A 72,089-nucleotide genomic window follows, 5' to 3' on the forward strand; every position below is an offset into this window, starting at 1 on the left:
AACAATCGAGATGCAACCAGTCGAGTGGCCAAGTGGGCGATTGAACTCCTCCCTTTGGATATCAAGTTCGACGCAAAAAAGGCGATCAAGTCTTCGGCAGTAGCAGATTTCCTGGCCGAATGGATAGAACAGCAGCAACCGACTCAGATTCACTCGGAACATTGGACTATGTTCTTTGATGGATCCAAAATGTTGAATGGCTCTAGTGCTGGAGTGGTCTTGGTATCCTGCTACCTCTTGAGCACTGTGTTGGTTTTCCCCGAAGAGGAAGGGATGATGCAGCAAAGTAGCATAAGTATTTCCCTCAGTTTTTTAGAACCAAGGTATCAATCCAGTAGGAGGCTACGCGCGAGTCCCTCATACCTGCACAAAACAAATAAATCCTCGCAACCAACGCAAATAGGGGTTGTCAATCCCTATAGGGCCACTTACGAGAGTGAGATCTGATAGATATGATAAGATAATATTTTTGGTATTTTTATGATAAAAGATGCAAAGTAAAATAAAGGTAAAGTAAATAGCAAAGGAAATAACTAAGTAGTAGGAGATCAATATGATAAAGATAGACCCGGGGGCCATAGGTTTCACTAGTGGCTTCTCTCGAGAGCATAAGTATTCTACGGTGGGTGAACAAATTACTGTTGAGCAATTGACAAAATTGAGCATAGTTATGAGAATATCTAGGTATGATCATGTATATAGGCATCACGTCCGAGACAAGTAGACCGACTCCTGCCTGCATCTACTACTATTACTCCACTCATCGACCGCTATCCAGCATGCATCTAGGGTATTAAAAACAGAGTAACGCCTTAAGCAAGATGACATGATGTAGAGGGATAGACTCATGCAATATGAAGAAAACCCCATCTTGTTATCCTTGATGGCAACAATACAATACGTGCCTTGCTGCCCTTACTGTCACCGGGAAAGGACACCGCAAGATTGAACCCAAAGCTAAGCACTTCTCCCATTGCAAGAAAGATCAATCTAGTAGGCCAAACCAAACTGATAATTCGAAGAGACTTGCAAAGATAACCAATCATACATAAAAGAATTCAGAGAAGATTCAAATATTATTCATAGATAGACTTGATCATAAACCCACAATTCATCGATCTCAACAAACACACCGCAAAAACAAGATTACATCGAATAGTTCTCCACAAGAGAGGGGGAGAACATTGTATTGAGATCCAGAAAGAGAGAAGAAGCCATCTAGCTACTAACTATGGACCCATAGGTCTGAGGTAAACTACTCACACTTCATCGGAGGGGCTATGGTGTTGATGTAGAAGCCCTCCGTGATCGATGCCCCCTCCGGCGGAGCTCCGGAACAGGCCCCAAGATGGGATCTCGTGGATACAGAAAGTTACGATGGTGGAATTAGGGTTTTGGCTCCGTCTCTGATCGTTTGGGGGTATGTGGATATATATAGGAGGAAGGAGTACGTCGGTGGAGCAACAGGGGGCCCACGAGGGTGGAGGGCGTGCCTGGTGGGGGTGGGCGCGCCCCCCTACCTCGTGGCCTCCCGTTTCCTTTCTTGACGTAGGGTCCAAGTCTCCCTGGTCTTGTTCGTTGATAAAATCACGTTCGTGAAGGTTTCATTCCATTTGGACTCCGTTTGATATTCCTTTTCTTCAAAACCCTAAAACAGTCAAAAAACAACAATTCCGGGCTGGGCCTCCGGTTAATAGGTTAGTCCCAAAAATAATATAAAAGTGGATAATAAAGCCCAATAATGTCCAAAACAGTAGATAATATAGCATGGAGCAATCAAAAATTATAGATACGTTGGAGACGTATCATATCCCCAAGAGGTGACAAGCTCAGTTATGTCCTTCAAATTCACTTTGATTCTTCAAACCATGAAGCTGAGTATGAAGCACTTCTGTATGGGTTACGTATGGCCATCTCACTCGGCATCCGTCGCCTGATGGTCTACGGCGACTCGAACTTGGTGGCCAATCACGTGATGAAGGAGTGGGATATTAGGAGCCTTGCTATGACTGGTTACTGCAATGCAGTGAGGAAACTAGAGAAGAAGTTCGAGGGGTTAGAGCTCCACCACATACCCTGAATCAAGAGTCAAGAGGCTGACGATCTGGCGAAGTTGGGTTCCACTCAGAAACCAATTCCCAGTAATGTGTTCTTAGAACATCTTCATACCCCATCAGTCCAAGAAGACCCCTGTACAGAGGAGCCCCCACAATCGATAAGTTTGACCAATCCGACTGAGATTGAAGTTCCAACAGTAATCGACTTGATCATGGAGGTTTTGGTGATCACTCCCGATTGGACAGTGCCTTATATTGCATATATGCTCAGGCAAGAGCTCCCTGAGGATGAGGATGAGGCTCGTCAGATTGTCCGCCAATCCAAAGCCTTCACAGTAATAAGTGGACATCTTTACCGGGAATGCGTTACCGGAGTGGCTCAGCGTTGCATCTCTCCAGAAGAAGGTCGATTGATCTTAAATGAGATTCACTCGGGGACCTGTGATCACCACGCGTCCTCTCGGAACATTGTGGCCAAAGCATACCGAGCGGGATTCTACTGGCCGCGAGCAAATGAGATGGCTAAGGATATAGTTGACAAGTATGAAGGCTGCCAGTTTTACTCAAACATGTCTCACAAGCTTGCGCTTGCCTTGAAGACTATTCCACTCGTCTGGCCTTTTGCAGTTTGGGGGTTGGACATGGTTGGGCCTTCCAAGACTGGCAGAAGCGGTTTCACTCATTTGCTCGTAGCAGTCGACAAGTTCACCAAGTGGATCGAAGCCAAGTCTATCAAGAATCTCGACTCAAGTACCGCCATTAGTTTCATCAGAGAACTGATATTCAGATATGGATTCCCTCACAGCATTATCATAGATAACGCTCCAACTTTGATTTTGATGAGTTCAGAGCGTTTTGCGTGTCCCAAGACACTCGGGTCGATTACACATCCGTTGCGCACCCGTAGTCGAATGGACAAGCAGAAAGAGCAAATGGCTTGATCCTTCAAGGACTAAAACCCCGACTGATGCGCGACCTCAAGCATGCTGCTGGAGCTTGGGTGACTGAATTGCCATCTGTCCTATGGGTATTGAGAACGACTCCCAATTGGTCAACTGATCGAACCCCTTTCTTAATGGTGTATGGTGCTGAAGCCGTGCTTCCAAGTGATTTGCTGCACAATGCCCCCCGAGTAGAACTCTTCTCGGGGGCTGAAGCAGAACAGGCGCACCAGGAAATAGTTGATCTCCAAGAGGAAGAAAGAGAAATGGCTCTGATCGGGTCGAGCATCTATCAACAAGACCTGCGTCGATTCCATGCCCGAAATGTTAGAGGTTGAGCATTTCAAGAAGGAGACCTTGTGCTCCGAGTGCACCAGAAATGGCCTCACAAGCTCGCTCCGGCCTGGGAAGGCCCCTTCATCATCACCAAAGTGCTCCATAACGGGGCGTATCACCTCTACAACATAGCCAAGAAAGAAGACGAGCCGCGCTCGTGGAATGCGGATCTGCTCCGCCGTTTTTATACCTAAACACTCGGATCAACGAGTTGTAATAAAGAATCCTTTAGTTTGCTTATAAAGACATAATTTTCGCAGTATCCTAATGATTGTTATCACATAAGCATATGTGTTCAAATCCCCCAATGGGTGGCTTAGCCGTGAATCCGATTCGCCTAAGTTTCAAAAAACACTCCGAGTGGAGAGCAACCCTCCCACTCGGGGGCTTAGCCACAAATCCGATTTGCCTAAGTTACACAAACACTCCGAGTGGGGAGCAACCCTCCCACTCAAGGGCTTAGCCGCGATACCGTATTCGCCTAAGTTAGAAAATTACTCCGAGTGGTGAGCAATCCTCCCACTCGGGGGCTTAGCCGCGATCCCGTATTCGCCTAAGTTTCAAAATTATTCCGAGTGGTGAGAGATAGGATCAAGAACTCACATATATTCATGAAAACATAATAGGTTCAGATCTTAAATCATGGCACTCGGGCCCTAGTAACAAGCATTAAGCATAGCAAAGTCATAGCAACATCAATCTCAGAACATAGTGGATACTAGGGATCAAACCCTAACAAAACTAACTCGATTACATGATAAATCTCATCCAACCCATCACCGTCCAGCAAGCCTACGATGGAATTACTCATGCACGGCGGTGAGCATCATGAAATTGGTGATGGAGGATGGTTGTTGATGACGACGGCGACGAATCCCCCTCTCCGGAGCCCCGAACGGACTCCAGATCAGCCCTCCCGAGAGGTTTTAGGGTTTGGCGGCGGCTCCGTATCGTAAAACGGGATGATTTCTTCTCTCCTTTTTTTTCTCTCCAAAAGTAAATATATAGAGTTGGAGTTGGCATCAAAGGGTCAAAGGGGGCCCACGAGGTAGGGGGCGCGCCCTAGGGGGGGGGCGCCCCCCACCCTCGTGGAAAGGGTGTGGGCCCCCTGGTCTTCATATTTGGCGAGGATTTTTTATTGTTTTTTCTAAGGTATTCCGTGGAGTTTCAGGACTTTCCAAGAATATTTGCTTTCTGCACATAAAACAACACCAAGGTAATTCTGGTGAAAACATCATCAGTCCAGGTTAGTTCCATTCAAATCATACAAGTTAGAGTCCAAAACAAGGGCAAAAGTGTTTGGAAAAGTAGATACGACGGAGACGTATCAACTCCCCCAAGCTTAAACCCTTGCTTGTCCTCAAGCAATTCAGTTGACAAACTGAAAGAAAGAAAGAAAAACTTTTACAAACTCGGTTTGCTCTTGTTGTTGTAACTATTTCAAGCCAGCATTCAAGTTTTCAGCATAGATCATAACTAACCACATTTGCAATAATTCTCAGGTCTCATAATTATGCATATCAATAGCATAATCAACTAGCAAGCCATAATAATAAATCTCGGATGACAACACTTTCTCAAAACAGTCATAATATGATATAACAAGATGGTATCTCGCCAGCCCTTTCTGAGACCGCAAAACATAAATGCAGAGCACCTTTAAAGATCAAGGACTGACTAGACATTGTAATTCATGGTAAAAGAGATCCAATCATAGTCATACCCAACATAGATTAATAGTGATGAATGCAAATGACAGCTGTGCTCTCCAGCTAGTGCTCTTTAATAGGAGGGTGATGACTCAACATAAAAGTAAATGGATAGGCCCTTCGCAGAGGGAAGCAGGGATTTGTAGAGGTGCCAGAGCTCGGTTTTGAAATAGAGATAAATTGTATTTTGAGCGGTATACTTTCATTGTCAACGTAACAACTAAGAGATGGCGATATCTTCCATGATAAACACATTATAGGCGGTTCCCAAACAGAATGGTAAAGTTTATACTCCCCCTCCACCAACAAGCATCAATCCATGGCTTGCTCGAAACAACGAGTGCCTCCAACATACATCAGGTCCCAGGGGGAGTTTTTTTGCAATTAATTTTGATTTAGTTTGCATAAAGCATGGGACTGGGCATCCCGGTGACCAGCCATTTTCTCGTGAGTGAGGAGCGGAGTCCACTCCTCTTGAGAATAACCCGCCTAACACGGAAGATAAGGACAGCCTTTGTTGATACATGAGCTATTCGAGCATACAAAATAGAATGTTTATTTGAAGGTTTAGAGTTTGGCACATACAAATTTACTTGGAACGGCAGGTAAATACCGCATATATGAAGGTATAGTGGACTCATCTGGAATAACTTTGGGGTTTAAGGGATTGGATGCATAAGCAGTATTCCTGCTTAGTACAGGTGAAGGCTAGCAAAAGGCTGGGAAGCGACCAACTAGAGAGCAACAACAACCATGTACATGAATTAAAATTAATAAACATTGGATGCAAGCATGAGTAGGATATAATCCACCATGAATATAAATATCATGAAGGCTATGTTGATTTTGTTTCAACTACATGCGTGAACATGTGCCAAGTCAAGTCACTTAAATCATTCAAAGGAGGATACCACCCCATCATACCACATCATAGTCATCTCAATAGCATGTTGGCACACAAGGTAAATCATTATAACTCATAGCTAATCAAGCATGGCACAAGCAACTATGATCTCTAATTGTCATTGCAAACATGTTTATTCATAATAAGCTGAATCAAGAACGACGGGCTCATCATATTTACAAAAACAAAAGAGGTCGAGTTCATACCAGCTTTTCTCATCTCAGTCAGTCCATCATATATCATCATAATTGCCTTTCACTTGCATGACCGAACAGTGTGAATAATAATAAGAGTGCATGTGCATTGGACTAAACTGGAATCTGCAAGCATTCAAGAAACAGGAGAAGACAAGGCAATATGGGCTCTGGGTTAAATAAAAAATAATGCATATAAGAGCCACTTCAACAATTTAATTATGGTCTTCTCCTACTGACCCCCAAAGAAAAGAAAATAAAACTATTTACACGAGAAAGCTCCCAACAAGCAAAAGAAGAGCGGGAAATATTTTTTTGGGTTTTCTTTTTAATTACTACTACAACAGGAAAGTAAATTACTACTAATTTTTTGTTTTTCTTAAGGTTTACTAAACACACAAGAAGAAAGCAGGAAAAGGAAAATAAACTAGCATGGATATTACAGTGAAAAAGTATGAGCACCGACATCTAGCAACGAGTGTGTGTGAACATAAATATAATGTCGGTGAGAAATACGTACTCCCCCCTAAGCTTAGGCTTTTGGCCTAGGTTGGTCTATGGACACGGCTGGCCTGGTGGATATCCATATTAATAGTTGTTGGGGTCGTACTGTGATGAAGAGTAACAGTTGGGATCATACTGATGTGCAACGGTTATCGCCTGCTGAGCTGCAGCGTGGAGTCGAGCTGCCTCCGCTCTCCTCTCGTACTCTTCTGCCTCCTCTCTGGTAATAACATATCTTCCTTTTGTCTGTGAATCAAAGAAGGCAGGAGCACGGAGAGTAATACGGAAAACACGTCGTTTATCAAAAATTAAGCGATATAAGAGAGGTGATTCAGGCCTCTCGACAAACTGGTGCGGAGCCATAGAGTTATAATCTAAATATGCAGGAGACAACTCCATATCACCCTCATGAATGTCTATTTCAAGAAAATGAGCTAAGCGGGTTGCGTAAATTCCTCCAAAGAAATCTCCATTATGTCTATTATGATGCAACCTACGAGCTACAATGGCTCCCATATGATAAGATTGGTCTCCTAGCACAGCACTCCTAAGAATGCTAAGATTAGGGACACACATGTGACATGCTTCATCCTTAGCATTTATGCATCTACCGATAAATAGAGCAAAATAATGTATAGCAGGAGAGTGAATGCTCCCTATGGTAGCCTGCGTTATGTCTCTGGATTCCCCCACAGTTATACTAGCAAGAAAGTTTCTAAATTCAGATTTAGGGGGATCCCTAATACTGCCCCATGATGGAAGTTTGCACACAAGAGTGAAATCCTCTAAGTCCATTCTATAAGATTTATCATAAAGATCAAACATGACTGAAGGAGAATTACGCGAAGATGAATACTCAAACCTCCTCACAAATGAACTTGTGAGATCATGATACCGGGGGCATTTGTTGGCCTCAAATTCCTCAAGACCGGCATTGCGCAAATATGCTTTGAATTCTTCTTTAATTCCCACACGGTCCATAAAATTTTCCGACGGCCACTTGCAAGGCCGTATCAGAGCGTCTCTTGGTGGATCCTCGTCAGCATCGCGCATAGCAATCCTGGGTCCTTGCTTCTTAGAGGAACCACCTTGGAACATCTTCCTAAACATATTGTTTTTCTTTGAAAAAATTCTGAAATTTTTAGTAACTTCAAACAAAAGTGAACCAACTTCAATAATATTGATAGTAACTACTCCTACAAGTGCCTAGATCCTATATCAAGCATTAGAACCACTTGGAACCATATAAATTTGACATGCAAGCTCAAGAACATGGTCACCTATGCAACACAAATTTGCAAAGAATAGAGCACTAGAACAGAAACTAATTGGACCAATGGAGGAGTCACATACCAAGGAACAATCTCCCCAAGCAGTTTTGCGAGAGGTGCTTTGAGCATGGAGATCGAAAATCATAGCAAAAGTGGCTGGAACTCGTGCTTGAGTTGGTTTTTCGGGTTTGTGTGAGGCAGACGAAGAAGATGGGTGCTGGGATAAGTGTAGGAGGGCCACCGTGGGCCCATGAGGCAGGGGGGCACGCCCTAGGGAGGGGGGGGCGCCCACCACCCCCGTGGCTAGGTGGCAGCTCCTCCTGTGGTAATTTTTGCACAGTAAATCCACAAATATTCGCGAAAAAATCATATTAAATTGGCATGGCATTCTGAGGACTTTTATTTTCGGGATATTTTTATATTACACGGATAAGCCAGGAAACAGACATAAAAATACTATTTTTACTTTATTTTATATAAATAACAGAAAGTATAAAGAATGTGCAGAAGTTTGTGCTTCTAGTTTCATCCATCTCATGCTTATCAAAAAGAATCCACTAACAAGGTTGATCAAGTCTTGTTAACAAACTCATTCTGATAATCATGAAACCGGAGAAATTTCGAATAACACTAAGTTACCTCAACGGGGATATGCACATCCCCAATAATAAGAATATCATATTTCTTCTTGACAGTAGGAAGAGGGAATTCAAAACCTCCAAATATAATCGATGGAATTTATCCAATAGAGTTGATACTATGAACTTGAGGTTGTTTCCTCGGAAAGTGTACCGTATGCTCATTACCATTAACATGAAAAGTGACATTGCCTTTGTTGCAATCAATAACAGCCCCTGCAGTATTAAGAAAAGGTCTTCCAAGAATAATAGACATACTATCATCCTCGGGAATATCAAGAATAACAAAGTCCGTTAAAATAGTAACGTTTGCAACCACAACGGGCACGTCCTCACAAATACCGACAGGTATAGCAGTTGATTTATCAGCCATTTGCAAAGATATTTCAGTAGGTGTCAACTTATTCAAGTCAAGTCTACGATATAAAGAGAGAGGCATAACACTAACACCGGCTCCAAGATCACATAAAGCAGTTTTAATATAATTTCTTTTAATGGAGCAAGGTATAGTAGGTACTCCGGGATCTCCAAGTTTCTTTGGTATTCCACCCTTAAAAGTATAATTAGCAAGCATGGTGGAAATTTTAGCTTCCGGTATCTTTCTTTTATTAGTAATGATATCCTTCATATATTTAGCATAAGGATTTGGAGCACATCAGTCAATCGCATACGTAAAAATATAGGCCTAATCATTTCAGCAAAGCGCTCAAAATCCTCATCATCCTTCTTCTTGGATGGTTTCAGAGGAAAAGGCATGGGTTTCCGAACCCAAGGTTCTCTTTCTTTCCCATGTTTCCTAGAAACAAAGTCTCTTTTATCATAACGTTGATTCTTTGATTGTGGGTTATCAAGATCAACAGCAGGATCAATTTCTACATCATTATCATTACTAGGTTGAGCATCATCATGAACATCATCATTAATATTTTTACTAGGTTCATGTTCATTACCAGATTGTGTTTCAGCATCAGACATAGAAATATCATTTGGATTATCAGGTGGTTCAGCAATAGGTTTACTAGAAGTTTGCACAGTTCTATCATTTTTCTTTTTCTTCTTTTTAGAAGAACTAGGTGCATCAATATTATTTCTCCGAGAATCTTGCTTGATTCTCTTAGGGTGGCCTTCAGGATACAAAGGTTCCTGAGTCATTCTACCAGTTCTAGTAGCCACTCTAACAGCATAATCATTTTTCTTACTATTCATTTCATGGAGCAATTCTTTTTGAGCTTTAAGTACTTGTTCTACTTGAGTGGTAACCATAGAAGCATGTTTGCTAACAAGTTTAAGTTCACCTCTAATATTAGCCATATAATCACCCAAGTATTTAATTATATCGGAATCATATTTCAATTGTCTACCAAAATAAGCATTGAAATTTTCTTGTTTGACAATAAAATTATCAAACTCATCAGAGCATTGCCTAGCAGACTTATAGTGAGGGATATCACCTTCATCAAATCTATAGAGAGAATTTACCTTTACTACCTGTGTCAGGATATCGGGAGGTTCCTCAATGAATAAAGGATTAAGATCATATACTTCGTCAACAGGCGGTATATTAAGACCATGTATTTCTTCAATAGGAGGTAAATTCTTAACATCTTCAGCTTTAATACCTTTTTCTTTCATAGATTTCTTTGCCTCTTGCATATCTTCGGGACTGAGAAATAGAACACATATCTTCTTCGGAGTTGGTTTAGGAATAGGATCATTAATTGGAGCAGGAGCTGGCTCAGGAGGTGCCCAATTATTTTCATTTGTCAATATATTATTCAATAGAATTTCAGCTTCATTCGGTGTTCTTTCCCTGAAAAGAGAACCAGCACAACTACCCAGGTAATCTCTAGAAGCATCGGTTAGTCCATTATAAAAGATATCAAGTATTTCAGGTTTCTTAAGAGGATGATCAGGCAAAGCATTAAGTAACTTGAGAAGCCTCCCCCAAGCTTGTGGGAGACTCTCTTCTTTAATTTGCATGAAATTGTATATTTCCCTCAAAGCAGCTTGTTTCTTATGAGCAGGGAAATATTTAGCAGAGAAGTAATAAATCATATCCTGGGGACTACGCACACAACCAGGATCAAGGGAATTAAACCATATCTTAGCATCACCCTTTAATGAGAACGGAAATATTTTAAGTAAATAGAGGTAACGTGATCTCTCATTATTAGTGAATAGGGCAGCTATGTCATTTAACTTAGTAAGATGTGCCACAACAGTTTTAGATTCATAGCCATAAAACGGATCAGATTCAACCAAAGTAATTATATCAGGATCAATAGAGAATTCATAATCTTTATCAGGAAGACATATAGGTGAAGTAGCAAAAGCAGGATCGGGTTTCATTTTATCTCTAAGTGATTCTTTGTTCCATTTAATTAATAACCTTTTAAGCTCATATCTATCTTTGCAGGCTAAAATAGCTAAAGAAGAATCTTTATCAAAAAGATAACGTTTAGGAATAACAGGCATATTTTCATCATCGTATTCAGTTTCATCAATTTCTCTTTCTCTAGCCCTAGCAATTTGTTCTTCAAGAAATTCACTAAGGGGCACAGTAGTATCAGGCATAGAAGCAGTTTCATCATAAGTATCATGCATAGTAGAAGTGGCATCATCAATAACATGCGACATATCAGAACGAATAGCAGAAGCAGATGTAGGTGTCGCAAACTTACTCATAACAGAAGGTGAATCAAGTGCAGAGCTAGATGGCAGTTCCTTACCTCCCCTCGTAGTTGAGGGATAGATCTTGGTTTTTGGATCTCTCAAGTTCTTCATAGTGTCCAGCAGATATAAATCCCAAGTGACTCAAATAATAGAGCTATGCTCCCTAGCAACGGTGCCAGAAAAAGGTCTTGATAACCCACAAGTATAGGGGATCGCAACAGTTTTCGAGGGTAGAGTATTTAACCCAAATTTATTGATTCGACATAAGGGGAGCCAAAGAATATTCTCAAGTATTAGCAGCTGAGTTGTCAATTCAACCACACCTGGAAACTTAGTATCTGCAGCAAAGTGTTTAGTATCACAGTAATATGATAGTGGTGGTAACGGTAACAAAAGTAAAGACAACAAAAGTAATGTTTTTGGTATTTTGTAGTGATTGTAACAGTAGCAGCGGGAAAGTAAATAAGCGTAAACCAGTATATGGAAAACTCGTAGGCACCGGATCAGTGATGGATAATTATGCCGGATGCAGTTCATCATGTAATAGTCATAACATAGGGTGACACAGAACTAGCTCCAGTTCGTCAATGTAATGTAGGCATGTATTCCGTATATAGTCATACGTGCTTATGGAAAAGAACTTGCATGACATCTTTTGTCCTACCCTCTCGTGGCAGTGGGGTCCTATTGGAAACTAAGGGATATTAAGGCCTCCTTTTAATAGAGAACCGGAACAAAGCATTAACACATAGTGAATACATGAACTCCTCAAACTACGGTCATCACCGGGAGTGGTCCCGATTATTGTCACTTCGGGGTTGCCGGATCATAACACATAGTAGGTGACTTTAGACTTGCAAGATAGGATCGAGAACTCACATATATTCATGAAAACATAATAGGTTCAGATCTGAAATCATGGCACTCGGGCCCTAGTGACAAGCATTAAGCATAGCAAAGTCATAGCAACATCAATCTCAGAACATAGTGGATACTAGGGATCAAACCCTAACAAAACTAACTCGATTACATGATAAATCTCATCCAACCCATCACCGTCCAGCAAGCCTATGATGGAATTACTCACGCACGGCGGTGAGCATCATGAAATTGGTGATGGAGGATGGTTTTTGATGACGACGGCGACGAATCCCCCTCCCCGGAGCCCCGAACGGACTCCAGATCAGCCCTCCCGAGAGGTTTTAGGGTTTAACGGCAGGTCCGTACCGTAAAACGCGATGATTTCTTCTCTCTGAAAGCAAATATATAGAGTTGGAGTTGGCGTCGGAGGGTCAACAGGGGGCCCACGAGGTAGGGGGCGCGCCCTAGGGGGCGCCCCCACCCTCGTGGAAAGGGTGTGGGCCCCCTGGTCTTCATATTTGGCGAGGATTTTTTATTGTTTTTTCTAAGGTATTCCATGGAGTTTCAGGACTTTCCAAGAATATTTGCTTTCTGCACATAAAACAACACCAAGGTAATTCTGCTAAAAACAGCGTCAGTCCAAGTTAGTTCCATTCAAATCATACAAGTTAGAGTCCAAAACAAGGGCAAAAGTGTTTGGAAAAGTAGATATGACGGAGACGTATCAGTGAGCAATCCTCCCACTCGGGGGCTTAGCCGCGATCCCGTATTCGCCTAAGTTTCAAAATTACTCCGAGTGGAGAGCAATCCTCCCACTCTGGTGCTTAGCCGCGCTCCCGTACTCGCCTAAGTTACAAAACCACTCCAAGTGGAGAGCAATCCTCCCACTCGAGGGCTTAGCCGCGATCCCGTACTCGCCTAAGTTACAAAACTACTCCGAGTGGAGGGCAATCCTCCAACTCGGGGGCTTAGCCATGAGCTCGTACTCGCCTAAGTTACAAAACTACTCCGAGTGGAGAGCAATCCTCCCACTCGAGGGCTTAGCCGTGCTCCCGTACTCGCCTAACTTACAAAACTACTCCGAGTGGAGAGCAATCCTCCCACTCGGGGGCTTAGCCGCAATCCCGTACTCGCCTAAGTTACAAAACTACTTCGAGTGGAGAGCAATCCTCCCACTCGGGGGCTTAGCCGCAGTCCCGTACTCGCCTAAGTTACAAAACTATTCTGAGCGGAGAGCAATCCTCCCACTCGGGGGCTTAGCCGTGATCCCGTACTCTCCTAAGTTACAAAACTACTCTGAGTGGAGAGCAATCCTCCCACTCGGGGGCTTAGCCGCGATCCTGTACTCGCCTAAGTTACAAAACTACTCTGAGGGGAGAGCAATCCTCCCACTCGGGGGCTTAGTCGCGATCTCGTACTCGCCTAAGTTACAATACTACTCCGAGTGGAGAGCAATCCTCCCACTCGGGGGCTTATCCGCGATCCCGTATTCGCCTAAGTTACGAAAAACTACTCAGAGTGGAGAGCAATCCTTCTCATTGGGATGCTCGGCCACGCACCTTGAGCTACGCCACAAGTACAATGACTGGCTGCTCTTGGGACTGCGCCACAAGTACAACATTTGGTCGCACTCGGAGCTATGCCACAAGTACAACGTCTTGCTGCTCTCAGAGTTGCACCACAAGTACAACGTCTGGCTGCACTCGGGACTGCGCCACAAGTACAATGTCTGGTTGCACTCGGAGCTACGCCACAAGTACAACGTCTGGTTGAACTCGGAGCTACGCCACAAGTACACCATATGGTTGCACTCAGAGCTGCGCCACAAGTACAACGTCAACTCCGAGTTAGGAATGACCCTTCCACTTTAATATTCAATTATGATTCCCAATCCGCTCGAGTCAAGAAATTCGAAGGTGATAAAGACAAGGCAACTGCATTCAAAAGAAAAACCAAGTTTGGATAAATCCATGAAGGTTCAGAACCATCGGCAAAAGTACTCGGGCGTCAAGCCCGAAAGAGTTCTAACGATTACATGATCACTCGGCATCCCAAGGCAAATTAAATCAAGTTATCAAGTTTTCACTCGGCGGGAGTAGGACTAGCTGGCTCGACGAAACTGTCAAGGTCGATGCCGTCTGCAATGCGGGTCGCGACGTCAACGAAGGTCTCCATGAAGGACTAGAATTGAAGCTTCTTGGTGTTGGCAACCTTGAGAGCCGCCAACTTCTCTTCTCTGACCTCCTTGCAATGGACCCGGACCAGCAACAGAGCCACGTCAGCGTCGCAATGAGCAGATGACTTCTTCCATGCCTGCACTCATTCAGGGATGCCATTGAGTCAAGTCATCAGTGACTCAAGGTCATTCTGGAACGTCGCACTAGGCCAGAGATCCATGTCGATCCGCGACACCGCTAGCTTCAGTCGTACAAGGTAGTCCTAAACACTGGCAAGACGAGACTCCAGTCGCAGTACATTCATAGCAGCTTCGTCCTTGATGGGGTCTAAGCTTGTCTCTATCCGCCCAGTTTCTTCCTCAAAGTTTAGACAAAATTCTGCACAAACAAAAGGGGTGTTGAAATGACAGAGGCGCAGCGGAAAGGTTCTTTGCAGTCAGTCGGATAAAGGGGGGTACCTTCAAGCATGAGGAACATTTTCTTGGCAAGACCTCCCGGATAAGTCTCCAGCTCATCCCTCTTCCGAGTGAGATCGTCGACTATGTCTGTCAGGGCCACCTTCTCCTCCTTCAGCTGCACGACCTCCTTCTTGGCTTCATCGATAGCGGTTTTCAACTAGGTGTTTTCTTCTTCTAACTTGCCGACTGAAGCCAGCTTCTTGTCGGCGAGTTCAGTTTTCTCTCGGGCCGTCTTCTGTGCTGCTACGAGGTCAAGATTCTTCTGCTCCTAAGCCTGCTTCATTTTGTCTAAAGAAATAACATTCTTCAGACGGGCCTGGAGTTGACGATTTTCACTATGCACATCTATTCGAGTGGAATCACTCGGTTTAAAGGTTGAAAATAAAAGATGACAAGACTAACAGTCGACATGATTGTTGCCTCCCATAATGGCTGCTTCATCTTGGGCCTTATTCAAATTCTCCTTAGCCAACTCCAGATCGAGGCTGAGTTGAATTTGTTTCCTCTCCAATTCAGCAAACTGGGCCCCAAGCTCAGAAGATTTCTGCAGTCAACGAACAAGACACGCCAGTCGACAGAAACAAAGATCAGATGCAAGTTCGAGTTATTACGACAAAAAGAGTTCTAAGACTACTACCGAATCGAACATTCAACAATAGTCTCGGGGACTACACCCAGTGGGTGCACTGAGCGTGCCCCCACTGGTTCGATTTCTCACTCGCCATGGCCCATCCAGCCCCAGTGGAAGGAGTAAAACAACAACAAACATTTGTTATCAGACCGCCACCGATTGCACATAGTCGACCGTGGTCTCGGGGACTACACCCAGTGGGTGCACTTAGCATGCCCCCACTAACCCGGAGTTCACTCGACGCTATCCGTTCGAGACCGAGTGAATGTACTACAAACAAGCAAATTCTAAGGCTCCCGTGGTGAAATAATACTTTAGAAAGACCCCTACCGAATCTAACATTCGATGGTGGTCTCGGGGACTACACCCAGTGGGTGCACTCAGCGTGCCCCCACTGGTCCAAGAGTTCACTCGACACAACTTGGTCGCTTCAACTGAAAAAGCTACAAAGCAAAAGAAGACACCCCGTGGGTGAACAGATGCAAGGTGCAAATTCATGATAGATGCACATAAGGTTTGAAAACGCTCATCCACAGACATCTTACGAATAGTAAGGCAACAGTTTTCAAGTACCATGTCCTAATAGAGCAAAGATCGAGCTGAAAGACAGTCGGAGATCAATCATACTTACCTGGACATTGGTTTGAAGGGAAGAGCTGGCATCGTAGGCAGCCTTGCTGGCCTCATACACCACCTTCATTCAGTCCATCATTAGGCCTGCTTGGTGTATGGCTTCCTTACCAGTGCCTACCTGGTCCTCTAGGACATGATGGGTAACAAAGAGTAGAGTTGGTGGAACAGACGAGGCAGCCAGGGGATCTGAAGCATGGCGTTGCACAGTCGGAGCAAGGACTTGAGCAGTCGACGCCGAAGGTTGACCGGTCGACACAGGGTCAGCAAAAGAAATAGAAGTCCTAATTGGATCTCCAGATCGCTGAACGACTGGTTCTGGCGCTGGAGTCGAGTGAGCGATGGTAGCTGCAACTACGTCGATAATTCCTTGGAGAGGGAGGGATGATGTAGCACAGCGGCGGTAGGTATTTCCCTCAGTTATGAAACCAAGGTATCGAACTAGTAGGAGAACCAAGAAACACAACATAAACAACACCTGCACACAAACAACAACATCTCGCAACTCGACGTGTTAAAGGGGTTGTCAATCCCTTCTGGGGTACGGTGCCAGAAATTGCATGTTGACGGGAGAAAGTTGTAAGAGATTGAAATAATAGATCGCAAATAAAATAAAGTGCAACAAAGTATTTTTGGATTTTTGGTTTAATAGATCTGAATAAAAATGCAAAGGAAAAGTAGATTGCAAGGCAAATATATGAGAAAGAAGACCCGGGGGCCATAGGTTTCACTAGTGGCTTCTCCCGAGAAAAATAGCAAACGGTGGGTAAACAAATTACTATTGGACAATTGATAGAACTTCAAATAATTATGACGATATCCAGGCAATGATCATTACACAGGCATCACGTCCAAGATTAGTAGACCGACTCCTGCTTGCATCTACTACTATTAGCCACACATCGACCGCTATCCAGCATGCATCTAGTGTATTGAGTTCATGGAAAAACAGAGTAATGCAATAAGAACGATGACATGATGTAGACAAGATCTGTTTATCTATATGGCGGTAGATATAGATCTCGTCTTTTTATCCTTAGTAGCAACGATCCATACGTGTCGGTTCCCTTTCTGTCACTGGGATCAAGCACCGTAAGATTGAACCCACTACCGGGCACCTCTTCCCATTGCAAGATAAATAGATCAAGTTGGCCAAACAAAACCCAAATATCGGAGAAGAAATATGGGGCTATAAGAGATCAAAGAAACTCAAATAACTTCCGTGGATATAAAAAGGTATTACGGATCATAAACTCGAAGTTCATCAGATCCCAACAAACACACCACAAAAGAGTTACATCATATGGATCTCCAAGAGACCATTGTATTGATAATTCAGCGAGCGAGAGAGAAAGCCATCTAGCTACTAACTACAGACCAGAAGGTCTACAAAGAACTACTCATGCATCATCGGAGAGGCACCAATGGAGGTGGTGAACCCCATCCAAGATGGTGTCTATATTGGATATGGTGGTTCCGGACTCTGCGGCGGCTGGATAAATATTTTGTCGATGCATTTAGGGTTTCTGGAATATTGTGGTATTTATAGAGCAAAGATGCGGTCCGGGGGCACCCGAGGTGGGCACAACCCACCAAGGCACGCCAGGGCCTCCTGGCGCGCCTTGGTGGGTTGTGCCCCCCTCGGGGCACCCCCCAGGTGCAACCAGGGCCCATTGCCTTCTAGCCCATAAAAAATCTCTGTAAAGTTTCATGGCATTTGGACTCCGTTTGATATTGGTTTTTCTGCGATGTAAAAAACATGGAAAAAACAACAACTGGCACTTGGCACTATGTCAATAGGTTAGTACCAAAAAATGATATAAAATGATTATAAAACATCCAAGATTGATAATAAAACAACATGGAGCAATAAAAAATTATAGATATGTTGGAGATGTATCAGCATCCCCAAGCTTAACTCCTACTCGTCCTCGAGTAGGTAAGTGATAAAAACATAATTTTTCATGTGGAGTGTTGTTCATCAAGTCATATAATATATTTTTTCTTTATAGCACGGACATTGGGACTTTTATGTGATTCGAAGCAATAGTCTAGTTTTGACATAATAATTTAGATACTCAAGCATATCAACAAGCAACCTTGTCTTTTAGAATATCAATGCTAAAATAAGTTATCCCTAGCCTATCATGCTCAAACATTGACCCATTCATGAAACACACTCGAATATTAACTACACTCAATACTTGAGCATGATCATATTGCCTCCTAGTTGGTGCTTTTATGAGAGAAGATGGAGACTCAAATTTCAAAAAATAAAAATTGCATAAAGTAAAAGAAAGGCCCTTCGCAGAGGGAAGTAGGGATTTGTAGAGGTGCCAGAGCTCAAAGCAAAAAATTAGAGATAAAAACATTTTGGGAGGTGTATCCATCCCACCAACGAAAACGACTTAGAGTTCCCAACACTTTCCATGCTAGATATGCCATAGGCGGTTCCCAAATAGAAAATAAAGTTTATTCCTTTTTCCACCATAACTTTCACTTTCCATGGCTAACCGTATCCACGGGTGCCCTCCATACCAACACTTTTCAAGGAATTTATTATTTGACAAGATAAAGTAAATTCATTTGTTTTTGCATTTCGGGGCTGGGCATCCCTAATACCTTTGCCTTACTCTCATGCAATGACAAGTGAATAAACACTCATCTTGAGAATAACACATCTAGCATGGAAAATATTAGCCACCCATTACCGTTCCGCGAGCGAAACACACACACAAAAGAGAAGTTTTTTAAAAAAAAATTAGAGATGGCACATGCAAATTTGCTTAGAACGGCAAAATAATGCCGCATATAGGTAGATATAGTGGACTCATGTGGCAAAACTAGTTTAAGGGATTTTGGATGCACAAGTAGAGGTCATACTTGGTGCAAAATGAAGGCTAGCAAAAAGATTGAGAAGCGACCAACCAACAAACGTATAATCTCATAAGCAAGCATTAAGCATAATTAACACCGAATAATGCACCACAAGTAGGATATAATTTTTTTGCATGATTATTGACTTTCGTGCATGCATAGGGAATCACAAACCTTAACACCAATATTCTTACTAGAGCACAATTACTCATCAACATAACTCACATATCACATCATCGTATCTCAAAACTATTACTAAGAATCAAGTTTATTTTGTCCAATGATCTTCATGACATTTTCTTTTTATTTATCCTTCTTGGATATCTATCACTTTGGCACTAATTTTCATGTGTTGCTTTTCATAAGCTCGAACAAATATAAGTGAAGATCATGAGCATAACAAATTTTCTTTCTCTCAAAATAATTTAAGTGAAGCAGGAGAGAATTTCTTGAAAATTTTAATAACTCTCAAACAAATCTAAGTGACGCAAGATAGTATTTATTCAAAATACTAAGCACACCGTGCTAAAAAAAGATATAAGTGAAGCACTAGAGCAAGTCCTATGTCATAAAAGATTTAAGTGAAGCATAGAGATCAATTATAACAAGTCATGATATAATTTTGGCTCTCCCAAATAGGTGTGTCCAGAAAGTATTGATGACTTAAAACACAAAATAAAACAAGCAAAGACACATATCATACAAGATGCTCCAAGCAAAACACATATCATGTGACAAATAAAAATATAGTCTCAAGTAAAATACCGATAGTTGTTGGAAGAAAGCGGGGATGCCACTCGGGGGCATCTCCAAGCTTCGTTGGTTGCTCATTCTTGGATAATAGCTTGGGCTGCCGGGGCATCCCCAAGCTTAGTCTCTTACATCCTTCCTTCATCCATCGCAAGATAACCCAAAACTTGAAAACTTCAATCACGCAGAACTCAACAAAAACCTTTGTGAGATCCGTTAGTATAAGAATAATAAACCACTACTATAAGTGCTGTATAAAACCAATTCATATTTTTTTGTATTACATCTACTGTATTCCAACTTTTCTATGTCAAAAACTCATCAAAGAAAACCATAGAGCCATCAAAATAAGCTCACAACACAAAGAAAACAGAATCTGTCAAAACAGAACAGTCTGTAGCAATCTTACTATTTCGAATACTTATGTAACTCCAAAAATTATTCAAAATTAGGAAGACCTGAGAAATTTGTATATTGATCTACTGCAATTGGAATCGGTATTTTATCGCTCTCTGGTAAAAAATGATAATTGTTTTCGTGTGTGCAAAACTTTCTGTTTTTTCAGCAAGATCAAACAACTGTTGCCCACGAAGATCCTAAAGGCTTTACTTGGCACAAACACTAATTAAAACAAAAAAACACAACCATAACAGTAGCATAATTGTGCTAACACTCAAGAACAGAAAGCAAAAACCAAAAATAAATTTTATTCATCGGGTTGCCTCCAAACAAGCGCTATAGTTTTACGCCCTTAGCTAGGCATAATATTTCAACGATGCTCACACAATAGATAATAATCGAAACACAAAGAGAGCATCATGAAACATGTGACAAACACATTTAAGTCTAACATACTTCCTATGCATAGGAACTTTATAGGAAAACAAATTATCAAGACAAGAAACATCTAGCATATGCAAAGGAGAGGAATAAAACATTGACAATCTCAACACCACAAGAGGAAATTTGATAATGAGAAAATTTCTACAACCATATTTTCCTCTCTCATAATAATTATATGTAGGATCATAATGAAATTCAATAATACAACTATCATATAAAATTTTCTCTTTATGATCCACATGCATGCAAAGTTGGCACTCTTCCAAAATAGTGGGATTATCATCAAATAAAGTCATGACCTCTCCAAACCCACTTTCATAAAAAATTCATAAGATTGAACACTCTCCAAATATGTGGGATTATTTTTAGCTAAAGTTGACACTCTTCCAAACCCACTTTCAATATGATCGCAAACATATTCATCATGAGGCTTAAATAAATTTTCAAGATCATAAGAAACATCATCACTCCAATCATGATCATTGCAATAAGTAGCGGACATGACAAAACAAGCATCCCCAAGCTTGGGGTTTTGCATATTATTAGCACAATTGACATTAATGGAATTTATAGTAAAATTATTGCAATCAGGTTTTTCATTCAAGGAGCTATCATGAATCACTTCATAAATTTCTTCATCACAATTTCCAGATTCATGATTCTCAAGAAAAACTTCATAAAGATAATCTAGTGCACTCAACTCACTAGCATTTGGTTCATCATGATTGGATATTTTAAAAATATTAGCAAGTGGATGGGGATCCATATCAATAGATTTTTAGCAAGCGAAGATGCAAGCATAAAGAAGGCACATGGCAACACAACCAAACATGAGATCTGACGAGAAAACGACGAACGAAAAAGCGGGCAAATAAAAACGGCAATTTTTTGTGAAGTGGGGGAGATGAAAACGAGAGGCAAATGGCAAATAATGTAAATTGCGAGGAGATGAGATTTTTGATTAGGAACCTGGTATATGTTGAAGATCCTCCCCGACGACGGCGCCAGAAATTCTCCTTGATGGTAGCTGCAACTACGTCGGTAATTCCCTGGAGAGGGAGGGATGATGTAGCACAGTGACGGTAGGTATTTCCCTCAGTTATGAAACCAAGGTATCGAACCAGTAGGAGAACCAAGAAACACAATGTAAACAACACCTGCACATAAACAACAACACCTCGCAACCCTACATGTTAAAGGGGTTGTGAATCCCTTCCGGGGTACGGTGCCAGAAATTGCGTGTTGATGGGAGAAAGTTGTAATAGATTGAAATAATAGATCACAAATAAAATAAAGTGAAGAAAAGTATTTTTGGATTTTTGGTTTAATAGATCTGAATAAAAATGCAAAGAAAAAGTAGATCGCAAGGTAAATATATGATAAAGAAGACCCGGAGGCCGTAGGTTTCACTAGTGGCTTCTCTCAAGAAAAAGAGCAAACGGTGGGTAAACAAATTACTATTGGGCAATTGATAGAACTTCAAATAATTATGAGGATATCCAGGCAATGATCATTACATAGGCATCACGTCCAAGATTAGTAGACCGACTCCTGCCTGCATCTACTACTATTACTCCACACATCGACCGCTATCCAGCATGCATCTAGTGTATTAAGTTCATGGAAAAACGGAGTAATGCAATAAGAACGATGACATGATGTAGACAAGATCCGTTTATCTATATGGTGGTAGATATATATCTCGTCTTTTTATCCCTAGTAGCAAAGATACATACGTGTCAGTTCCCTTTCTGTTACTGGGATCAAGCACCGTAAGATCGAACCCACTACCGGGCACCTCTTCCCATTGCAAGATAAATAGATCAAGTTGGCCAAACAAAACCCAAATATCGGAGAAGAAATACGAGGCTATAAGAGATCATGCATATAAGAGATCAAAGAAACTCAAATAACTTTCATGGATATAAAAAGATATGATTGATCATAAACTCGAAGTTCATCAGATCCCAACAAACACACCGCAAAATAGTTACATCATATGGATCTCCAAGAGACCATTGTATTGAGAATTCAGCGAGAGAGAGAAAGCCATCTAGCTACTAACTACGGACCTGAAGGTCTACAAAGAACTACTCACGCATCATCGGAGAGGCACCAATGGAGGTGGTGAACCCCATCCGAGATGGTGTCTAGATTGGATCTGGTGTTCTGGACTCTACGATGGCTGGATGAATATTTCATCGATGCCTTTAGGGTTTCTGGAATATTGTGGTATTTATAGAGCAAAGAGGGTCCAGGGGGCACCCGAGGTGGGCACAACCCACTAGGGCGCGCCAGGGCCTCCTGGCACGCCCTGGTGGGTTGTGCCCCCCTCGGGGCACCCCCAGGTGCAACCAAGGCCCATTTCCTTCCTTTTGGCCCATAAAAAATCTCCTTAAAGTTTCGTGGCATTTGGACTCCGTTTGATATTGATTTTCTGCGATGTAAAAAACATGGAAAAAACAGCAACTGGCACTTGGCACTATGTCAATAGGTTTGTACCAAAAAATGATATAAAATGACTATAAAATGATTATAAAACATCCAAGATTGATAATAAAACAACATGGAACAATAAAAATTATAGATACGTTGGAGACGTATCAATGAGACACTTTGCTAGCAGGCACCCTCCTGCTTGAAGTCCTGCCCTTCTTCCCGTGTTCTTCTGTGGCACGTCTTCATGGTTGTCGTCGTTTGGATGTTCAATAACATTTGGTGGCTCTACAACACACTCGACCATGAAAGTTCAGTCGACCGTCAGGACAATTGATAAAGTGATGGCATGACTGTGGAGTTGTACCTGCTCGAGAAGTGGCCGCATCTGTAGTCTCCTCGTCATCTTGCTCCTTGTCGATATTCATGGATGTCCCAGAAGTAGCAGCACTGGAAGGGTCCAAAACTCACTCGATCAGGCAAGCTAATGAGTCGACCAAAACATAGAAGACAAAGAGAAGAAATAAACACTTACGCGGAAGCAATAGGGACATCCATCTTGATCTTGGGCAGGGCCTTCCGGGGTTTCGACGGGGCGACCTTGGGCTGTTTTGCAGCGTTCTCCGACGGCTCTAGAGTCAAGGTCCGAGTGTGCTTCGGGACTTTCCCACTTCACCATGTTCGCCCATAGGATCCTGCGATAGCTTGGAGCATCGTTCAGAATGGGGTGGCGAGTCGACCTCCTCGCTACTACCAGAGTCCTCGTCACCTTCCTCGCTGTCGCATACTGGTGATCCTCTTCTTCGTCGTCACTTGAGACTACTTCTAGGTATTTCTCTCCATTCGACATTGAGTACAACTTGGTGAAAACCTACAAGACACAAATTTCAAGTATCCGTCGGATTCAAGAACAATCGCAGATCAAAAGAAGAAAACACTCGGTAAATTAAGCTCAACCTCATCGGGGGTATTGTCATCATCGAACGGCCGGATTATTCTAGACCCTCTGGGGTTGTCCTTGTTTCCTGTGATGCTCATGAGCCACTGGGCCACTGTATTCTCATCAACTTCCTCTGGATGAATTCGAGCGACGTCTCCTGGACCTGAGTACGTCCACATGGGGTGGTCTCGGGCCTGCAGAGGCTAGATGCGTCGACTGAGGAATACCTCCAACAGATCCATGCCAGTCACTCCACCATCGACTAGTGCAATGACTGCATCGACTAACATACGCACCTCCCCTTTCTCCTCTTTTGTTACTACAAGAGAACGAGGAGTGCGGAGTCTCTCCAGAGAGAAAGGAGGAAGACCAGTCGACTCTCCAGGAGTCGGAATGTCTTTGCAGTAGAACCAAGTCGACTGCCACCCTCTAACAGACTCAGTGAAGGTCATAGGGGGAAAAGTGCTCCTACCCCTCATCTGGATTCCTAAACCCCCACACATCTGGATCACGTGTGTCCTTTCGCCAGTTGGGTTGGCCTTCTTTACCGACTGAGATCGACAAGTGAAGATATGTTTGAACAAACACCAATGCGGCTGGCACCCGAGGAAGTTCTCACACATAGAAACGAATGCAACGAGATATGAGGTGGTGTTGGGAGAAAATGATGGATCTGGGCATCAAAGAAATTCAGAAACCCCTAGAAAAACGGATGCAAAGGCAGAGAGAAACTACGGACAACATGGGTGGTGAGGAGGACACACTCACCCTCTTGCGGCCGAGGCTCGGGTTCCTTCCCTAGCAGCCTCCAGGACCCATGACCAATCAAGCCCTCATCAGCGAGATCCTCCAATTCCTCTTGCTGGACGGTTGAGCGGATCCAGTCCCCCTGGATCCAACCGGGCGGCAGGCCGGAGCAAGACGATGTCCCTCGAGCCATCTTCTTGCCCTTCGCCGCCACTGTCGCCTTCTTCATGCGCTCCACGGCCGCGATCTTGTCCTTCCCCATGGTGGCGGAGACGTCGAGAGCAAAGGAGGACGAGGTGGAGAAGCGGAGGAGAGGAGAACCGAATGAGAGACACTGTACACTACATCGGCCCGGGCGCTATTTATGGGACTGCTTCCGAGTGACTAACTTGTAGGCCCATGCGATCTTATCACATCCCGCAGCAGGCGCTTGCCCGATACATGGCGGAAAAGGTGGCACAAAGATCGAGGCATCCCTGTCTTTTCACTCTGTTTACCGCGGCACGCCCCATCCCGCGCGCTTCTTTGAATTTTTGAATCCCATGAGATCCAAGAACTGCAAAACAACCAATCACGTAGAAGATTTCACGCTCTAGTCCACTCGAATGTATCCAACATAATTCACTCGACGACCTCAGAATCGATCAAGGCGACTGGTACATGGTCAAAATTCTGGTCCGATCTCCGGACTTCGATAGAATGCCTTCGAAGCATAGAATCGAGTCGGGACCAATTTCAACCCTTCTCCACTCGGACCTTAATCCATTCGGGGGCTAATGACGATAACATGTACCTAGGGTAGGGTCAAAGGCCTGACCTACACGCCCTACCCAAGGACACTGCCCTGAAGTTAAGAACATTCAAAGTATAATAGAAGATACCGACTGAAATCACCTTGGAGTGCAATCCACTCAACCAACTATTCCACTCGGATACCCTAATTCCACTCGACAAAGATATAGTCATTCGACCATACGAAGAAACACTCAGAGTATAGAAGATCTAAAGCCATCCCAGGATGGCAACAGTCAGACGTTCACTTCTAGTCTTAAAGATCATTTATAGTCCTTTATAGCTAGCGTTACCAGTAATGCCCTGTCTTAATGTACATTGAACCCTGTGTAACTGAGGGCTGGAGAGGTCCGGCACACTTTATATAAGCCACCCCCTCCTCGGGCACAAGGCTTCACACCCCCTATAACTTTCATGCATATCCAGTCGACCAAGCCTCCGGGCACCGAGACGTAGGGCTATTACTTCCTCCGAGAAGGGCTTGAACTCGTAAATCTTATGTGCACAACCTCGCCGTAGTTAGGATCTTGCCTCCTCCTATGTACCCCCTGTTCTTACTGTCAGACTTCCTCCCATGACAGTGATGCAACAAAGTAGAGATAAGTATTTCCCTCAGTTTGAGAACCAAGGTATTAATCCACTAGGAGACAACACACAAATCACCTAATACCTGCACAAACAATCAAACAACTTGCACCCAACGCGATAAAGGGGTTGTCAATCCCTTCACGGTTACTTGCAAAAGTGAGATCTGATAGAGATAGATGAAAGGTAAAGTAAATATTTTTGGTATTTTTGGTTTATAGATCGGAAAGTAAAGTTTGCAAAAATAGTAGATCCAAAACTAATATGATGGAAAATAGAAACTTATATGATGGAAAATAGACCCGGGGGCCATAGGTTTCACTAGAGGCTTCTCTTAAGATAGCAAATAATACAGTGGGTGACCAAATTACTGTCGAGCAATTAATAGAAAAGCGCAAAGTTATGACGACATCTAAGGCAATGATCATGAATATAGGCATCACGTCCATGTCAAGTAGACCGAAATGATTCTGCATCTACTACTATTACTCCACACATCGACCGACTGCTGCCTGCATCTAGAGTTTTAAGTTCATTAAGAACAGAGTAACGCATTAACTAAGATGACATGATGTAGATGAATTAACTCAAGCAATATGAGGAAAACCCCATCTTTTTATCCTCAATGGCAACAATTCAATACGTGCCTTGCTGCCCCTACTGTCACTGGGAGAGGACACGCAAGATTGAACCCAAAGCTAAGCACTTCTCCCATTGAAAGAAAAACCAATCTAGTTGGCCAAACCAAACCGATAGTTCGAAGAGAATTACAAAGATATCAAATCATGCATAAAAGAATCCAGATAAGATTCAGATAATAGTCATAGATAAGCTGATCATAAATCCACAATTCAACGGATCTCGGAAAACACACCGCAAAAAGTATTACATCGGATAGATCTCCAAGAACATCAAGGAGAACATGGTATTGAGAATCAAAGAGAGAGAAGAAGCCATCTAGCTACCAGCTATGGACCCATAGGTCTGTGGTAAACTACTCATGCTTGATCGGAAGGGCAATAGAGTTGATGCAGAAGCCCTCCGTGATCGAATCCCCCTCCGGTAGGGTGCCGGAAAAGGTCCCTAGATGGGATCTCATGGGTACAGAAGGTTGTGGCAGTGGAAAACTGTTTTTGTGGACGCCTCTGGTGGTTTGGGGATATTTGGAAATATATAGGTGAAAGAATTAGGCCAGGAGGGTCACGGGGGGCCCACAAGGGTGGGGGCGTACCCTACCCCCCTAGGCGCGCCCTCCATCATTGTGGCCGCCTCATGGCTCCTCCGACTTTATCTCCAAGTCTCCTGGTTGTCTTGTGGTCCAAAAATAAATCATTGTGAAGGTTTCATTCCGTTTGGACTCCGTTTGGTATTCCTTGTCTGCGAAACTCAAAAACAAGGAAAAAACAGAAACTGGCACTGGCTCTAGGTTAATATGTTAGTCCCAAAATTAATATGAAATAGCATATTAATGCATATAAAACATCCAAAACAGATAATATAATAGAATGGAACCATAAAAAATTATAAATACGTTGGAGACGTATCAGACGACAACTCGCCGCGGTTGGAGTACCCAACGCCCCCTTCCTTCTCTCGTCGTCGCGACAGCTCCTGGACGCCGCGGCGAATGGAGACGACGTCCTCCTCATCGTCGGCTCCCTTTCCTCTGGTTCACCGGCACTCCTGCCTGTCAAGTCAGAGCCAAGGGACACGCCGCTCGGGCGGCGCATCCGCGGCGGTGCCCTTGTCATCAACGAGGGCGGTGTCCCTTCTCCTCCCTCCTCTCGCCTCATTGTAGGATAAAAAGTAGGCCTAGAGGGGGGTGATTAGACTACTTGACCAAATAAAAATTTAACATTTTCCCAATTTTAGTTGTGGGCAGATTTTAGCAACTAGCACAAGTCAAGCAATCAACCTACACATGCATTTCTAATAGTGCAGCGGCAGAAAGTAACACATTGCATATGAAGGTAAAGGGAAGGGTTTGGAGAGTGCAAACACAATGATGACACGGATTTTTTTGGCATGGTTCCGATAGGTGGTGCTGTTGTACGTCCATGTTGATGGAGACTTCAACCCACGAAGGGTAACAGTTGCGCGAGTCCAGGGAGGGCTCCACCCATGAAGGGTCCACGAAGAAGCAACCTTGTCTATCTCACCATGGCCATCGCCCACGAAGGACTTGCCTCACTCAGGTAGATCTTCACGGAGTAGGCGATCTCCTTGCACTTACAAACTTCTTGGTTCAACTCCACAATCTTGACGGAGGCTCCCAAGCGACACCTAACCAATGTAGGAGACACCACTCTCCAAAAGGTAATAGATGTTGTGTTGATGATGAACTCCTTGTTCTTGTGCTACAAATGATAATCTCCCCAACACTCAACTCTCTCTCACAGATTTGGATATGATGGAAAGATGATTTGAGTGGAAAGCAACTTGGGGAAGGCTAGAAATCAAGATTCTTGTGGTTGGATTGGAATGTCTTGATCTCAACACATGAGTAGGTGGTTCTCTCTTAGAAAATGTAGGCTAGAAGTGTAGGCACGTTCTGATGGCTCTCTAACATATGGAGAAGGGGGTGGAGGGGTATATATAGCCTCCACACAAAATCCAACTGTTACACACATTTGACCCAACTCGGTCAGACCGAATAGAAGAACTTGGTGAGACCGATTTAGTTCAAAATGTGAACTTTAGGAATCTCGGTGGGATCGACTGGAACAACTCGGTGGGACCGATGTGCTAGGGCTAGGGCAAAACCTCATCTCGGTGAAGCCGATTGCTTGAACTCGATGAGACCGATTTCAGCAAAGAGCAAATAGAGAGTTGGTTAAGCAAACTCGGTGGGACCGATTGCGCATTTCGGTGAGACCGAAATAATTACAACAGGCAACAAAGAGTTTGCAAGGCCATCTCGATGAGACCGAGATCCGTATCAGTGTGGCCGAGGTGTTAGGGTTTCTAACAGTGGGTAGGTCAAGTGAACTCAGTGGCGCCAGATAGGATGTTTCGGTGGGGCCGAGTTTGACTTTGAGTTTTAGACATATTTGGAAATGAGAAAGTGGTTGAGGGTTTTTGGAGCAATATCACTAAGCACTTTGAGCAAGTAGACCATTAAGCAACACCTCATCCCCTTTTAATAGTATTGGCTTTCCTATGGACTCAATGTGATCTTGGATCACTAAGATAGAAATGAAGAGTCTTGAGCTTTTGCCAATACGTGTCCTTAGCATTTTGAGGGATCCGCATCTCTAGTCCATGCCATGCCAATCATTGAACTTGTTGAAATATTTAACTTGAATGGATATTAGTTCAATGAGCTATATGTTGTTATGAATTGCCAAAACCACCCGGGTATTAGTTGCACTTTCATGGAGGGGTGTATATAGCCTCCACACAAAATCCAACCGTTACACACTTTTGACTCATCTCAGTGGCACCGATCTCTTAAAAAATATGAAAGTTAGGAATCTCGGTGGGACCGACAGAAACAGCTTCGTGGGACTGATGTTCTAGGTCTTATGGCAAACTTCATCTCGGTGGTACCGGTTGCATCATCTCGGTGAGACCAAAGTGATGCAATAAGCAACAGAGGATCTATCAAGCTAACTTTGTGGGATCGATTGCAACCTCTCGATGAGATCGAAGTGAATGCAACACGTCACAGAGCGTTGGCAAGGCCATCTCGATGAGGCCGAGATCTGCATCAGTGTGATCGAACTGTTAGGGTTTCTGGGAGTGGCTATGTTAAGATGAACTCGGTGGCTCCGGATGGAAGATATCGGTGGAGCTGAGTTTGGGATTAGGTTTTTGACATATTTGGATAGAGAAAGTGGCCAAGGGTTTTGGAGCAATATCACCAAGCACTTGAGCAACAAGATCATTATGCCACACCTCATACCCTTTTAATAGTATTGGCTTTCCTATAGCCCCAATGTGATCTTGGATAAATTAAAATGAAGTGTCTTGAGCTTTTGCCAATCCTTATCCTTAGCATTTTGAAGGGTCCACATCGCCATGCCATGCCATACATTGAGCATCCTGAAATATTTATCTTGAATGGATATTAGTTTAATGAGATATATGTTGTTATGAATTACGAAAACCACCCGGGGATTAGTTGCACTTTCAGATAGGATGATAAGTCAAATGATGAATAGGCAATGCTTAGAAAACGCCAAGAAAACATGCGTTTCAGATAACAATAAAGGTTGATTTTATCTTAGACTATGCATTTCATATAATCATAAAGGTTGATTTTATCTTTGATTATAGATAACACTATTATTGTATCAGGCAAAAATTTACCGTAGACTTGTCTCTTCTCATGCTGCCTCCAACATCCTTATATAAAACTACGGTGGGGCTTGTACCAGATTTCCTGGGAGCAAAAGAGAAGTGAAAAGAAATGTTTTATAGAGGTCAATAGCTGGCCCAAGAATAACTTGGAAAAGCAAATTAATCAAAGTCACTTGAATTAGATTCGATCTGTTTGTACACACAAACACAAGAAAATTGCAGTACAACCATAATATTAATATCATTTATGATCTCCAAAAATTACCAAAAAGGAAACCTACATGTATATCTTCATAACATAAAAAGGAGATATGGGGGCAATGATCATGGTGCCCAACTGCGATGTATTTGTAATGTTTCCTACTATCCCATCTATAACCTCCAAGAAATTTCCAGAAGTAACTACGTAAAATATACCTAGGAAGCTACATGTGTAATATCACTCGAATTTTAAACAAATGATAATACAATATTCTGATGGATAAAATCACATCACCGTTGGGTAAAGAATGTTGCTGTCTGAGAGCATGGAAACTCCGTGACCTGTTGGAATCAATGAATACTAACAGATGTTTCAGGAAGCATGTCCTCATTTTATTAGTACTTCCAGACCATGCAAATCAGAGTGCTTCTCTCTATCATAATTAATTCTACACATTACCATAAGTCTAGAAGCTTTCAAGGTAGTATGAAAAAAGAACAATGTAATAAACAAAGAATAGTTGCTCCCATTGACTTGTTGTACCTGTAGTCAAATGTAGGTAAAATATAATGAAGAGCATTCACTACTGAATCCACTATGGCGATATCTATTGCAGAAGTATCCATTTAGAGGTCGTGTTGAACCTGTAAGCCAAAACAGGTGTTAGAAAAGTGAAAGACAGACATAAGTGAACTCGAAATGAACTGCAGTCTTTTCTTATATAACAACAACCTTGACAACAACCTTTTCCCCATCATGTGTTGTGGCGGCATGGACTTGCGCAAGAGAAGTATTTGCAAGTGGGACAGGGTCGAATTCTGCAAAATCCTACACCACCGAAAATAGGAGAAAGCCAAATTCCGTGTCAGGGTTTCTTCTAAACTAAAAACAAGCTGGGCATAAATCCATGTTCTGATTCAAGGTGAATACTCCGTTGGCCAATAACCGAATTAAGTACGCTCATTCTAATTGTGTGGTTTCGCTAATCAATACAACAACCAAGTTACTTCAGTAGGGTGTAGGAAAATGCAATAATGCAATCAAGGAACTAACAGTTTGTGGCAATTCTCCAATATCTTTCTTGAAGACTCCACGGACGTCCTCATATGAGGAGACTGGGCACCTCTTGTGCATCGACACCTTCATCATCTGCACATCCCCCTGTGGTAGTACAAACAAACAAGTAGTTGATCCTCAACCACACAGAGTTGGAAATTCCATTCTATACTACCTGTGTGATGTGCTGGCCGAGCTTGATGTAGATGTCGTCATTGTGGAAGTAGAGCTCCTGGAGGCGGTTGGCGGGGAGGCCGCCCTTCAAGCTCCCCTTCTTAGGAAGGGAGGAGACCGATGTGACGGGGAGGCGAGTGATGCGGGCGCTGCCGACAGCTGGATCACGCACGACCGCGTTCGCCGGAGCCCGCCCCCATGCGCCCACTTCGTGCTTAGGGAGGAGACTAATGTGACCGGAGAGGAGGGGGGAGTGGGCGCCGCCATGCCGCGGGCTCGAGCACAGCCTCCTTCGCCGGTGGCCGCCCATGCTCGAGGGAGGGCTGAGATTACGTGGGTGGTTAGTGTTTAATTTTGGGGTGTGATTACTTGCGTGCAGAGAAACTTCTGTCCACTTATGCATACATAGATGGTGCGGGCGTGGCTTGTTGCGTTAAACACCGAAGGATAAGGGGCCTTTAGATCTTGTGATGAATGGATGGACCTGATTGTTTGGATCTGCCTCCTATCGTGCTTTTATAGGGTATATATATATATATAGATATTCATGGTTCGTGCGGGCATGGTTTAATTGTGTGGCTTGTTGAGTTAAACACCGGACAATTAGGGGCCTTTAGATCTTGTAGATGAATGAACCTGATTGTTTGGATATGTCCCCTCTTGTGTTTTTATAGGGATATAAACAAATATAAATAACCAAATTCTCAATCGCGCAATTGCGCTGGATCGCTGTCGCGAGCGCATGTGGGGGAGCCATCAGATGCACTCGAGCAATCTGACCGCGCGGGATCCCATCCGACTAGGTGGCGTTACGAGATAAAGCGCGACGCGTGTGGTGGGCCCCGACTCCTTTAATCCAGGCGAAACTGCCCGCACGCCCCGCTCAGCTTGTTCGAAACCTCCCCATCACGCTCATCCCTTTCATTTGAACTTCCCCCTCTCCTCCCTCTCCTCTAGCAATGACGGGCGACGCAAAGGGTTCGGTGGTTATGGATCTTGCGCGGAGTCGCCGGCGCGGGAGGCCGTCCACGCTGGCTATAGGCGAAGGTAACCCCCCGACACTTCTTCTCCCTCCACTCCCCGGTTGCGGTCCAGATTCGTGTGGTGGAGTTTGTGTTTGTAGCGTTAGGGTTTGGGTGACAGGGCGGGCACGAGGTTGTCCATGGCGTCCTCGGGCTCGGCATTGCCATGGCGGGGGAAGGGCGCGACATTGCTATGGCGGTTGGAAGCTCGACATTGCTATGGCGAGGGGGTGGGGTGGGGGTGGGGGAGGGGGAATTGAGTCCTCGTAAGGGGATACATGTGACCGGATCCTGGTGACCAGGGCATAGGATTCGTTTTATTTAATGCTGCTTGAATCCTAGGATGCAGTTGTAGATAATCTTTCATGGTAGTTGCTTAGGTTTTTCCTGCAATTTGCGAGATGGAGGGGCAAGGTAAGGGGATGCATCTGACTGGGGCAGTTGTATAGAAATTTGATGGTAGATGCTTAGGTTTTCCTGCAATTTGCGAGGGGAGGGGTAGGGTAAGGGGTTGCATCTGACCGGGGCATAGGATTCCTTTTATTTCTCGATGTTGCGTGAATCCCTGGATGCAGTTGTATAGAGATATGATTGTAGTTGCTTAGTTTCCCCGCATTTTGTGTGATGGTGGGGCAATCAAACTTCATAGTATCCACAGTTGCACGAAATAGGGGCAGTAGTCGCCTTGTGTTCAACATCAAAGCAACGCTGTTTTTTTGGGGAAGATGGTTTTTGTGGTTGGTCGATTTTTAGCTATTGCCATCTCATTACTGTCCAAGTGCCTAGATTCCACCACCAAGTTTTTATCATTTTTTAGTGTTCTTTAAATTAGTGTATGAAACATGACGTTGCCTAGATTCACCATCGAGTTGCGATTTTATCGCAACTATCAATAGAATATGAGACATCTTCATGAATAAGTGGCAACTTTATGAGTGTTTTGATGTCTAGATACGTGATGAAGATGAATATGTGCCTGTTTTTGTGATGAGGAGTAATATGTGCTTGTTTTCTGTCATTTTTTAGTTGCCACAAAATAGTGAGTAGTTGCATAGTTTTCAACACCAAGTTGCTTCTGCAAGTACTAACATTCAACAGTTGAGTTATCTCTAGGTAGGAGTAAATGGAGATCGTTCACCTCCAAATGACAGTGAAGTCACCTCCAAATGAAAGTAGTAGCATTCAGCAGTTGAGTTATAGTGCTTTGTATTTTTTGATCAACATGACAATTTTTTTGGTGTGTTTATTTTACAGAATGGCTTCAAAAAGCAAAAGGACTGCGGGAAGAACTGATGGTGAAAATGAGGGAGAAGAGGTGGTGGCTCAAACAGCAAGGAGTAATGTTGGACACAAGCGCGGGTGCATGAATGAGGATCCTGTCCGTGGTGGTCGGGCGGGGAAACGGGCCACCAATTCTGCCCGAGGTGGTCGGGCGGGGAAACGGGCCACCGATTCAGCCCCTCGTGATGAAGGAGGGAGGCATCCGAAATGTGCGAAGAAAGTCGCAGACAAGGTATTTTTTTGTGAAAAACTTGAAAGAAGGGAGGCATCCGATTCGTTTCTTTTTTTTGAAATATGTAATGCTCAATCAGCATGCCATTTTTGTATATGCACTCCTATCTCTGATAAGCAGCAGAATAGCAGTATAGTAGTTGCCTAGTTTAGTACTAGAAGTTGTTGTTCAATATAGATCTAGTTGCTCAGTTTTTAGCAAACATAGCTCGCTTTTTTAATTATGGTGTGGTTTGCTTAGTTTAGTATAGTGAGTTGCTCAGTTTAACATAGTGGGTTGCTCAATTTAATATAATTGTAGCCTATGACCTTTTTTTAATATGATTTCTTTTGTACATTTTTACGCAGATTGGTAGTAATGGGCCACCATCGAGGAACATGCCATCACCTTCAAGACTTTTTGTCCTAAATAGTGGCCTTGAGGATATACAAAAGGATGCCATTGGTGATATAAGCTTTGGCGGCGTGCTTGATATTGACACAAGAACAATGAAAGGAGATCTTGTCAAGTTCGTCATGAAGTGTTATGACCCATAGTTTTCGCAGCTTGTTATCCCAGATAGGGGGTAGATCCCAGTTGATGCATCAAGTGTAGAAAGAATTTGGGGTTTGCCAAGGGGGCAGAAGAAGGTTGCGTATGAACTGGAGCCAGATGTAGTTAGGTTATTCAATGAGATGTACAACATCCCGATAGGGCCTACGCCAATAGTGACCGAGTGGTGCAAAATGATAAAGGATATGTGAGTTGTTGCTGATGACAAGTTCTTAAGTGTCTGGCTTGTCGTTGTTTACAGTTGTTTTCTTGCACCGACCACCAGCTTGAAGGTGTCCCCGCGCGCATACTCAGTGATAACCCACAAGTATAGGGGATCAGTTCTAGCCTCTTTCAATAAGTAAGAGTGTCGAACCCAAAGAGGAGCTAAAGGTAGAACAAATATTCCCTCAAGTTCTATCGACCATCGATACAACTCTATGCACGCTTAACGTTTGCTTTACCTAGAACAAGTATGAAACTAGAAGTACTTTGTAGGTGTGATAGGATAGGTTTGCAAGATAATAAAGAGCACGTAAATAAAAAGTAGGGGCTGTTTAGATAAAGTAACAACTAAGTTAGTTTTAGTAGAGAGCTTTTTGTCACAAGAAAGTTATTTGTCCCTAGACAATCAATAACTAGACCGGTAATCATTATTGCAATTTTATATGAGGAAGATGCATAAGCTAACATACTTTCTCTCCTTGGATCATATGCACTTATGATTGGAACTCTAGCAAGCATACACAACTACTAAGGCTGGTTGTAATGGGGAGTATCATATACTAGTATCATGCATATGATACTAGTGTATGATACTACCTCCCTAATGCATAGTATCATATATTGTATCATGTAGTATTTTATTTATTGCCGTGCATAACACAAAGTAGCATAGCATTTATTATGATACAGTATCATGATATGATACTACACCCTCTCTTTCTTCGTTTAATGCTATGACACCTCATCAAAATTTCCTAGTTGGCATGCATGATACTAGCTATGATACTACCATTACAACCAGCCTAAAGATCATTAAGGTAAAACCCAACCATAGCATTAAAGTATCAAGTCCTCTTTATTCCCATACGCCATAACCCACTTATCCGTGTTTGTGTTTCTATCACTCATGCAACGCAGACAATAAGCAAACCATGAACATATTGTAAACCCTACAGCGGGGATCCCTCACGGTTGCGTGACACGGAGAGCACCATAGGACAACACCAATAATAAAACATGCAACTCAAACCAATCACGATCATCAATCAACCCATAGGACAAAACAGATCTACTCAAACATCATAGGATAGCCATAAATCATTCAGAAATAATATATAGTGTTGAGCACCATGTTTAAGTAGAGATTATAGCGGGGAGAAGGGGTGTTACACCGCTGCATAGAGGGGGAGAGAGTTGGTGATGATGGCGGCGAAGTTGTTGGTGTAGATTGCGGTCACGATGATGGCCCCGGCGGCGTTCCGACGCCACCGGGAGATAGGGGAGAGAGCCCCCTTCTTCTTCTTCTTCTTCCTTGACCTTCCCCCTAGATGGGAGAAGGGTTTCCTCTCTGGTCCTTGGCTTCCATGGCGGGGACGGGCAGGAGCCCCTCCGAGATTGGATCTCTCTTTGTGTTTCCTTCTGTTTTGCGCTCCCATATTTTGGCCTTTCACCGTTTCTTAAATTCCTGGAGATCCGTAACTCTGATTGGGCTGAAAATTTAACACAATTTTTATCCGGATATTAGCTTTCTTGCGCCAGAAGAAGGGCACCAACCGCCTTACGGGGTGACCACAAGGACCAGGGGCGCGCCCTCCGTCCTTGTGGGCCCCTCGGGCATCGTCTCGCATTGATTCTTTTTCCCAAAAATCACATATATTCCAAAAAAACTTCGTAAGTTTTTATTCCATTTGGACTCCGTTTGATATGGATTTTTTGCGAAACAAAAAACATGCAACAAACATGAACTGGCACTGGCATGGATCAATAGGTTAGTCCCAAAAAATAGTATAAAAAGTTGCCAAAAGTATATGAAAGTTGTAGAATATTGGCATGGAACAATCAAAAATTATAGATACGATGGAGATGTATCAGCATCCCCAAGCTTAATTCATGCTCGTCCTCGAGTAGGTAAATGATAAAAAAAAATTTGATGCGGAATGCTACCTAGCATAATCTTGATCATGTAATCTAATCACGGCATGAATATTAAGACACAAGTGATTCAAAGCAATAGTCTATCATTTAACATAAAAATAATAATACTTCAAGCATACTAATAAAGCAATCATGTCTTCTCAAAATAACATGGCCAAAGAAAGTTATCCCTACAAAATCAAATAGTCTGGCTATGCTCCATCTTCATCACACAAAGTATTCAATCATGCACAACCCCAATGACAAGCCAAACAATTGTTTCATACTTTTAATGTTCTCAAGCCTTTTCAACTTTCACGCAATACATGAGCGTGAGCCATGGATATAGCACTATAGGTGGACTAGAATATGATGGTGGAGTGGTTGTGTGGAGAAGACAAAAAAAGGAGAAAGTCTCACATCAACAAGGCAAATTAATGGGCTATGGAGATGCCCATCAATCGATATCGATGCAAGTGAGTAGGGTTTGCCATGCAACAGATGCACTAGAGCTATAAGTGTATGAAAGCTCAAACTGAAACTAAGTGGGTGTGCATCCAACTTGCTTGCTCATGAAGACCTCGGGCATTTGAGGAAGCCCATCATCGGAATATACAAGCCAAGTTCTATAATGAAAAATTCCCACTAGTATATGAAACTGACAACATAGGAGACTCTCTCTATGAAGAACATGGTGCTATTTTGAATCACAAGTGTGGTAAAAGGATAGTAGCATTGCCCCTTCTCTTTTTTCTCTCATTTTTGGGCTCTCTCTTTTTTTGGCCTCTTTTTTATTTATTTTTATTTTTCATCCGGAGTATCATCCCGACTTATGGGGGAATCATAGTCTCGATCATGCTTTCCTCACTGGGACAATGCTCTAATAATGATGATCATCACACTTTAATTTACTTACAACTCGACATTACAACTCGATATCTAGAACAATATGACTCTATATGAATGCCTTTGGTAGTGTACCAGGATGTGCAATGATCTAGCGTAGTTAAGATATCAAAAAACAGACAAGCCATGAAAATATCATGCTAGCTACCTTACGATCATGCAAAACAATATGACGATGAATGCTTAAGTCATGTATATGATGATGATGGAAGTTGCATGGCAATATATCTCGGAATGGCTATGGAAATGCCATAATAGGTAGGTATGGTGGCTGTTTTGAGGAAGGTATATGGTGGGTGTATGTCAGGACCCCGACTCGATGCCACATAGATCTAGCATGTAACACTTCATATCACTTTGCGGCCTCACGCACGGTATTCCCACGGGTGTCGCCTTACCTTTACCCGGGACCGTTTGCGCCTTTTGGCACACGTATATGACAGTGTCGCTAGCATCCATATGATAAAGAGCCCGGGCTGACATGACTAGTCGTAAACCCAAAGTGGCACAGACTTACAGGGACAGGCATCCATGACCCAGCTTCGAACGTGTCGGTCATCAGCAAGTGGGTCCGGGCTGTAGCACTGGGCTAGCAGGACTCCGGTAAACCGGGCTGTAGCGGGCTAACAGGACTCCGGTACTCAAAGCGTGACATTTCCCCGAAGGGACAGACACAGGAACGAAGAAGGACACATGCCGGCCAGCCTAAGTGTTCCGGAGCAGTAGCAAGCTACCATGGCTCAGTGGAACACTAGGAGACATTTCCCGGTAAGAGAGGCTACTAAAGATAAACAACTAGATGGTCAGATCCCACACATACCAAGCATTTCAATAACATACACACAATATGCTCGATATGTGCAATACAACATGGCATCACAAAATGACTCTACGACTCAAGTAGTTTATTCAATAGGCTCCGAGGAGCGAGACATTACAAACATGGGTCTCACGACCCAACAATCAGATCATACAAGTCAAAGCACAAGCGGAGGCTATCATGTCTGAGTACAGACATCTATAAATGAAAAAGGCTGAGAAGCCTGACTATCGATCAGATCCTGCCGAGGGCACAAGATCGTAGCTGAGGTATCAAGCTAAACGTCGAAGTCCAAGCGGAACTACTAATGAGACTGAAGTCTCTCTGCAAAACATAAAATATGCAAACGTGAGTACAAATGTACCCAGCAAGACTTACATCAGAACTAACTACATATGCATCATTATCAACAAAGGGATGGTGGGGTTTAACTGCAGCAAGCCAGCTTTGACTCGGTGGCTATCCTGAACTACGACTGCGAGTAACTTTTTGAGGTGGCGCACACGAGTCCACATATTCACCATATCAATACACCACTATGGATCCGCTCCCGTCTCCCTACGAGAACGCCATCCATAGCACTCACGCTTATCTTGCGTATTTTAGGGTATCCACTTTCACTTGTCTATGAACTGATATAAGCAACCCAGAAGTCCTTTTCCGCGGACACGGCTATTCGAATAGATCATATTAACCCTGCAGGGGTGTACTTCTTCACACACGCTCTCACCACTTACCGCCGTTTACACGACATGTACTCGGCAACCTTCAAGCGGAAGCCCAACGTGGGTGTCTGCCACGACCTACCTAATCACCTAAGTCTCTAGTCCAGGTTTATCGCCTATTCGGGTTCCATCCATGAGGAGATCCGGCCGGAGTTTCGCTCACAGCCCCAAACGATGTGTACAGGGTTCCGTGACACCAAACGGGTGCCCGGTTTACCCGGCCACGTGCCTACCGCATCACAGCCCACCCCTACGGTCAGCGCTGTCCACGGCCTCCAGCATACTACAAACACCAGAAACTACTTGCAACTCCTGGACAGAGGACAAGGGTGATTAAGAAGCCGAGAGGGTCCATTGGTTTCGGGCCCAATGCGTGGTAGTAGCTGAATCATGGATCACAAACACAGAACTCAGTTCCTGAGGACGGCTGCAATGAGACAACCCACCATGTACTCCTACATGGCCTCTCACCGCTACCTTTACCAAATCGTGTTCACACACTTAGCTCACACACAGTAGGACATGTTCACACACCTCTGATTCATCCCCGATGAATCAGACCTGACTCAACTCTAAGCAGTAGCAGGCATGACAAACAAGCATGAATGAGTAGGCACATCAGGGCTCAAACAACTCCTACTCATGCTAGTGGGTTTCATCTAATTACTGTGGAATGACAGGTCATGCAGAGGATAAAGGGGTTCAACTACCGCAGCAAGTAACAGATGAATCGATGTTGTCCTAATGCAGTAAAAGAGAGCAGGAGCGAGAGAGTAGGATTGTATCGGAATGAACAAGGGGGTTTTGCTTGCCTGGCACTTCTGAAGATAACACTGAGTCTTCATCAGTGTCAACGATCACATCATCGGTACACGTCTATCGAGAGGGGACAAATACCGGCAAATACGGAAAAGACACGATCAATGCAATGCACAATATGATGCATGCTATGACATGGCAATATGAATGTGTTTTGGGCTAATGCACCTAAAACCAGATTAAATGAAGTTGGTTTGAATACAAGATTCAAATTCAAACTCCATATGTGATTATTTAAATGCCCTTTAATTGATTTGCCCTAAACAGTAGTGATAAGTTGTTCTAACATGCATGAAAATGGTACAGATGGATTCCTTGGATTTTTCTGATAATTTTTCATATATAAATTATTTAATTTCGAGTTACGGTTAATTTACTATGATTTTTAGAAGTTTTAGACATTTTCTGGAATTTTCTGATTATTTAGAATTAAAACAATTCCAGAAAATTAATTATGACATCAGCACTGCGTCATGCTTGCGTCAGCAAGTCAACAGGGCTGCCCCGGGTCAAACCTGACCAGTGGGGTCCACTGGTCAGTGACACAGGGACTAATCCCGCGTTGACCCGGGATGGTTAGCTCTGACTAAGCCCTGGGGCCCACTGTCAGTGGCCTAGGGGGTTGGTTAGCGGGGTAGTTAGGCCCTAATGACTGGCCATGTCGGCTCCTGCCGGAGTTTCGCCGGCGGCGACCATTAGCGCGGCGGCGAGAGTGGTTTTGGCCACTCCGGCGACCAAATGGGCCGCGGAGGGCATCTAGGAGGAGCTGGGGACGAGCCGAAGCTCCTGGTGGAGTCAGTTGCGCTCGGGGCGGCCGGAATCGGTGTCGGCGGCGAGCGAGGCGGCGGCCGGAGCTCGGTGGTTGCGGCTGGAAGGGCTAGAGGGCACGGCAGGTTGCACGGGTGGGCGCGCTCGGCTCCTGGAAGGGTGCTGAGCACGTTGCCGTGCTCGGGAGTTGGCTACGGTGACTCTAGCACCGTCTGCGACATCGCCGGCGGCGAGGAACTGTCGGCTCCGACAGCCGGGGTGGTTAGAAGGCACGGACGGGCACGGGGAGAGAGGGGAAATGGACAGGGGCTCACGAGGGGTCGGGAGAGAAGCTCGGTGGGCTCGGGGAAGCCTCTGCAACGACGAATTGACGACGGCGATCTCCGGGCACCGGAGATGAAGACGACGACGCTCCGGTCAACTGCGGCCTCCTCTGGTCGCGTGCGTCGCGTGTGTAGCTCCACGGGGTCAGGGCGGAGCTCAGGGATGCATAGTGGGAGCGACGGGGTAGCTGGCCGCGGTGTTTCTCAGCGGAGTGGCCATGGCGGCTTCGGCCATGAGGGGAAAGAGCAGGGGAGTGAGAGGGAGAGAGCAGGGAGAAGTGAGAGGGGTCGGGGCTGCGTGGCGTCGCGGGAGGAACCAGGGGAGGAGGAGGCAGCAGGAGGTGGAAGCAGGAGGTGGCGCTCGGGCGCGGGCGCGTCGACACGCCTCTGCCTACTGGCAGAGGTTGAAGACGGTGGGGAGCTGGGCTGGGCCTCACAGGTGGGCTGCACAGGGGGGCTGGGCTGGCACAGGTGAGCGCCAGGTAATTCCCTTCTCTTTCTTTATTTTTATTTCTATTTTAGTTACTGTTTTCTATTTTCTGTAATTGTGTTTGGATTTATTAAAAATGCCAGAGCATTTCCAAAAATCATGCAACTGACTGTGGCCACTGTTTGGAATATTTCCAGCAGTAAACATTTCAGTTTGTGATTATTTGAGCATTTAAAATATTATTAGCAATTAAATGCCCAAATGCAAATACTATATAATTTAATTCAAAAATCCAGGAATAGCCTATAACTATGTTCATCATTTTTTGGAAGAGGTTTTCACCTCTATCAGAAATTATGAACATTTCCAAAGGGCATTCTGGGTTATTGAAAATATTTTTATTGAACCTAGTTAAATTTCATTTGGTACTAGGGTTTCAACAATCCCCATTTCAAATTTCTTTGGAATTTAAACATGATGGCATGATGAACAAGCAAAGTCAAGCAAGGGCTGAACTGGGGCTGTGACAGTGTAATGCACCAGCGAAAGTTGCGTGGTACTAGAGAGGCTAGCAATGGTGGAAGGGTGAGAGTGCGTATAATCCATGGACTAAACATTAGTCATAAAGAACTCACATACTTATTGCAAAAGTCTATAAGCTATCGGAACAAAGCATTAGACGCATGCTCCTAGGGGGGTAGATTGGTAGGAAAAGAACATCGCTCGTCCCCAACCGCCACTCATAAGGAATACAATAAATAAATAAATCATGATCCGACTTCATCACATACCGGTTCACCATACGTGCATGCTACGGGAATCACAAGCCTTAACACAAGTATTTCTACCAATCCATAATTACTCACTAGGATGACTCTAATATCACCATCTTTATATCGCAAAACTATTGCAAGGAATCAAACATATCATATTTTGTGATCTACAAGTTTTATGTAGGATTTTATGACTAACCATGTGAATGACCAATTCCTGATGACTCTCTAAATAGATATAAGTGAAGCAAGAAAGTTCAATTCTTTCTACAAAAGATATGCCCATGCTCTAACAAATACAAGTGAAGCAAAAGAGCATTCTACAAATGGCGGTGTTCTATGTGTAGAGAAACGGGCAATCCAAACTTCAAATGATATAAGTGAAGAACATGAAGCATTCTATAAAGCCACACTGAAAAGATATAAGTGAAGTGCAAAGAGAATTCTATAAATCAACCAAGGACTATCTCATACCAACATGGTACATAAAAGGAAAATGAAAAATAAAACAAAAGATGCTCCAAGATTTACGCATATCATGTGACGAATAAAAATATAGCTCCAAGTAAAATTACTGATGATCGTTAGAAGAAAGAGGGGATGCCTTCCAGGGCATCCCCAAGCTCGGTTGCTTGGGAGTCCTTGAATATTACCTTGGGGTGCCTCAGACATCCCCAAGATTAGGCTCTTGCCACTCCTTATTGCTACCTCTTGAGCACTGCGTTGGTTTTCCCTTGAAGACAGCAACGTAGCGTAAGTATTTCCCTCAGTTTTTGAGAACCAAGGTATCAATCCAGTAGGAGACTACACGCAAGTACCTTGTACCTACACAAAAAAATAAGAACCTCGCAACCAACGCAATAAAGGGGTTGTCAATCCCTTCACGGTCACTTACGAGAGTGAGATCTGATAGAGATAATAATAAGATAAATATTTTTTGTATTTTTATGATATAAGATGAAAGTAAAGATTGCAAAATAAACAACGACAGAAATATCTTGTTGACGGGAGATTAATATAATAAAGAATAGACCCGGGGCCATAGGTTTCACTAGTGGCTTCTCTCAAGGTAGCATAAATATTACGGTGGGTGAACAAATTACTGTCGAGCAATTGATAGAAAAGTGAATAATTATGATAATATCTTGGCATGATCATGTATATAGGCATCACATCCGCGACAAGTAGACCGAAACGATTCTGCATCTACTACTATTACTCCACACATCGACCGCTATCCAGCATGCATCTAGAGTATTAAGTTCATAAGAACAAAATGCATTAGGCAAGATGACATGATGTAGAGGGATAAACTCAAGCAATATGATATAAACCCCATCTTTTTATCCTCGATGGCAACAATACAATACGTGCCTTGCTGCCCTTGCTGTCACTGGGAAAGGACACCACAGTATTGAACCCAAAGCTAAGCACTTCTCCCATTGCAAGAAAGATCAATCTAGTGGGCCAAACCAAACTGATAATTCGAAGAGACTTGCAAAGATAACCAATCATACATAAAAGATTTCAGAGAAGAATCAAATATTGTTCATAGATAAACTTGATCATAAACCCACAATTCATCGGATCTTGACAAACACACCGCAAAAAGAGTTACAACAAATAGATCTCCAAGAAGACCGAGGAGAACTTTGTATTGAGATCCAGAGAGAGAGAGAAGAAGCCATCTAGCTAATAACTATGGACCCGAAGGTCTGAAATAAACTACTCACACATCATCGGAGAGGCTATGGTGTTGATGTAGAAGCCCTCCGTGATCGATTCCCCCTCCGGCGAAGCTCCAAAAAAGGAGCCAAGATGGGATCTCTTGGGTACAGAAGGTTGCGGAAGTGGAAATAGGGTTTTGTGGTGCTCCTAGATGTTTTCGGGGTATATGGATATATATAGGAGGAAGAAGTAGGTTAGTGGTGCCATGAGGGGCCCACAAGGGTGGAGGCCGCGCCCAGGGGGGTAGGCGCGCCCCCTGCCTCGTGGCCTCCTAGTTGATTTCTTGATGTCCACTCCAAGTCCCCTGGATCACATTTGTTCCAAAAATAACTCTCCCAAAGGTTTTATTCCGTTTGATATTCCTTTTCTGCGAAACACTGAAATAGGAAAAAAAACAGCAATTTGCACTGGGCCTTGGGTTCGTAGGTTAGTCCCAAAAATAATATAAAAGTGTATAAATAAGACCATTAACATCCAAAATAGATAATATAATAGCATGGAACAAGAAAAAATTATAGATACGTTGGAGACGTATCAAGCATCCCCAAGCTTAATTCTTGCTCGTCCTTGAGTAGGTAAATGATAAAAACAGAATTTTTGATGTGGAATGCTACCTAGCATATTTCTCAATGTAATTTTCTTTATTGTGGCATGAATGTTCAGATCCAAAAGATTCAAGACAAAAGTTTAATATTGACTTAAAAATAGTAATACTTCAAGCATACTAACAAAGCAATCATGTCTTCTCAAAATAACATGGCTAAAGAAAGTTATCCCTACAAAATCATATAGTCTAGTTATGCTCTATCTTCATCACACAAAGTATTTAATAATGCACAACCCCAATGACAAGCCAAGAAATTGTTTCATACTTTTGGTGTTCCCAAACTTTTTCAATCTTCGCGCAATACATGAGCGTGAGCCATGGACATAGCTCTATAGGTGGAATAGAATGGTGGTTGTGGAGAAGACAAAGAATGAGTAGATAGTGTCACATCAACTAGGTGTATCAACGGTCTATGGAGATGCCCATTAGTAGATATCAATGTGACTGAGTAGGGATTGCCACGCAACAGATGCACTAGAGCTATAAGTGTATGAAAGCTCAACAAAAGAAACTAAATGAGTGTGCATCCAACTCGCTTACTCACGAAGACCTAGGGCATTTTGAGGAAGCCCATCATAGGAATATACAAGCCAAGTTCTATAATGTAAAATTTCCACTAGTATATGAAGGTGACAACATAGGAGACTCTCTACCATGAAGATCATGGTGCTACTTTGAAGCACAAGTGTGGAAAAAGGATAGTAACATTGTCCCTTCTCTTTTTTTCTCTCATTTTTTTATTTGGGCCTTTTTTATGGCCTCTTTTCTTTCTGCCCCTTTTTTTTATCCGGAGTCTCATGTCGACTTGTGGGGGAATCATAGTCTCCATGATCCTTTCCTCACTTGGGACAATGCTCTAATAATGATGATCATCACACTTTTATTTACTTACAAATCAAAGATTACAACTCAATACTTAGAACAAAATATGACTCTATGTGAATGCCTCCGGCGGTGTACCGAGATATGCAATGAATCAAGAGTGACATGTATGAAAGAATTATGAACGGTGGCTTTGCCACAAATACGATGTCAACTACATGATCATGCAAAGTAATACGACAATGATGAAGCGTGTCATAATAATGGAACGGTGGAAAGTTGCATGGCAATATATCTCAGAATGGCTATGGAAATGCCATAATAGGTAGGTATGGTGGCTGTTTTGAGGAAGGTATATGGTGGGTTTAAGGTACCGGCGAAAGTTGCCCGGTACTAGAAAGGCTAGCAATGGTGGGAGGGTGAGAGTGCGTATAATCCATGGACTCAACATTAGTCATAAAGAACTCACATACTTATTGCAAAAATCTATTAGTTATCGAAACAAAGTACTACACGCATGCTCCTAGGGGGATAGATTAGTAGGAAAAGACCATCGCTCGTCCCCGACCGCCACTCATAAGGAAGACAATAAATAAATAAATCATGCTCTGACTTCATCACATAACGGTTCACCATACGTGCATGCTACGGGAATCACAAACTTCAACACAGGTATTTCTCAAATTCACAATTACTCAACTAGCATGACTCTAATATCACCATCTTCATGTCTCAAAACAATCATCAAGTATCAAACTTCTCATAGTATTCAATGCACTTTTTATGATAGTTTTTATTATACCCATCTTGGATACCTATCATATTAGGACTAATTTTATAACCAAAGAAAATGACCATGCTGTTCTAAAGGACTCTCAAAATAATATAAGTGAAGCATGAGAGATCAATAATTTCTATAAAATAAAACCACCACCGTGCTCTAAAAGATATAAGTGAAGCACTAGAGCAAAATTATCTAGCTCAAAAGATATAAGTGAAGCACATAGAGTATTCTAATAAATTCCAATTCATGTGTGTCTCTCCAAAAAGGTGTGTACAGCAAGGATGATTGTGGTAAACTAAAAAGCAAAGACTCAAATCATACAATACGTTTCAAGAAAAACACATATCATGTGATGAATAAAAATATAGCCTCAAGTAAAGTTACCCATGGAAGAAGACGGAAGAGGGGATGCCTTCCGGGGCATCCACAAGCTTAGGCTTTTGGTTGTCCTTGAATTTTACCTTGGGGTGCCTTGGGCATCCCCAAGCTTATGATCTTGCCACTCCTTATTCCATAATCCATCAAATCTTTACCCAAAACTTGAAAACTTCATAACACAAAACTTAAACAGAAAATCTCCCGAGCTCCATTAGTATAAGAAAACAAACCACCACTTAAGGTACTCTAATGAAATCATTCTTTATTTATTTTGGTGTTAAAACTACTGTGTTACAACTTCTCTATGGTTCATAACCTCCGATACTAGCCATAGATTCATCAAAATAAGCAAACAACATGCGAAAAACAGAATCTGTCAAAAACAGAACAGTCTGTAGTAATCTGTAGTTTTAGAATACTTATGTAAACCCAAAAATTCTAAAATAAATTTATGTACGTGAGGAATTTATCTATTAATCATTTTCAAAAATAATCAACCTAATCGCATTCTCCAGTAAAAAATGGCAGCAAATCTCGTGAGCGCTAAAGTTTCTGTTTTTTACAGCAAGATCACAAAGACTTTCCCCAAGTCTTCCCAAAGGTTCTACTTGACACAAACACTAATTAAAAGCATAAAACCACATCTAAACAGAGGCTAGATGAATTATTTATTACTAAACAGAACCAAAAATCAAGAAACAAAAATAAAATTGGGTTGCCTCCCAACAAGCGCTATCATTTAACGCCCCTAGCTAGGCATAAAAGCAAGGATAGATCTATGTATTGCCATCTTTGGTATTAGGAAAGAAAAGAGAAAATTTCTTATCTATAGCATTTATCCTTCCATTCTGAGAAAGTATGTGGCCATTAATGGTAGAAGAAAGATTAAGCACACTACGGAAATTTGCATCTAAACTAGACTTCATCTCTTTGATAATTTCATTTTGATAAAAGCACAAAAGAGAGTTGGATTCAACCTTCTCACTCATGGGGTGCCCAAATATAGTTATCATCTTTTCATAGGTATCTATGGGATCCCCCTCAAGAAAACCTTCTTAAAAAATAGAGTCTAAAGCTTGCTTGAATGAAGAGGGTAAGTGTCGTGGTTTTGTCACGGCAGATGTCCTTGTGAAAGGACTTAGTCGTGGAGCCATTGCTATGGGTTAGCTTAAAGGGGGTAAAGCGGACAAAGGATGCGAGAGTTTTATACTGGTTCGGCCCCTTACGATGAAGGTAAAAGCCTACTCCAGTTGTGATGGAATTGCTATGGTTTCGATGACCAGGGAGCAAATCCGCTTTGCCTGGCTCTCGAGTTGTGTGTGTCCTTTCTAAACCGCTGCTGGGTCGTCCCTTTATATACATAGGTCGACACCCGTCGGTTTACAGAGTCCCGAGGCCGGATCATCAACGTGTCCAACTCGGTCTCTTTTCCTCCTATCTTACAATACAAGTTACATGATAATGTCGGTTTATATCTACAGGCCTTAACCCACCTTTGGGCCCTGGGCCTTCATAAAGCGCCACCATCCTTTGTCTTCCTGGGCTTCTAATCCTCATAGACTTAACCCGGCCACTCCTGGTCGGTTTATGTCCAGCAGTAATATCCTCAACATTAGGCCCCATATTGATTTGAACTTGTTCATGTCAATCTTCAACACTTAGAAAAATTCCACCCCTTGCACCATCGCATAGATCTTGTAAACCGCCCTGACATCATCCTCCGGATTTGTAGTAAACTGCCATGACATCACCTGTTTATTTAAAGCCGAATATACCCCTTTTATTAATGAGCATCCGACAATCGAGGCAACAATCTCATTATCTATCCAATTTTTGGGCTCCTCGATTCTCGCGCCTGTCGCTTATCTCTTTACCCTTATAAATAGAGGCGGAGGATCCCATTCTTTTCTTTCCGTTGCCTCTTCATCCCTTCTTCTTCCTCGCGATGTCTCCGCACTCGAGCGCCGCCGCCATCGTCAAGCCTCGCCTATGCCTCACCGTCGGCCGCTGCATCAACCTGTTCATACCAGAATACCGCAGCGCACCTCCGCTGCTTCCGCGGCCGCAGTAAGTCCTTCCCTCCTTCCTCTCTAGATCCATTTTTAGGGTTCCTACAGGTTCATGGCGTTCCTCTCTCGTTCTTCGCCAGTCCCTGGACAGTAGACCTTAGGCTTGATACGCTCTGTGCGATAGCTCTAGTGGTCTCCTTCTTGGTTGTTAAATCAAGCCTTTGTACACATAAAAACTTTGATCTGTACCTTAATGAACTGCTCCAAGACCAACCTTTTTTAGGTCTAAATCTTTTTTCTTTTCCTGACTTGTAGTAGATCCAAAACGCAAACGTGATTCTGTGAAACCTGCTTTTCTTCGCTTAGCCATTTTTTGCTTCAGATCTGTACCTTCTTTACCTGCACAGGCGGTTTATCTCTGTAGAAAATAATTTGTCATATGCCATTGGTCCCCTTGTAAACCGTGCATCACGGTACCACTTAAAAACACTTTGTCGTAGGCGATTTATAACTTCCTTCGGTTTATCAATTTTATATGCTTGAATTCCTTTTTCCTCAACCTGTTGTACCGTATGCATTGTCATTAATGAATCATAAACCGGCATTATCTCTTTTCAGCTCTTCACTTGCAATGGCCAAACAATTCTATTCCTGTAACTGGGCCCCTTCCCGGGTTACTGAGGAGAAACTGAATGGAGTGGTCAAAATTGGTACCTTACCGAAGAAAAATGAAATCCGGTGGCGAGTTCCTGGGCCGGAAAATCCTCCTACTCCCAGAGAGGATGAAGTAGTGGTGTTTGCTGATCATATAGGCCGTGGTTTTAAACCGCCTGGATCCAAGTTTTTCCGAGATGTACTTGCCAGCTTTTAGATCCACCCTCAAGATATTGGACCCAACTTTGTATCCAATATCTGCAACTTTCAGGTTTTTTGTGAAGCGTATCTACAAGAAGAACTGACTGTCGAGCTGTTCCGGGATTTCTTCCACTTAAACCGTCGCACTGAATTCGTAGACGGGCCCAATACTAAGCTTGGTGGCATCTCCATTCAGAAAAGGAAGGATGTTGGTTTTCCTCACGCCAAACTTCATAGTCACCCAAAAGAGTGGAATCAAACTTGGTTCCATTGCAAGGACACCTCTCCTGAAGATGAGAACCCTCTGCCGGGTTACCGTGCTCACCGGCTCGGCAATACTCATCTGCTTCCGCAATGACTAAGCGCCAAGGAATGGGCCTCATACGCACCACAACTCGCCAAGCTTAGAGCTTTCATGGCCAACAGTTTAACAGGTGTGGACTTCGTCCGTTGCTGGATATCCTGGAGCATCTTGCCATTAAGTCACTGCTGCGGTTTAATTTGCGAGTACACTAGTGACGTAAAAGAATCCCAATGTCATATTGACATTCAGCTAACAAATGAGGAAGTTACTGAATCTGTCAAGAAAATGCTGAATGACGCGGAAACTGTCTGTAGCAAGACCGGGTTAAGTCCCTTTTATACACAGAACAAACCGCCCTCTATAAGTATTGTTTTTGCTTCCGCTTTACATCTGCTATTTTTGAACTGTGCAACTTTGAATACCCTCTGCCCATTTTTAAACAGGGTGATGATCTGTTCTGGAAAAAGAAACCTCAGGAAAAAGCGGTGAAGCCTTCTCGACCTAAAACGAAAGCTGTCAAGAAAACCACGAAGAGAAAGGCAACTAAACCCATCAGTTTAGAGCTTGATGACGACCCTGATGAACCGGAAGCAGAGGTAGAACTTGATTCACTTGGTTCACTTTTCATGCACCTCATTGACAATGATATTTATCAGGAGGACGCTGAGGGCAGCCAAGCTGACGATGCAGAGGTCATTATCCTTTCCTCCAATTTAGACCCTCTACCAACACAAAAAATCCGTCAAGCAGCCCGGAAAGTAAGATTCTCTCACCCTCTTGCTCACTTGGATCCAAAATTTCTTTTGAAGAAGCAGCAGCACGAGGCTCGCCGCACAACCCGGCACAGCGGCCAAACGGTCACTTCGACCGGTTTACCAAACACCATAGTTCGAAAACACCGACCTGAGGTCTCACCCACTTCTGACACTTCTTATCCCAAGGCAGGCTATTTCTGACAACCTCTTAATCCGTCCGATTCGAATTATCAGGTGACACCTTCTTCATCATCCGGCGAATCGACGGCCACACAACTCCCTCCTCTTAAGACCGTTGCTGGGTAAATGTTTCAACTCAATCTTTTGATGCTTTATACTTTGTATGCTATGCTAACCTTTGCATCTGTTCTTTGTAGAGCCAAGGCTAGACCCAGTAAGAAGGCTCGAGTGAATAACCTGTCTGACGACCATGTGGTTATTGAACCATTGCTGACTACGAAACCGGAAGGTCCAAATACTGAGGCCACATTTGATGAACCGCCCCCTCAAGATCATAATGTTGATGAACAAGCAGAAGTTGATACCACTGTGCAAGCTAATAAACCGGCAAGCCCAGTCCGGACTGATGATGGGCCTTCTAGTCTAGTTAAAGCTATTGATATTCCATAAACTCCAAAAAGAGCTACTGGCGACAAGGAAGATGAGGTTATCATCACTGGCGTTGGCCTCACATCCCCTGGCCATCCTGTTGTTTTGGCAAAACATAGTGCCAAAGAAGAACGTGCTGCCATGGAGAAAGGCAAATGGAGCACTGATTTATCAAGCTATGCCCACCTTAACGCCCAAGAGCTCCATTCTGGTTTTCTGAACCGTCTGTACTCAGACCATGACTATGAAGCCGGTTTAGTGAATTTGATGAAGGAACGTTATGAAGTAAGTGCAAATCCTTTTCTCTCTTAAGTCCAATTGTACGTACCAATTCCAGTAGCTCCCAAGGGCCGATTTATGATACTAATCAAAAACCGGGACTTCATAATACCATACTTCTGCATACTTATCCTCCAAGGGTCGGTTGATCCGTTAAAATGAACCGGTATTTTAGCATTGTATCCTTGTAACTTTTGCCCGTGTAGTCCCCAAGGGCCGGTTTACCTTTCCAAGGTGAGCCGGGACTTAATTACTATTACTTCTGAGCAGATGTACATTAGCCCCCAAGTGCCAAGAATAATGCTTGTATTATACGCTTGGGACTTGAAATAATTTTCTAGAATGAAGCGAGTAGGCATTAGCCCCCAAGTGCAAAGTGCATAACTTGTTATACGCTTGGTACTTCAAATATATAGAGCCCATTGATGATATATCTTGTCTTTGTAGGCCGAGCTAAGTAAGAAGGATGCCCAAACTGCTGACCTTCAGGAGAATATTAAATCTCAGCAAGCGGAGGCTTCCAAAGCTAAGGAAGAACTGACTAATGCGTTAGCAGCCATGGAGAAGCTGAAGGAAACCTTTAAAAAGGAGCGTGTAGATTGGGACATAGAGAAGGCTGCTTTAGCAAAGAAGGCTGAAGATGCAGAAGTAGCCCTGAAACTGGTGGTTGAGGAACTCACCGGTTTAAAGCGGCAAATAAACGCTATGACTTCTGCTGTGTTTGGTAAGCGTCCTCATCTGACGTTTTTCAAGTTACCTTTTCCTTATCAGCTGCCGGTTTACTGATGCTTACAATGTCACAGGGACCCGCATTACCCATCTGGGCTCTGATATGCGGATGAAGCTAAAGGCTGCCTATACGTTGATAGAGTAGCTATATTCCGGATCCCAACGGGCTATTTGCACTGCTGCTTACAACAGGCCTCCTCCAACGTTGATAAAAGAAACCATCGAGAAGCTGTTAATGTTGCCTGCCCGGTTGGATGAACTGAAAAAATCAGCTGCAAGGTCAGGCGCACTGACTGCGCTAATCCGGGCCAAGGCATGGATTCCAGATCTTAAACCGACAGATATTGGCTAAGGGTACCCCAGCGTAAAGGAAGACGGTTCAGAATTCAACAATGATGATCTCCAAAGACTAACAAGGGAAATGCGACCCATAGCGAGCAAATTGGCGGATGAAATGAATCTGTCTCATTATCAACTGGTTTATGATGTTGATCAGAAAAGATATCCCGCGCCGATACATGATGTAGAGGATCTTGTTAAACCAATTCGTAAGCACACTTATGCCCCTGGCATTGATCCTTCCCCCCTTATAAGTGAAGAAACCGTGTTCCAAGCTTTAACCGGAATCGATTGGACAACAATTGACTTCCAGCCACTAGGTAGAGAGGAGGAGGATGCACCTACTCAAGATGATCCACAATCTTCAAGCCATCCTGGTGACGAATCCTGAACCAGAGAGCCGCTTTAGCCCGTCATAGCCTACCCTTTCTTGCTGAAACATTTATCCTATGTGGGCAGAAAAAACGCCTTGTAATAGGCTAGTTCAAACACTTTGTCTGTTATGCCATCGAGCATACTTATGTTGCTGGATACTGATAACTCGGCATGCTTTTGGGATTGTTATTATATGCATAATCCGCAGTGGCTGTATGTTAACTTGTTCCTGCATACAAGAGACTGAAAAAAAAGTCTTGGCGGTTTACCGCTGGACGGGTCATGATGCCCAAATATAGAACCTGGATGTAGGACCAAGGTTGTTTATAACATAGAAAAAAATACTTGTTACCTCGTTCCTTTCACCCATGGTTGTGTAGAAAAGAGGTGATAACACCAAGCTGGAGTATAGATGACTCCTTCCAGGTTTGCCGGTTTACGATAAAACCGTACCGGGTTATGATAAACACCGGTTTAACCATATAATACTGGTGACTTGTAGTCAAAACCAGACCGGAGCAATAAGCACCGTATTATATCTGATCATGTACTAACAATTTAGCATTGTAAGCCATGCCGGGTTGTAATAAACGCCGGTTTATCAGAAAACACTTATGAATATCAAAAAAGAAAAACTTTGCAAAAAAACACAAGAAGAATATGCAAGGCTTTTCATGGGCTGCCAGGCCCTAAATCGAGGCTTTTCATGGGCTGCCAGGCCACTGAGTTAAACCATTTTTCAAAGCCTTTTAAGATGGACCTCAATCTTTAGCCAATCATCGTTTTAACTTTGACAAGTTCAGGGTCTATGAGATTGACTTGTCAAACGTTCGACGGGTCATACCAGGTTTACCTGGACGGAGTGGCTTACTTAAAGAGGCAGGATAACCCGGGGTTTTAGGTGAATACACCTGGCTTCCAAGCCTGGCTTGATAGCCTATTGCAAAGGTGCAGACTCTTTGTTCTTTGAGAAGCAAAGAGCCCCTAAGCAACATTTGAGCTATGCTCGGTGGGTGCCTATGTTTGAGTTGTTCCGGTGCAACACTCTCTTTGGCCCCACATAATTTCCTGTTGGCTTTAAGCCTATCAAGAGGTGTAGCTATGGTGTAAATACAACCAAGCCCCCTAGTGATTTCCCTTTGGCTTTAAGCCTATCAAGAGGTGTAGCTAAGGTTCAGATATGACCAAGCCCCCTAGTGATTTCCTTTATATGTGTGGCTTTACAAGCCGGATCAACAGAACTCCGCTTTGTAAACAGAAGCCCCCATGAAAACACATGATGTAAAACAAACAGAGACCCCGCTTTAGCTGAGGCTCCGGTTTATTATATTGACTATAATATATACATTGTCATAATTATGTACATGAAAAAAGAGCCTATGGCTCAAGTATAGTAAGGCCGAAGATGAGCTATATTCCATGGCCGCCGGGTCTCCTCCTCTGATTTACGTGACCCTTTGTGCTCTCGGACATGATAAGGTAGTATGATCCATTGTGCAAATTTTTGCTGACCACAAAAGGCCCTTCCCAAGGTGGGGATAACTTGTGCATATCAGTCTGATCCTGGATGAGCCGGAGCACGAGATCGCCTTCTTGAAAAGTCCTGGTTTTCACCCGGCGGCTGTGATAACATCGCAGATCTTGTTGGTAAATTGCTGAACGTGCGACCGCAAGATCACGCTCCTCATCTAACAGGTCCAGTGAGTCCTGACATGCTTTCTCGTTATCAGCTTCAACATAAGCCGCTACACGGGGCAAGTCATGACGTATGTCACTAGGGAGAACTGCTTTTGCTCTGTAAACCATGAAGAAAGGCGTGTAACCCGTAGATCTGTTTGGTGTGGTGCTGATGCTCCATAATACAGAAGGTAACTCCTCCACCCAACAACCTGGCATCTGCTTTAAAGGAACCATAAGCCGGGGTTTGATACCTCTCAAAATTTCTTGATTGGCCCTTTCTGCCTGACCATTAGATTGGGGGTGAGCCACTGATGACACGTCAAGCCGGATGTGCTCTCGTTGACAAAATTCCTCCATAGCACCCTTGGACAGATTAGTACCATTATCAGTGATAATGCTGTGTAGAAAACCAAACCGGGAATATCACCTTTTTTATGAATTGAATCGCCGTGGCTGCATCACACTTACTGACTGGCTCTGCCTCTACCCACTTGGTAAACTTATCAAGTGCTACTAACATGTGAGTCTTCTTATCCTTGGACCTCTTAAAAGGTCCAACCATATCGAGCCCCCAAGTTGCAAACAACCAAGTTATTGGGATCATTCTCAACTCTTGGGCCAGAACATGAGCACGGCATGCAAACTTTTGACAACCATCACACCTCTTTACCAAATCGTCAGCACCGGCATGAGCTGTCAACCAATGGAAGCCGTGACGAAAAGCCTTAGCCACCAGGGATTTTGAACCGGTGTGGTGACCGCAATCTCCCTCATGGATTTCACACAAGATCTCACAACCTTCTTGAGGGGAGACACAACACTGAAATGCTCCTATGACGCTACAATGATGTAGCTCCCCATTGACAATGGTCATTGACTTGGATCGCTAGATTATCTGCCGGGCCAAGATTTCATCGTCTGGCAACTCGCCCCGGTTCATGTATGCCAGGCATGGGACCGTCTAATCCAGAATAACATGAAGAGCCGCCACCAATTGAGCCTCCGGGTCAGGCACAGCCAAATCCTCCTCCGTAGGTATTTTCACTGACGGATTATGCAGTACATCGAGGAAGGTATTGGGTGGCACCGGTTTACGTTGAGAGCCTAGGCGACTTAAAGCGTCTGCTGCTTCATTCTTCCACCGGTCTATGTGGTCCACTTGATAACCCTTGAAGTGACCAGCCACTGCGTCCACCTCTCGTCTATATGCTGCCATAAGTGGATCCTCGGAATCCCAAGTGCCAGATACCTGCTGAGCCACCAGGTCCGAGTCACCAAAGCACTTAACCCGGCTTAAGTTCATTTCCTTAGCTATCTGAAGACCATGGAGCAAGCCTCATACTCAGCTGCATTGTTAGTACAAGGGAACATTAAACGGAGAACATAACAAAACTTATCACCTCGTTGGGAAGTTAATATGACTCCAGCCCCCGAACCCTCCAATTGCCTAGACCCATCAAAGTGAATAGTCCAATAAGTGTTGTCTGGCTTTTCCTCCGGTGCTTGCGACTCTGTCCAATCATTGATGAAGTACACGAGTGCTTGGGATTTGATTGCTGTGCGAGGTGTATATTTGAGTCTGTGAGGTCCAAGCTCAATAGCCCACTTAGCAATCCGGCCTGTTGCTTCTATGTTTTGGATGATATCTCCCAGTGGGGCTGAACTGACCACTGTGATAGGATGACCTTGAAAATAATGCTTGAGCTTTCGGCTTTCCATAAAAACACCATACACCAATTTCTGCCAATGTGGGTATCTCTGTTTGGATTCTATAAGCACCTCGCTGATATAATAAACCGGCCGTTGAACCAGATACTCTTTCCTAGCCTCCTTGCGCTCCACAACAATAGCCACACTAACAGCTCGGGCATTAGCAGCCACATATAGCAATAAAGGCTCCTTATCAACCAAAGCCGCAAGGACAGGTGGCTCGGCTAACTGTCTTTTCAGATCTGCAAGTGCTTCATCAGCAGCATCACTCCAGACTAAGTGATCCTTTTTCTTTAACATCTGATACAAAGGGATAGCCTTCTCTCCAAGGCGACTGATAAACCGGCTTAAGGCTGCAATTCGGCCTGCCAGACGCTGAACATCATTAATGCACGCGAGTTTAGCGAGAGACGTGATAGCTGTGATGTTCTCCAGATTAGCTTCAATCTCTCTGTTAGACACCAGAAAACCCAAAAGCTTGCTTGCTGGTACACCAAAGAAACATTTAGCTGGATTAAGCATCATCTTATAAACCCGGAGGTTATCAAAAGTCTCCCTCAAGTCACCTATCAATGTCTCCTCCTTTCTGAATTTCACCACAATATCATCCACATACGCATGTACGTTGCGCCCAATCTATTTATGTAGACAATTCTGAACACAACGCTGATAAGTTGCCTGGGCACTCTTGAGCCTGAAAGGCATAGATACATAGCAGAAGGCACCAAAGGGAGTTATGAAGGCTGTCTTCTCCTGGTCCTTAACTGCCATTTTGATCTGATGATAACCAGAATAAGCATCTAGAAAACACAAACGGTCACAACCTGCTGTAGCATCAATAATTTGATCGATTCGAAGGAGAGCAAAGGGGTTAGCTGGACAAGCTTTGTTTAAATCCGTGTAATCCACACACATACGCCAAGTGCCATTTTTCTTAAGTACCAGCACCGGATTAGCTAACCACTCAGGGTGAAAGACCTCCACAATAAACCCTGCTGCCAAGAGTCGGGCTACCTCCTCACCAATAGCCTTACGCCTTTCTTCGTTGAAGCAGCAAAGAAACTGCTTGACCAGTTTAAACTTAGGATCTATATTAAGGGTGTGCTCAGCGAGTTCCCTCGGTACACCTGGCATGTCAGAAGGCTTCCATGCAAAGATGTCCCGGTTCTCACGGATGAACTCGATGAGTGCCCCTTCCTATTTCAGATCCAAGTTAGCGCTAATGCTGAACTGCTTGGATGAATCGCCAGGAACAAAGTCAACCAGTTTAGTTTCCTCAGCTAATTTAAACTCCAGTTCTGGATCATGCTCAGTAGTTGGCTTTTTCAGAGAGGTCACATCTGCCGGATCAACATTGTCTTTGTAAAATTTCAGCTCCTCCGTGGCACCAACCGACTCAGCATAAGCTGCATCCCCTTCTTCACATTCCAAAGCAATCTTCCGGCTTCCATGCACCGTGATGGTCCCCTTATGACCCGACATCTTAAGCTGCAAATAAACATAACAAGGCCTTACCATGAACTTAGCATAAGCCGGCCATCCGAACAGGGCATGATATGGACTCTTGATTTTCACCACTTCAAAAGTCAACACCTCTGATCTTGAATCATGATCGTCTCCGAAAGAAACTTCCAGAGCTATCTTACCAACTGGGTATGCCAATTTACCAGGCACTACCCCATGAAACACAGTGTTCGACGGTTTAAGATTCTTATCTGTTAACCCCATGCGACGAAAGTTTTCATAGTAAAGGATATTGACACTGCTTCCTCCATCCATAAGCACCTTGGTAAATTTATAGCCCCCAACCTGGGGTGCCACCACTAAAGCCAAATGACCTGGATTGTCAACCCGGGGTGGATGATCCTCTCGACTACACGGGATGGGCTGTTCAGACCAGCGCAGATAATGAGGTGCTGCCGGTTCAACAGAGTTCACAGCTCTTTTATGAAGCTTCTGATCGCGCTTACATAAACTAGTGGTGAAGACATGATACTGCCCACTATTCAAATGTTTTGGATTGCTCTGATAACCTGATTGCTGCTGCTGTTGATTCCCCTGATGGTTGTAACCTCCCTGGTTGCCCTGGCCATTCTAATTGCCATGTCCGGTTTGGTTGCCCTGGAACCCTGAACCAGAACTACCACCACCATAACACGGCCCATGGAAACCGCCTCCTGAACCGCCGCGCGGTCCGTTATCATATTGAAGAAGATTTGAATTTTTGAACTCCCGCATAATGTCTTTCCAAAGATGCGTAGCGGGTCTCTCCTTTGATCCGTGCTTTGGGCAAGGCTGATTTAACATGCGCTCTAGATTGGGGCCTAAACCTCCACCCCGCTGGGGCGATTTACCCTTACGCTGTTGACCATTATCCTAGGCGTTGGTGTTAGCCACAAAGTCCAAGCTATTATCTGCCTTGCGTTTACCATTGTTCCCATGTCTTGCCGGATTATGCTCCTACCCCTTGGCATTGGTGCTCTTCTTTCCCTTCCTTGTCTTGTCATCCTCAGACTCGGGGTCCTTGGTACTATCAGAGTCGGCATACTTCACCAGAGCCACCATAAGTGTTCCCATGTCATTACAATGGCGTTTAAGCCGTCCCAATTTCAGCTTCAAAGGCACAAACCGGAAATTGCCTTCCAATGTTTAAATGGCTGTGTCAGCGTTGTTGCGGTCTGACGAATGAAAAATCTCCGAAACCCGGCGCACCCAGTGGGTTGTTGATTCTCCTTCCTCCTGGACACAGGCAGCTGAATCCACGATGGACATGGGCTTCTTGCACGTATCTTTGAAGTTCTGGATAAACCGAGCCCTTAACTCGGCCCATGATCCAATAGAGTTGGCTGGCAGATTTTTCAGCCAGGTGCGAGTTGTTCCCTCCAACATCATGGTAAGGTATTTGGCACACGCCGCTTCGTCCACATCCAGCATCTCCATTGCCATCTCATAACTCTCCACCCATGACTCAGGGGATAAATCAGCGATGTAATTCGGCACCTTATGTGGGCCCTTGAAATCCTTGGGTAACCGTACATTGCGCAACGCTGGGACAAGACATGGCACTCCCAAAGAACTGGAAGTAACCCCTGGTTCCACCGATGTTGTTGGACGAACCGGAGTGAACTAACGAACCGGCGTGAGCTGACGAACCAGAGCTTCATGCTGCGCCGCTAACTCGGCTTCCCGACGTGCCCTAGCGCGATCCACTACATCCTGGGCATTGCCACCGCCACCCGCCGAGTTATTGCCATGGGGCGGATTACGATTCCTCGCACTGCTTGATACAGCCGGTTCATCGATATGCCTGCTGTAGCTCCGGCTTGGGCGGGGAGTAGAATGAATCCTTTCGCGGCTATATGAATAGGCCTGCTGCTGAGTCAAAGCCATCTGTAGGAGCTCCCTAGCCCATCGTGTCTCAACTGCTACGGGGGACTCGCCATCAATCGGGAGCTGCCAATCGTGAAGCGGCAGCAACGATGTTATCCAATGGGTTAGAGTAATGACCCAGAGGTGTTGAGACGTGTCGTGGTGGAATGTCGTTCTGATGAGGCGAAGGCGGTAGATCCGTCGCACGAGGCTGAACCGGTGCCCCGGTCCCAAGTGCCTCCGCCCGGTTCACCACAGGTTGGTTGCTGGTGCCCGCTCCTGGCGTGTTAAAGAGATTCCTTGCCTCCAAGACTGACAGAAGGTGCGATCGGTATCTTCTCCTCATGATGTCATCTGACGCGCTCTGATCCAGCATAAGCTGGTACGCCTAAGCCTCCAATCCGGCCCACTCTGTAGCCATCCTGGTGTTTTCTGCTGCTAGGTCCGCTTTAGCTTGAGTTATCTGATCCTTCACCTTCGCAATCTCTGCGTTGTGCTGATCCCGGTTTGCCGCGTCCACCTCTGCTGCCAGTAACATTGCTAAAGCGTCGAACAAATCGGACAAAACCTGAGCCGGAGGCGGCGTAGAGCCCCCTGCTCCTGCTGGTGTTGCTGTTGCTGAACAGGAGATCATTGCCGCGCCGGTAGAAGAGTGCTGCGCTGGTTGTGTACCGGCCATGAAGACCGCGACCCGGCTTGGCAGATCGAGGGGGTCCAAAATATTGTTGCCATCGGAACCTCCACTAATCCGGCCATCCCGCAGCTGGTACAGCGACTCGGTCTCTCCGGTTGAAGACTCGTCATCAGAGCAAACAACGATTTCGCCACCAGATGCCAATCTATCCTCATATTCCGCTCCATGGATGACACCCACGAAGACATGATTTATGACGGGCTGAACCTGGGCAGAGCTTGCATGCTGAGCCATCTCGATGATGTCGGTGTAGATGTCTGGCTCAGGGCCCGGTTCGCCGATCTTGCCGATGAAGACATGAATTCCACCAAAGGGGACCCGGTACCCGTATTTAAGTGAACCGGCCTCGGGACCCCATCCTGCGTCGTCGATGTAGAGCTTACCGCGACGACTTTTAGTCATCTGGCCCACAGCGTATCCATTGAGTCCGTTGAAGCTGCCCTTCAAGAACTCAAAACCATCATGCGACAACCCCATGGTGGGCACCAACTGTCGTGGTTTTGTCACGGCAGATGTCCTTGTGAAAGGACTTAGTCGTGGAGCCATCGCTACAGGTTAGCTTAAAGGGGTTAAAGCGGACAAAGGACGCGAGAGTTTTATACTGGTTTGGCCCCTTACGATGAAGGTAAAAGCCTACTCCTGTTGTGATGGAATTGCTAGGGTTTCGATGACCAGGGAGAAAATCCGCTTTGCCTGGCTCTTGAGTTGTTGTGTGTCCTTTCTAAACCGCCACCGAGTTGTCCCTTTATATACATAGGTCGACGCCCGTCGGTTTATAGAGTCCCAAGGCCGGATCATCAACGTGTCCAACTCGGTCTCTATTCCTCCTATCTTACAATACAAGTTACATGATAATGTTAGTTTATATCTATAGGCCTTAACCCACCTTTGGGCCTTGGGCCTTCATAAAGCGTCACCATCATTTGTCTTCCTGGGCTTCTAATCCTCATAGAGTTAACCTGGCCACTCCTATCCGGTTTATGTCCAACAGTAATATCCCCAACAGTAAGGCAACATAAAAGCTTTTCAGATATATTTCGATATGCTACTAGGGTACATAGCTGGCTCGGATTCTTAATAATCTATCCCAAGCATCTTTTAAAGACTCATCAAGTAAATAACAAAAAAATCCAGGATCATCTTCATCGAAATTATTCAAACCCTCATTGATAACCCCGGTAGGTCTTTCCATAGCATCATTATTTATGAGCTTAGAAAGAACAGATGGACTATCCAAAGCACTAAAGCTAGGGAGAAAACCCTTAGCTCTTTTTAATTCGGCCATGGCGAAAGAAAAACAAAAGGAGAATAGGCGAATAAAACGACAAGGGTGAAGTGGGGGAGAGGAAAACGAGAGGCAAATGGCAAATAATGTAATGCGAGGGATAAGAGTTTGTGATGGGTACTTGGTATGTCTTGACTTGTGGTAGATCTCCCCGGCAACGGTGCCAGAAATCCTTCTTGCTACCTCTTGAGCACTGTGTTGGTTTTCCCTTGAAGAGGAAAGGGTGATGTAGCAAAGTAGCATAAGTATTTCCCTCAGTTTTTGAGAACCAAGGTATCAATCCAGTAGGAGATTACACGCAAGTCCCTCGTACCTACACAAACAAATAAGAACCTCGCAACCAACGCGATAAAGGGGTTGTCAATCCCTTCATGGCACTTACGAGAGTGAAATCTGATAGAGATAATAATAATAAGATAAATATTTTTGGTATTTTTATGATATAGGATGAAAGTAAAGATTGCAAAATAAACAGCGACAGAAATAGCTTGTTGACGGGAGATTAATATAATAGAGAATAGACCCGGGGGCCATAGGTTTCACTAGTGACTTCTCTCAAGATAGCATAAGTATTACGGTGGGTGAACAAAATACTATTATGAGAATACCTAGGCATGATCATGTATATAGGCATCACGTCGCGACAAGTAGACCGAAACGATTCTGCATCTACTACTATTACTCCACACATCGACCGCTATCCAGCATGCATCTAGAGTATTAAGTTCATAAGAACAGAGTAATGCATTAGGCAAGATGACATGATGTAGAGGGATAAACTCAAGCAATATGATATAAACCTCATCTTTTTATCCTCGATGGCAACAATACAATACGTGCCTTGCTGCCCCTGCTGTCACTGGGAAAGGACACCACAAGATTGAACCCAAAGCTAAGCACTTCTCCCATCGCAAGAAAGATCAATCTAGTAGGCCAAACCAAACTGATAATTCGAAGAGACTTGCAAAGATAACCAATCATACATAAAAGATTTCAGAGAAGAATCAAATATTGTTCATAGATGAACTTGATCATAAACCCACAATTCATCGGATCTCGACAAACACACCGCAAAAAGAGTTACATTGAATAGATCTCCAAGAAGATCGAGGAGAACTTTGTATTGAGATCCAAAGAGAGAGAAGAAGCCATCTAGCTAATAACTATGGACCCGAAGGTTTGAAATAAACTACTCACACATCATCAGAGAGGCTATGGTGTTGATGTAGAAGCCCTCCGTGATCGATTCCCCCTCCGGTGGAGCTCCGGAAAAGGCCCCAAGATGGGATCTCTTGGGTACAGAAGGTTGCGGCGGTGGAAATAGGGTTTCGTGGTGCTCCTGGATGTTTTCGGGGTATATGGATATATATATATATATATATATATATATATATATATATATATATATATATAGGAGGAAGAAGTAGGTCGGTGGTGCCACAAGGGGCCCACGAGGGTAGAGGCCACGCCTAGGGGGGTAGGCGCGCCCCCCTACCTCGTGGCCTCCTAGTTGATTTATTGACGTCCACTCCAAGTCCTCTGGATCACGTTTGTTCGAAAAATAACTCTCCCGAAGGTTTTATTTCGTTTGATATTCCTTTTCTGCGAAACACTGAAATAGGCAAAAAAACAGCAATTTGCACTGGGCCTTGGGTTAGTAGGTTAGTCCCAAAAATAATATAAAAGTGTATAAATAAGCCCATTAACATCCAAAATAGATAATATAATAGCATGTAACAATAAACAAATTATAGATACGCTGGAGACGTATCACTTATTCCATCATCCATCGTGATCTCACCCAAAACTTGAAAACTTCAATCACACAAAACTTAACAAAACCCTCGTGAGATCCGTTAGTATAATAAAACAAATAACCACTTTAAGTACTGTTGCAAACCCATTCATATTTTATTTTTGTATTTTATCTGCTGTATTATAACTTCTACATGGCTTATACCACCGATAAAATTGCTAGTTTCATCAAAACTAGCAAAACAATGCATCAAAAACAAAATCGGTATTAAACATGACAGTATGTAGAAATATGAACAGCTACCATACTTCTGTAATTCCAAAAATTCTGAAAAATTAGGAATAAATAAATATTTTTTATAGAAGTATTGTGCAAAAAGTTTTAGAAACATTCGGCGTTCCAGTAAAAAAATATGAAAATTCACGCACTACAGCCAAAGTTTTTGTTTTTTTACTGCACAAACCAAACAATCAATCTAATCATCCTAAAGGCAAATCTTGGCACATTATTTTTATAATACAATGGATTTGTACAAGGGGATAATTATTTTTGTTGAAAGTCTCTGTAATTAAGATTTGCAAAGTTTCCATGGGCATGAACAAAGTTCAAGGAGCTCCCACATTACAACGGTGCCCGTCTTTCTTACTTTCACTTTTCTTTTTGAAAAGTTTTAGGTTCCCCACTTTATTTTTTTGTTTTTTAAAATTTTTAAAAGCACTCAACATAAATAAATGAATCTCTAAAACTTTCGGGTTGTCTCCCTGGCAGCGCTTTCTTTAAAGCCATTAAGCTAGGCATATAGTGCTCAAGTAATGTATCCACCCGGATCCCAAGGTATATCAAAGCCAATTTTAATTAACAATGATTTGTGATTTAGTAGTGAGCACAAAGTAACATATATCATGCAACATCAAAGTCTAACTCTCTTCATATGCATCGTCATGTCATAAAAGAACAATTCATGCACATCAAGTAAAGGCCAATACATAGTATAAGTAGTTTCTTGCAATTTTATCGTATTAGAAACATAGAGAGGCGGAGATGTAGTTCCTCTCACATAATAATTGCAAGTAGGAGCAGCAAGAACATGCATATTATATCTATCAAAATCATCATGTGTAGTAGTAAAACGCAACCCATCAATATAATCCTTAATGGGCGCAAACTTCTCCGATATAGTGTAGTAGGGAGACTTCAAAAAGATAATTGGACTATCATGCGTGGGTGCAATACACTACAAAAAAATACACTTCTGTGATGATATGTGTTTGTCACAGTAGGTCACGTTTTCTGTCATGCATGTACATCCATGACGATTTTATGACAGAATCAAGATAGTCATACATGTGTTGTCGTAGAAGTGTTCCATGACATTACAAAAATTATCATCACAGAAGTGTCCACTTCCATGACGATAAATCGCGCGTCATAGAAGTGCTTTCGTCAAGGGTAACTGACACGTGGCATCCATCGTAATGGGTCGCCGTTAAGCTATCGGGTTCCGGTTTGGATCCGATAACCTGTTAACAGCACAGACCAATGGGAATTTTCCACGTGTAAAATTCTCATTCGCCGGTAGATCGACGCGTCGGCCCGGTGTTCGGACAGTTGTCATCCAGCGAATGGACGGAACACACATATGATACGTCGACATGTGTCTTAGCCCAATAGTGGCATATTCAGGTTAAAAGGCCAGGCCTGTCAAAATAAGCGGGCCGGCCCATTAGCGGCCTACTTGAGTCAGGCCCATTCACAAGCACGACCCATACAAGTTACACAGAATTCGCCCATCAAAATCCCATTCTAGATTTTACAATTTCCAGCCCATCGTCAATTTTAGCCTGTTAATGGCCTGCTGCATCTTTGGGCCTAATTACAGCCCGAGCTTCTTTCAGCCTGTTAGTAGCCCATTGTAAGTTCCAGCCCGTTAACGGCCCAGAACGTCTCTCGGCCTTTTCTCAGCCCATTCTATAGTTGGGCCAATTCTAGGCCGTTGTGACTTTAGGCCTGTCCTCGGCCCATTCGGTAAATGGGCCAATTCCTAGCCCATTTTGTTTTTCGGCCTGTTAACGGCCCGCACAACAGTTGGGCATTTGACTTTGGGTCCATTAGGGACCCACGTTCCATGGGGTAAAATTTTAGCCCGTCGCGACTTTTGGCCTGGTAAAAGCCTAGTTTGCAAATTGGGCCTCCTCTGGCCCATAACACTTTCGGCCTCTTACTGGCCCGTAAAGTAAAAGGGCCGAGAACAATTTGACATTTATTTCAGCCTGCTAGAGGCCCATGGGCCATTTCCATTTATACGGTGCTATCGAGCTTTTGGCTTGTTAACGGCCTACTAAGAGCCGTTGTTACGGTGGGCCACAACATTTGGGATCCACTAAATATTATTTTGACCAACCCAATTAAGGCCCGCTTTGACTACACATGTTTGTTCGTTTTTATGGCGTCCAGGAAATGTTTGGGCGTGTTGGCCCCCGTTTCAACGATATAGCATATTCAAGAATTATCCTACTATATAGTATCACCTCTAAAAACGTACACTATATAATAAAAAGACTAAGGTATATAAACATAGAATAATCCTACACTATACAATAAAGAAATTATAGCCAAATATACCCAATAGGCATTATAGTTCGGCACCAGTGATAATAAAGCATACAAAACAACAACAAATTACATACACTGGACAAATAAAGCTCATACATCATGGACACGCATCAGAAGAACTTACCATTTGAACTATAATCTCTTCAGAAAATAGGATTGGCCGGATTCAGATAGCACAAATTTCAGTCTGCAAAATCTCCAATTCCTTCCTGGTTACCTCAGTGTCTCATTTCATTTTTTTGACTCCTGCATCTAATACCTGCAAGTCCAGTCTCAACTTGGTGATTATATGTTGAGAATCATGTACACGTTGTCTTGCCACCTCTAGTTGATGCTCGAGAACATCAGCACATTCCAATTCCAATCCAAAATCATTTCGTAATGGCCATGCCGCATTGCTCGCAAATCTTTGTGTTGATGTCACTTCATCCTGAAATGTTTCTGTAAGTACACATGACTAGGGCAAAAATATAGTTACAACAGTGAAGCAAGCAAGACAGACTATTTTGTACATGGCAAAACAGGACTAACAATAATGTTACATGTCATGAAGCATAAGCAGGTGATATTTTAAAAATTATAAAAATGGTAGTCTGTAGCCCGCATACAGAAATCTCTCTTAGCTCACCAGAGGAGCATGATGTTGGGGCCAAATCCAAAACACAGACATGTTACAAATTTAGACAGCACGTTGCGTATAAGTAAGCAAGCAGTTGGCCATTCTGTAGCTCAATTAAAGTCTTAGGGAGCATAATGAACAACAGAGGGATTCATACAAACCTACTACAGCAAGAAAAACTATGCAATCATTAGCCTAGTATAAACTAGATTGTGAGCCTCATGCAGTAATAGTTGGTTAATAGACTTCAAAGCTTCAGGCACACTTCACCAGAGTAATTAAATGGTAAGGCCTTTAATTATGTCAACTAATAGTTATACAAGTACCCAACATGAGGCATCATTGTTTGGGCATCTCATTAACTGAGGACAAATAAAGCAACTGAAAATAGCAATTTAACTAGGCCTGAAACAAACAAGCAATTGAACTGTTGAGTTGGATACAGTGACTTACCTTAACTGGTTGAACAGGCTCAGCGCTGCTCCTCCTCTTGCAAGGCTCCTTCCTAAGATCTTGTACTTGGAAATCCTCAATCTTATCTTCATTTGCACCCCCTCTGCAAGGTGACACAAACTAGTCACTCGTCTCCTTGGAAGATAAATATGCATACTTTCCAGTCTGTGAACAACACAAAAGGGTGAGATTATAACAAAACAACACCACATAATGAAACATGCCACGTCTCTTGCACACAATGAAATGAGCATTTACTATGTGTGCACTATGTAAGAACTAGGCATACCTTCGAACTGGATCTCCAGGTACTCTTGGAGAGCCTACTTTAGTGTACAACCAAACCTTTATGTCACCTATGAGTTAGACAAGCCCCCACTACAAACAGTCCTTAGTGTTTAAATTGTTGACAACCTTTGTTAGAGTGTTAGGTCAAGAACAACAAGTAATCAAAGCAAATAGTCCTAGTATGGCTGGCTGATACAAACAAGCAATTGAACAGATGTGTGAGCAAATCTTACATATCAAGAAAAGAAGCAAAAGAAGGAGGCTTAAAGACCATCACTTGACTGACCAGATTTAAGGAGCATTTAAACATCATGTGCAACATATGAACTAAACATTGCATATTCCGGATTCTACAATGGAATGCACATATATTAGGTTATGCCATGTATGATGATGCCTAAATGTACACTATAGCAGGCAGGAGTGATTCATCATTGCACGCACAATTGAATTGCAGGTTAAGGGCCAGTCCTATTCCACCTTTTCAGAGCTTATTGTCAAAATAATCCATAAAAAACGTAAAGATGTCATTTTTGAGTTATGGGCTTGGGCTTAACTTATTTCGCTTTGGAGGGAGGGGGGGTGTTTTGGGTAGAAGCTCACTAAAATTGAAGGGAAGGGGAATAGTGAAGTGACTTTGTTTTTTGCCTATATTACACTCAAAATGCCACTACTCACGCTCGTGTCACACCTGACCCTCAAGTAAAAACAAACACACAAGTGTTCATTACCCTGCTCGCTTGCATCTCCTCTTCCCTTTCCCTCTACCTTGATCCCCTACCTGCAGTGCTAGGGTTCCTCCAGCGAGCCATCGCCACTGGTCCCATCTGGCCTGGTCCTCGACAATGCTCTGTCCAGCTAGGCTACATGGACGGCAGGTAGGGTCAAATCTCCCCGACTACTCCTCCCTCTAGCGCCACCCCTCATTCTCATGGTCTCCAGCAACTGCTCCACTATGGTCCATCCAATGCACTACTCCGGCGGGCGCCGCACAACTACGGCTGATGCCACACTGCGGTCGAAGGCACCCCATTCCCCCTCCCCTCCTCCTAGGTTGTGGCCTTGAGGTGCTGTTGAAGGATGAACTCATCCAACAATGTGAGGACCTCCTCTGATTTTTTGCCAAATTTTCATTCTGATCCGCTATACGATGAATTGCTATGAGCTGCTTCTGCAGCTGCTGCTATATGATGCATTGCTATGAGCTGCTCCTGCTGCTGCTATATGATGAATTCCTATGAGCTGTTGCTGCTATATGTTGAGTTGCTATAAGCTACTCCTGCTGCTGCTATATGATGAATTGCTATGAGCTGCTCCTGCTGCTGCTATAGGATGAATTTCTATGAGCTACTCCTGGTGCTGCTATATGATGAACTACGATGAGATGCTCCTGCTACTGCTATATGATGAATTGCTATGAGTTGCTGCTGGTATATGATGAATTGCACACTGCTGCTGTTGTATGATGAGTTGCTATGAGCTGCTGCCGCTATATGATGCTTTCAGGTGCTACTGCTATATGATAATAACCAGCCACTTGGACCATCGAATTTCAATAAATAATTGTTCTTCATTTAAATTTGGGTCATGCGTTCTTTGTTTAAGTTAGGCAATGGGATCTCTATGGAGACATTGACCAAAGTAGATTGTGCCTAGTAGATGGTATCTTTGTATTTACATTTTGAACAAATAGTGATGGTCTATTTTCCTATCATATTAATTACTGCATTGGGTTCAATTTGTGATGTTTGCAAGTCAAATTAATTTTCATATGGGCAGCAAAATGAAAAAATATAATGCAATCTACACTTTTCACTGATCATACCAAAGATAAGCTGAAAAGGAAGGCAATGAAAAGAACTGGTTGGCTTATTATCTGGAGCTTATATTCACAGGTGCTTATTTTCTTAGGATAACTCGTAATAACTGTCCCTAAGAAAATTGGCCAATGGAGCTGACATACAAATAACATGTCATGATGATTGTAATGGAGGAGTGACCTACCATAGCACAATGTATAGGCTCACCGCTCCCTCTCCTTTTTTCGCGATGTTCCATGAAATTGCCACATACATCTTGTACTTTTTCATTGTGTAACCCTATCTGCAAGTTGACACGGCTAATTTCGCACATCTCTACATGATAATACATTGCATATCCCTTGCGTATATTTAAACCACCAATTAACGATTGTGTGTGTAGCATAAACTAGCCATGACTCTGTGTGCTGGACTAGCAGGCACTCTAAGGGGGCCTAATGTAGTGCACTGGAATTCCTACATGCCACCTATGATTTTGTGTAATGTACTACCTATGTTCCTAAATATATGTCTTTGTAGAGATTCCAGTATGGACCACATACAGATGTATATAGATGCATTTTTTAGTGTAGATTCACTCATTTTGCTCTATATGTAGCCTATGATGGAATCTCTAGAAAGACTTATATTTAGGAATGGATGTAGTATCATGTATGACATCTACATATCTAATTTAGCAGCTAGTAGTAGAAATCATTGTCTGCACAAAGGGATTACTGGTCGAAAATCCTAGCAAAGCACGTTGGCAGGCACACACCAATACAAGAGAGAGAGACACACTTACAAGATCATAGCAGTGCCTCAGTCCAGGATCTTGGTTAGCCAAGCTGTTAGATCCAGAAGAAACATCGTCCTTGTAGTTTTTGCTAGCTGCATAACATGTAACAACGACCTATTAGTATATTTGAAGTACATCGGGCAGGTGATGTTGGACAGGTTTAAAGGTGACAAGTACCTAGGCCGTGGCGGGTGCTTGGCATCTTGCCAGACGGTGGGAATCAGGTTAGAAACATCAAGGGTGATGATGCTGCGCTGGCTGTCGGGGTCCAGTAAGGAGATCTAGAACCATCAAGTAGGGTGTCTGTGGAGCGGCTCCGGTAGGGTGGACAACGGTGTGGGTGAAGCGGATCTGAGGCCATGGACGAGGGCGTCAATGAAGCTACTCCGGTGGTTGGGTTGAGGATTGTGTCGACGATGCGGATCTACGGCCGTGGACGGGGCGTCAGAAGCTGCTTCGGTAGGTTGGACGAGGGTGCGACGAAGTGGATCTGAGGCTGTGGACTTGTGAGTTGGCAAAGCGGCTCTGGTAGGGTTGAGAATGGTATAGGCGAAGCTACTCCGGTAGGGTTGATGATGGTGTCGGCGAAGCGGCTTCGGTAGGGTTGAGGAAGGTGTCGGTGAAGAGGATCAGAGGCCGTCGACGGGGGCGTCGGTGGGGCGGCTCCGGGGGGTGTGTACGAAGCATCTCTGGTGGGGAGTACGAAGGAGCCGCTGCAGATGCGCTGGGGTTGACGAGAGTACCGGCGAAGCAGATTTGGCGTCATGGACAAGGCCGACACTGAGTGGGTTGTGGTACAGTGGTGGATGAGCAGTCTACTTGTTTCTAGGGGAGGTGGGTGGGGTAGATGCGGCCGCGGAAGCAGATTCAGCGAGGTGGACGTCGCTGGTAGTGAACGGGCTTTGGTACGCCGGTGGATGTGCATTCTAGGGTTTCGAGAGGGGAGGGGTAGAAAGGCCGATGAAGTACGGACAACATGATGGAAGATGCTCTGGTGTGGTGGAGTTAGTCATTTTTGCGGGAGGGGAGACGAAATGGGGGTGCCGTGTGGTGGGGGGAACCAAAAGTTACCAAAGCAGCATCAACCTATTATGTAAATGAGGGTGGTATTGTAACTGTTGTTCTCAGTGCACCAAGGACAAAAGGGGAATTTCGCATGCTCAAGACTAGGTGGCAGAAATTTTAGAAGGAGGCTGGAGATTTTCCCGCCCGCGGGATCATTCGTATCCAGTTTCAACTAATTTTGGACAGTGCTAGCGGGAAGGTCATGCGAGACTGTGTACTTGGGGCACGCGTTAGCAGTTAATAACTGGGGTGAAGTCCACCCCAGAAAAAAGACAATAACTCGGGATGATGCACCGATAACTTGGACGTTCACACGGGCGTCACCAATCATACGGGTGTAGAGGCGTGTTCACAAAAAAGGGATCAAACGCTCAGCCTGTGTATTTCTCGTGTAAATAGATAATTTAGTGCCATTGGTTATTTACTTTAAACATAATGCATTGACGTGTTATTGTAGAGGCGCACAAAAAGAAATGGATATTGTAGTCCCACAAAAGAAATGGATATTGTAGTACGCTACTTAAAAGTGTTACCTAATATGATTACATAGCCTCCATTTCATAAATTGCGTACCCGTTGAACTCATATATGAATATTACATATATTACTTCATAATAGAACCTTAAATCATCCAAGACTAATGAATTTGAATGCAAGACTAACAATGGTGCATGTACATGATAGCTACATTGGTTGTTTGAAGAAACATCACTATAACTTTGGCATGCACAATTGAAAAGGATTATTTAGAAAACAAATGTGATATGTGAGTGTCCAATCTTTACAGCATTGAATCGATATTGTATCTTTGGCCACGATACGAAGTAGATATTGATTTATGTTCAAGAGATGCACGTCCACGATCGCTACATAGTGATACATGAATGAATTGTGCAATCTCTCTCACACGCATACATATCTCATTTCTC

The sequence above is a fragment of the Triticum aestivum genome, chromosome 2A, assembly GCF_018294505.1.
Source record: "Triticum aestivum cultivar Chinese Spring chromosome 2A, IWGSC CS RefSeq v2.1, whole genome shotgun sequence".
Lineage (NCBI taxonomy): Eukaryota > Viridiplantae > Streptophyta > Magnoliopsida > Poales > Poaceae > Triticum > Triticum aestivum.